This window comes from Papaver somniferum, chromosome 6 (genome assembly GCF_003573695.1).
Source record: "Papaver somniferum cultivar HN1 chromosome 6, ASM357369v1, whole genome shotgun sequence".
Taxonomy (NCBI): domain Eukaryota; kingdom Viridiplantae; phylum Streptophyta; class Magnoliopsida; order Ranunculales; family Papaveraceae; genus Papaver; species Papaver somniferum.
The window spans coordinates 73,099,881-73,171,969 of NC_039363.1; the positions used below are offsets into that span (position 1 = coordinate 73,099,881).

Sequence of the window (72,089 nt, forward strand, 5' to 3'; positions counted from 1 at the left end):
ATCTAAACCCTAAACAATGTACTGCAAGGGAGTACCTTAGATTCAAGAGATAAATCTGTACAAGTCCGGCCTAAACCAAGAAATGGTGGATCCAGACTTTCTTTTGTCACAGAGTGGAGGAGAAGGGTTGGTTTTGGGGAGGGAAGCGAAGAAAGTGTTGAGACCAGAATAGTTGATTCTGGAAGATTAGTTGTTTTTTGACTTGTATCAGAAAGTTGGAAGCTAACAGATGGGAAAGCTAGCAAACGTTTTCTGATTGTTGCATCCTCCTGACCCGAACTTGTTGTTCAGTGGAAATAGGTAATGCCTATTTATACAAGTCGAAGTGAAACGTACTCTGGTCTCATTAATAAATGGAAAACGGGTGAGTAAATGGGAGGAGGTGGTAACCGGTAACGCTTGGAACTGATGTTCCAAAAAAGAAAGCGTTTCACCATTACTCCCTGTATTTACTAACTGCCTCATCCTTATGACACTTTCTAATAACGAGCGTAGTGTACGCCGCACGCTGTAAACCGCCAAACCAATACCCAATGAGCATCCCCCGGTTTGTGACATGTGTTGATGTCTCGAGTGTTTTCGTGGAAAACATGTAGCATGTTGTTGTTGTCTGGCAAGTTGAGCTTGGGAGACTTGCCGGGTCGGTGGTGACCTTCAACGGTGGAGATTTTGCATCTTAAGAGGAAGGTAGCCGTTGATTATTGCAACCTTTCGTTTGGTAGCCAGTGGCATGAAAGTATGATCAGTATGGATTTAATATGTCCTAGTCTAGGCGCGGCCAAAAGTTAGGGTTTTGGCTTTGTTTAGGCGCGACCAAACTAGGGCCAAAGGTTGCCATGCGTTAGCTGGTAACCCTGGACGGCTAAGATTTGCATCTTAGATGAAAAAGTGGCAGTTGATTGTTGCAGGCCTTCGTTTTGGTAGCCTCATAGGGAAGGCCGGCATGGTATGACGCGAAAAGGTGGTTGGCGTGCCATTGGCACATGTGGCATGGCATGCCTTGACGCGGTTTGGCGTGCCAAAGCTAGGGTTTTGGGCTAAAGGTTATCATGCGTTGTTTCGCGACCTTGGACGGCTAGGATTTGCATCTATGATGGAAGGGTGGCCGTTGATCGTCGCACGCCTTCGTTTTGGTAGACGCATGGGGAAGGCGGGAATGGTATGGCGCGGCAAGGTGGTTGGCATGCCATTGGCACATGTGGCATGGCATGCCTTGGCGCGGTTTGGCATGGCCAAAACTAGGGTTTTGGGCCAAAGGTTACCATGCGTTGTTTGGCGACCTTGGACGGCTAGGATTTGCATCTAGGATGGAATGGTGGCCGTTGATCGTCGCACGCCTTCGTTTTGGTAGCCGCATAAGGAAGGCCGGCATGGTGTGGCGCGGCAAGGTGGTTGGCATGCCATTGGCACATGTGGCATGGCATGGCATGCCTTGGCGCGGTTCGGCGTTGCCAAGACTAGGGTTTTGGGCCAAAGGTTACCATGCATTGTTTGGCGACCTTGGACGACTAGGATTTTCATCTAGGATGGAAGGGTGGTCATTGATCGTCGCACGCCTTCGTTTTGGTAGCCGCATAGGGAAGGCCGGCATGGTGTGGCGCGACAAGGTGGTTGGCATGCCGTTGGCACATGTGGCATGGCATGCCTTGGCGCGGTTTGGCGTGGCCAAAACTAGGGTTTTGGGCCAAAGGTTACCATGCGTTGTTTAGCGACCTTGGACGGCTAGGATTTGCATCCAGGATGGAATGGTGACCGTTGATCGTCGCACGCCTTCGTTTTGGTAGCCGCATGGGGAAGGCCGGCATGGTATGGCGCGACAAGGTGGTTGGCATGCCATTGGCACATATGGCATGGCATGCCTTGGCGTGGTTTGGCGTGGCAAAATCTAGGGTTTTGGTACAAAGATTACCATGCGTTGTTTGGAGACCTTGTACGGCTAGGATTTGCATATAGTATGGAAGGGTGGCCGTTGATTTTCGCACGCCTTCGCTTTGGTAGCCGCATAGGGAAGGCCGGCATGGTGGGGCCAAAACCAATGGCACGTATGGCTTGGCATAGTGGGGCCAAGGGTTTGGTACGGACGGCTTGGCATGGTGGGGCCAAGGAAAGGTGCAGTTGGCTTGGCATGGTGGGGCCAAGGGTTTGGCAAGCCATTGGCGCATGGTGGGTCTAGCATGGTTGGGACCAAGGCAAGGCGCGGTTGGCTTGGCATGGTGGGGCGAAGGGTTTGGCATTCCATTGGCGCATGGTGCGGATAGCATGGTTAGGGCCAAGGAAAGGTGCGGTTGGCTTGGCATGGTGGGGCCAAGAGTTTGGCATGCCATTGGCGCATGGTGCGGCTAGCATGGTTGGGGCCAAGGCAAGGTGCGGTTGGCTTGGCATGGTGGGGCCAAGGGTTTGGCATGCCATTGGCGCATGGTGCGGCTAACATGGTTGGCATTCCTTGGCGCGGTAGACGTGGCTGGCATGGTTTTCCATTGGCACAATGGTGCGACTTGCATGGTTGGCATGCCTTGGCGCGGAGATGTGGCTGGCATGGTTTTCCATTGGCACAATGGTGCGGCTGGCATGGTTGGCATGCCTTGGCACCGAGATGTGGCTGGCATGGTTTTCCATTGGCACAGTGGTGCGGCTGGCATGGTTGGCATGCCTTGGCGTGGTAGCATGAGAATTAGGGTTTGGTATGTACGAAGATGATGTCGGTCAATACTAAGGGTTCTGCCGTGGAACATGACACATGTATATAAAAAAAAGGTTCCATGGTAATTCTTATCGTAGGTATGTTGAATGATTCAATAAATGCGCTAGTGGTTGTAGTGACATCATGTCAGATGTAAGGTTTTACGATTTTAACCCTATTCTAAAAACCACCATCAACATTAAGTCCCCTGCTTAGCTCGGAACAGGAGCATTCTTGCGAGGTAAGCATAAGATGGTGACAGGCCAGGACAAAATCGAAATGGAAAGTCATGAAAAGATGGTCAGGAAGACCCGACTAACCTTTTTCGAGAGGTAAGGAGAATTCGTGATTCTTGTGTTGGCGGCCTTGCGTAAATTCTACTCGTGGTGTTCCTGGCTAGACCTTGAAATGGTAGAGGCGATTGATGGTTGAGATGCAGACTGTCGGCTTGGCTTGGTCACGCGTCATCTTGGCTGGGCTAGGGAACGCGGAGGTGCTAGATTAGCGAGTTATCTGTGTTGGTGCGGATTGAACGGAGCCGCTGGCGTTGGTCGGCTTAGAATGGGAGCTACAGGCATTGTTCGGCTTGGAATGGGAGCCGAAGGCGTTGGTCTACTTGGAATGGGAGTCGCAGGCGTTGGTCGGCTTGGAATGGGAGCCGCAGGCGTTGGTCGGCTTGGAATGGGAGCTGTCAGCATTGGTCGTCTTGAAATGGAGCTGCTTGCGTTGATCGGCTTGGAGTGGAGCTAGCTTGAGTTCCTTCGAAGGATGATGACCGGATTCAGTTCCGTGGAAGGATGACGACCGGCTTCAGTTTCATGGGATGATGGCAACTTTTTCTAAATTAGGGTTTGGCATGCCAAAACCCTAATTTGCGCCCTTTACTAGAATCGCCGTAGAATTCTCGTACGAACTCGGATTTTGACGGTCTGCCCCTCCATTCTGAACGGAAAAGAATTTCCTATCTCCCCCCTTGGGAATATTTAGGTTTTGAGATCGTTCGAGAGGTGAAAACAGTTCGACAGTAAAATTCAGGAAGAATTACGGGCCCGTAGAATGATGGCAGCTTGCTTTAGTTCCGTGGGAAGATGATGACTTGCTTTGGGAAGATAACAACTTGCTTCAGTTCCCTAGGAAGGTGACGACTGGCTTCGGGAAGATAACAACTTGCTTCAGTTCCCTGGGAAGGTGACGACAGGCTTCGGGAAGGTAACAACTTGCTTCAGTTCCCTGGGAAGGTGACGACTGGCTTCAGGAAGATAACAACTTGATTTAGTTCCCTGGGAAGGTGACGACTGGCTTCGGGAAGGTAACAACTTGCTTCAGTTTTTAGCATGCTGCAACTCTAATTAGTGCCCCTTTCTAGAATCGCTGTAGAATTCTCGTACGAACTCGGATTTTGACGGTCCTCCCTTCCATTCTGAATGAAAAAGAATTTCCTCTCTCCCCACGCGAAAATATTTAGGTTTTGATCTCGTTCGGGAGGTGAAAACAGCTCGACAGTAAAATTCAGGAAGAACTCAGGAGGGATGTTGCGGGCCCGAGGTGGCATAGTCGCGCCCAGTCATCCGCTTCATGGAGCAAGAAGGAATCTTTATTTTGTTCAAAATCTAGAAACTCCGTCCGCATGAAAAGTATTGACCTTATTCTGTTTTCTGTTGCTCATCCGGATCCGTGCTTCCGTCTGCAGTGTCTCTCCAGTGGATTCCAAAATTTATCAAACTTCATTGCATTCTTGGGAAGGTTGGATGTGGTTGCGTTTTCGGTCCATCCTTGATTTTAGGTTGTTCAGTGCCTGGACCCTCTGATCGCAATGACAATATGTTGTGGATGCTTGTATTGGTCGAAATCTTCCGGAGACACTGGATGAACTGGATGAGTTGGGAGACGTTTCGTTGGCGATGTGCTACTATCAAGTCTTCAAGGACTTGGTTCCAAGTGGCATCCTTCGAACCATCTTCCGAATCTTGGACTATAGTGTGGAATGGGATGTGGTGTGCAGTCCCCAGTTATGCTTCTGTTAGATCCGATGGCTTGGACGAATATGTGAATGTATCTTTGTGGCATGCATTTGGAGTCTTTGGTGCACATGTACGGATTCATGTTGAGAAATTCCTGCGGCTCGTAAAACTTCGATAGTGATGATGTTGAAATCAGAAATAACCTGGATGGGGGGAGTGAAAGCGTCCCATGTTGGTAGTCCCTATGTGTAGCCTACTTTCATTGCATCGCCTTGAATCCACGTCCACGGGATTTTATATAAGCTTATCGTACTCTTCTGGATGTGACGTTGGGGTGATCAGAATATCACATGATGAAATATCCTGTATAGTGAAGTGGTAGGAATGAGAGAATTATGTTGTTTATCATGGCTCCCTCTGTTTCTTCAAGAAAATGTTTTAGCCGCGTCTCTGGAGTTATCTCATGAGTCTTTGATGGTCGTCGGGATGGATTGCGATGAGCAGTCCCCAGTCGCATTTTTCTTCAGTTTCTGAAGTTGTTTTCCTCTGAGCAGGCTTGGGATCCTCCGCGGCCTTGTAAAGCGTTGAAGGCGTCTTCTGGACAGATAGGTGGTGATTTTATTGCGCTGCACCCTTGAAGAGTAGATGACCTTGTTGTGGCTATGACCTTTTGGTTGAACGTGTCTTCTGAGCTTTAACAGTGAAGGGATTCCGTGTATATCCTCAATCCCCAAGTATGGTTTACATATTTCCATCTTGTATGGTCAGTGGGTTGACCATGATAAAGACATCACTATCGTGCGTTCGTACTGGTGATTTTGTTACTTCTTCCACGTGGAACTTAAAATTTGGAGGAGTACAGGTTACTTTTGTAGTGGTTACTGCTGTGGTGAAGCTCTGGCTGGTATCAACAAATGAGCGGCAACAGTTCTTGGTAGCAGATGTAATCAGAAGAGATTACATTGTTGTGGTAACAAAGTAGGTTGGCTGGAATTGTATGGGAATCCATGGAAGTAAAAGGATTGGCTGGACGCGTGAGCGAGCAAACTGTCCATGATCACGAGTTTTGTCGAGATAGATCAAAAGGCGGTCATGACTACGAAGGTTGGCTGGCTATGATCATGATCCTTGACATGGGGAGCATGGTGGCACGACCCTTTGCAGGAAGAAACGGCGTTGAAGCAGCTTCGACTCTTGGAAAGGATGTTGAAACTTAAGGAGCCAAACGCTGAAGCTTCGGCTTCGGATTCTGGAACATCTTATGGAGAAAACGCTGAAGCGGAGCGGATGCTTGAGCGAGCGTTGAAGCGGAGCGGCTATCGGAGCGAACGTTGAAGCGGAGCCGCTGCTGGAGGACGTTGAAGTGAAGAGGCTGTTGGAGCGAACGTTGAAGCGGAGTGGCTACGTTAATCAGTGTGCTGTCAAACTGGACACCCTTCAAGTGAACAATGGTTAGGAGTCCCCAGTTCCATCTATCAATCGTGCTTTCCAGGAGAGGTTAGGGTTTGGGAACGACTTCTCTGGTTGGAAACAACTACTTTCCTGATGCAGTGCGTTTGAGGGATGCGAATATGTCTAGACGCTGCGCCTACAGAATCTCACACAAGTATTTCATCATAGACTGCACGATTTTGTGGGCGAAGTCCCCGGAAATCATGCAGCTCCTGACAGGAAGAGAGTCTTTGTGAACTCAGGGGGGTTGCTGATTTTCTTTGCTTCGATTTTGGAGAAGTCGTTCCTGATCTTTACGTGTGATGAAATTAGATTGTTGATTCCCTTCCTGGGCGTTCAAAAGACCGCGTTCAAAAGGCAACGCTGGAAGGATGCAAGATGCTGGCGCTGGAAAGATGCAAGTTGTTAGCGCTTGAAGGATGCAAGCTGCTGGCGCTGGAAAGATGCAAGTTGTTAGCGCTGGATCGGATTGGAATGGGAGCTGGCTTGGCGTGGACGCTGGCTTGGATTTGGTATGGTGCGGACTCTTGGTTGGGCATGGCGCGGACTATTGGCTTGGCACGACGCTGGCTTGGCGTGGCGCGGACTTGTTCTTGGGGGCACAGTTGCCTCTTTCCATACGTAGCTCAAATAGGAAATCATTTCCTTATTCAAATTCCAAAAGTTTTATGCGTATGAAAGGGGTTGGCTCTCCTTTTTATCTCGTATCTTTGTTCTCACGTCCTGGTGTTAGCGGTAGCGCGATAGCAATAAAGTGGGAAAGCGTATTCCAGCTATGTACTCCAGCGTTTCTCTTTCAATTTTTTTTCTTGTTTTGGGGAAAATCCTAGCCATAAGTATGCCTTTCATGAATCTGTATAAATATTGTTCTTCTCTTCGAATATCACTGTAGTAGCGTCGGTTACCTCATGAATAGTGACTGGTAATTGTTATTATGCAAAGTAGGTATGTATGGGTAGGTGACTGATTCCACGAGGAACTAGGCGTTAGGGTTTATCTGAGATCCAAAAGTTGCAGGACAAGGTGACTGAAGGTCCTTCTGTGGACGTGGTCAAACAACAAGAAGCGGAGGTCGAAAGGTTGTCCAAAGAGTTGGAGCTGAAATAGGCGGTCCTCCAAATAAAGAAGGACGCCTTCTTCGAGAAGAGAAAAACACCGTTGAATGGCTTCCTTTGAATGCACTTCTGTCTTCTGAAATTCTTTTGTTTAGTTTTTTTTTTTTTGAAAGGCAAATGAAACACCTGGCTTTATGGTTTTGATTTTCTGGATTTTTGGGTAGATAGACAAGTGTTACCTATGAGGGTTTTGGATTATTATTCGGGATGAACTGTTTTAGGATGATGCCGTTTTTGGTTATGATTGTAAGTGACACAAACATCCCAGGGAAGATATGGAACCGTGAACATTGCGCATCGGTAGATGACATAGGATGAAACATAACATGGCTATCGGTTTTATCATTCCCGTGAAAACTTGAAATAGTAAACCATGTATTTTGTCTAGGCAAGACTTACTCGTTTTTTTGGATCTGCTAACGAAAAATGAGTCAGGGCAAATCCGAGTTTTGTGAGAAGCACCGCAATTGTGGAAAGTCCCCAATCGTCCCTGAGTCACTTGATAATCGAGTCGTCAATCAATGGGCGGATCGTTTGCTTTTAACCTCTGGGAAGTCCCCATTCGCCCCTTTCCGTGTCTTGATTGGTAATCGGGTCGTCTGGTAACTGAGTCGTCGATCCCTGAGCGGATCGTATCGGGTCGTCTGGTAGCTGAGTCGTCGATCCTTGTGCGGATCGTTTGCCTCTACCGTCCTGACGTCTGGGTCGAAGTATGAGATCGAGGATTGAAAATTGACATTGTAACCTAAAGACCAATCTCCCACTGTGGTCGCCAATTGTTTGAGGGTGAAAAAAATTTCTGCTGGTTTTGGTAATTTCGTGTGACGTGGGTGAGAAAAAAATCTAAACCCTAAATAATGTACTGCAAGGGAGCACTTTAGATTCGAGAGGCCAATCTGTACAAATCCGGCCTAAACCAAGAAATGGCCGTTCTAGACTTGTTTCGGTCACAAAGTGGAGGAGAAGGTTTGGTTTTGGGGAGGGAATCCAAGAGAGTGTTGAGACCAGAATAGTTGATTCTGGAAGAGTAGTTGTTTTGCGACTTATATCAGAAAGTGGGAAGCTAACAGATGGGAAAGCTAGCAAACGTTTTCTGATTATTATATGCTACTGACCCGAACTTGTTGTTCGGTGGAAATAGGTAATGCCTATTTATACAAGTCGAAGTGAAACGTACTCTGGTCTCATTAAGAAATGGAAAACGGGTGAGTAAATGGGAGGAGGTGGTAACCGGTAACGCTTGGAATTGATGTTCTATAAAAGAAAGCGTTTCACCATTACTCCCTGTATTTACTAACCGCCTCATCCTTATGAAACTTTCTAATAACGAGCGTAGTGTACGCCGCATGCTGTAAACCGCCAAACCAATACCCAATGAGTATCCCCCAGTTTGTGACATGTGTTGATGTCTCGAGTGTTTTCGTGGAAAACATGTGGCATGTTGTTGTTGTCTGGCAAGTTGAGCTTGGAGACTTTCCGGCTCGGTGGTGTCCTTTAACAATCGAGATTTTGCATCTTAAGAGGAAGGTAGCCGTTGATTATTGCAACCTTTCATTTGATATCCAGTGGCATGAAAGTATGATCAGTATGGCTTTAATATGTCCCAGCTTAGGCGCGGCCAAAAGTTAGGGTTTTGGCTTTGTTTAGGCGCGACCAAACTAGGGTCAAAGGTTGTCATGCGCTAGCTGGTAACCTTGGACGGCTAAGATCTGCATCTTAGATGAAAAAGTGGCAGTTGATTGTTGCAGGCCTTCGTTTTGGTAGCCGCATAGGGAAGGTCGGCATGGTATGGCGCGACAAGGTGGTTGGCATGCAATTGGCACATGTGGCATGGAATTCCTTGGCGCGGTTTGGCGTGGCCAAAGCTAGGGTTTTGGGCCAAAGATTACCATGCGCTGTTTGGCGACCTTGGACGGCTATGATTTGCATCTAGGATGGAAGAGTGGTCGTCGATCATCGCACGCCTTCGTTTTGGTAGCCTCATTGGGAAGGCCGGCATGGTATAGCGTGGCGAGGTGGTTGGCATGCCATTGGCACATGTGGCATGGCATGCCTTGGCGCGGTTTGGCGTGACCAAAACTAGGGTTTTGGGCCAAAGGTTACCAGCGTTGTTTGGCGACCTTGGATGGCTAGGATTTGCATCTAGGATGGAAGGGTGGCCGTTGATCGTCGCACGCCTTCGTTTTGGTAGTCGCATAGGGAAGGCCGTCATGGTGTGGCGCGGCAAGTTGGTTTGCATGCTTTGGCGTGGCCAAAACTAGGGTTTTGGGCCAAAGGTTACCATGCGTTGTTTGGCGACCTTGGACGGCTAGGATTTGCATCTATGATAGAAGGGTGGCCATTGATCGTCGCACGCCTTCTTTTTGGTAACCGCATAGGGAAGGCCGGCATGGTATGGCGCGATAAGGGGGTTGGAATGCCATGCCTTGGCGCGGTTTGGCGTTTCCAAAACTAAGGTTTTGGGCCAAAGGTTACCATGCGTTGTTTGGCGACCTTGGACGGCTAAAATTTGCATCCAGGATGGAAGGGTGGCCGTTGATCGTCGCACACCTTCGTTTTGGTAGCCGCATGGGGAAGGCCGGCATGGTATGACGCGACAAGGTGGTTGGCATGCCATTGGCACATGTGGCATGGCATGCCTTGGCGCGGTTTGGCGTGGCCAAAACTAGGGTTTTGGGCCAAAGGTTACCATGCGTTGTTTGGCGACCTTGGACAGCTAGGATTTGCATCTAGGATGGAAGGGTGGCCGTTGATCGTCGCACGCCTTCGTTTTGGTAGCCGCATCGGGAAGGCCGGCATGGTGGGTCCAAGGACAATGGCGCAGATGGCTTGGCATAGTGGGGACAAGGGTTTCGTACGGACGACTTGGCATGGTGGGGCAAAGGCAAGGTGTGGTTGGCTTGGAATGGTTGGGCCAAGGGTTTGGCATGCCATTGGCGCATGGTGCGGCTAGCATGGTTGGGGCCAAGGCAAGGCGCGGTTGGCTTGGCATGGTGGGGCCAAGGGTTTGGAATGCCATTGGAGCATGGTGCGGATAGCATGGTTGGGGCCAAGGAAAGGTGCGGTTGGCTTGGCATGGTGGGGCCAAGGGTTTGGCATGCCATTGGCGCATGGTGCGGCTAGCATGGTTGGCATGCCTTGCGCGGTAGACGTGGCTGGCATGGTTTGCCATTGGCACAGTGGTGCGGCTGGCATGGTTGGCATGCCTTGGCGCGGAGATGTGGCTGGCATGGTTTGTCATTGGCACAGTGGTGCGGCTGGCATGGTTGGCATGCCTTAGCGCGAAGATGTGGCTGGCATGGTTTTCCATTGGCACAGTGGTGCGGCTGGCATGGTTGGCATGCCTTGGCGCGGAGATGTGGCTGGCATGGTTTGCCATTGGCACAATGGTGCGGCTGGCATGGTTGGCATGCCTTGGCGCGGTAGCATGAGAATTAGGGTTTGGTATGTACGAAGATGATGTCGGTCAATACTAAGGGTTCTGCTGTGGAACATGACACATGTATATAAAAAAAGGTACCCTGGTAATTCTTATCGTAGGTATGTTGAATGATTCAATAAATGCACTAGTGGTTGTAGTGATGTCATGTCAGATATAAGGTTTTACGATTTTAACCCTAAGCTAAAAACCACCATCAACACTAGGATGAAATCTCCACCTTATAACCATACATAATCATAATAGCATTCAAACGATTATTTCGATGTCTTATTTACAAAGTTTAATGGTTATAAGTAATAAACCTCGTATTGTATTCCTTAATACTATGTCTAACTAGAGTATAATCATTCATGCCTCGCATTTTTGTTTTTAATATGCACGACTTGAAAAATACGTTAGGGAATGAAACAGTTCAAGTCAAATATCACTAACCTCAACTGGAAGGATGATGTTGTCTTTCTAGCTCCTTACTTCTTCACTTCTTCAAGTCTTCGCAGTACTTGTAATGTCTCATATCCTAATACTTTCAAGCTAACCTATACGAAGTTGACTCTAGTACATAATCAAGAGAATCTTAAATGAGTTTTGGCTCACTAAAATATGATAACCAAACTTGACATACCAACACTTGGTGGGTTCAGCCGAGCTATGCTCTAACAGATACCTTCTATGATGGATTCATTGAAAGGTATGAGGTTCTCAAACAGTGATCGGTTGTCAATCGACAAATATAATTTCACTTCCTTACTCAACTACAATAATGTAGAAAGTGGTAGGAAAGAGTTCGTATCCACAGGGAGGCCTTTGTTGTTATGCAATTTTTGGTTTCTAAGATAACCAAGAGTGATTTTTTTTTTTTAGTAAAAATAAAGTAAAGCAAAGTAAATAATTGGAATAATCAATAAAGAGAAGACATTGGTCATGGGATAGTATTATTCACAAGCATGTATTTTTCATCATTGAATATAATTGATAATTTAATCTCTTATTTATTAAAAGTCCTAGAATACCTTGATCGCATGAGTATTCCGCTAATTTCCTAATTTCATCACAACCACATTAAAAGATGCATATGTGAATTCTTCCTAGAAAGCAACCCAAAGTGTAAAAGCACAATTAAGTTTAACTCCCTAAAAGCTTTAAGATTTATGGAATAAGACTAATCAAAGCAAACAAACGTGTAAAAGCACTAATTTGTTTTAACCAAGGTTATGATTCATATGTGACTAATAGGATATATCACTACAAGCACTAACCAAAATTATGCTACTTTAAATCAGGGACAAACAACTTTTACGTAATGAAAACCCTAATATAGCTCTAGAGATGAAAGCAAATCGGATTGATTCCGGACTCAACCAATCAAACAATCAAATCCTAAAACACTATAAACCATGAATCATAAACAATAAAGTTGAGACAAAACTAATCCATAGAATCAAATAACATGCATTGAGAAATCAACTTTTATCCCATAACCAACAAGTGTATTTAGTTACTCATAATAATGGAGTTCACCATCATCATGATCAATAAAATAATAAAGAAGATGAAAGCAAAGCAAACTCTAGAAGTAGTTTTCTCCAAAGCTCCAAGAAGAATAATAAAAACGTGATCTCAAAAGTTGTAGGAGTCTTTCATTTATATCCCTTTCCTTTCCAAAATTAGGTCTAATCTTCAAAGTCCATTAGGTGAAAATTCGCGTGGCCCAAAAGTGATAAAAACCCATATAGAAACTCTGCCAATTTGTCGCCGAAAAATGGCCGGAAGTTGGACGGAGAGTCGCCGGCAATCGTCCGGATAGGTGGCCGGAAATAGTATTCAGGTGACTGGAAAAGTCCACCCGATCACCGGTCAGACGAGTCAACTCGAGTCAATGAGTCAGCATCTTACTCAGCTGGATGGGCTGAGTGGCCAAGCCAAAGCCAAAGCCATTGCAACTTGCACAGGCCAGAGCTGTGTTGCACAATGGTACTTCACCAGTTCACTCCAGCCATGTTGGCTGTGCATTCTTCTTGCAGCTCTTGTTCATATCCATGGCACCACTAGTTTCAGCCTCTGCCGCTTCATTTTGTTCTCTCCTGCAACTGTAGCTCAGTCATAGCTTTGGCAACTAACAATACTAGTTCATTGCCTCATCTGCACACGGAAACTTCGACTCCATCTACTTCATTACAGCTCAACATGACCAAATCCACCAGCAAAACATCATAACCTGTAACAACATCCGAGCCACATTCCACCTGCAACTCCATCATACATTCTCCCATCTCAGGCCACCAATAACTCGAATTACATAGCACCTTTCTGCAGATTTCATCCCTGGCATCACCACCAGTACCCATTAGCTCCATCAGTCACATCACCAACTGCATCAATCCATCTTGAGCACAAACCACTTACTTACACTATTTCCACCATCTGTTGCAGCTACTTCTTGAGTTTCAACTCCCTGTAAACCTAACATACATCTAAATCATATGTAGCGGTCCCATTCTTCACAGCTCATCACCATAATCTTCTCAGCTCAATTATGCAAAATACTATTGCCTCAATCCATCAGCACCAGCAAATCCATCCCATAAGATCTCCAAATTCATCTCAATTTTTCATCTTCACCCTTGGTACTCAACTGCAACCAACTTCTATTAAGCTCACTTCCATTTCAGCACCACTTGCGACTTAAGCAACCCATCTGACCTGCAATTGCCTCAAGCCATCATCACTGCATTCTGCAATTCCCATGAACCAGTTTCATCAAACACCATTGCAGAGCATCCATTCCCATGACAATCAACATTGTTCTCATTTCAGCACAAACCCCACTCCATCTCAGATAATTATCACCAACTGCAACAACTGTTAAAACTAACATTTCTTCTATTTGTTCACTACCTCATATTCATGACCACCAACAACAACCAATTACACCCCTACAGTTCATTATCAACAGCTGCAGTTCATGCCTACAACTCCACTGAAACCAGCACCACCACCAGTTTCTCTTATTCAGGCTACTCAAACACCACCAGCTCAGTACCACTATTAGTCTTGTCACCACCAGATTCTACTTCATTGTAGCCTTGTTCTTCATCTCTTTCTTCCCCTGACCTAACTCACCACCAGAACCAAAAATATCAACCATCTGAATCATTTCAAACCCTAATTCGTAAATCAACATAAAACCCCTCTCTGAGATCTTAAATTTCACACCTAGACATTCACAAATTCGAGATATGTTTCAAAGTTTCAAACCCATCTTTCTTCCAGTGATTAAACCCTAACTCCGTGTTTCTCCATATTCTTCTCTTCCGAAGAAATCACTTAGCAGAAAACCACCACGATAGCTCTCAATCGATCATATCTTCGATCTGATTCTCTCAGCAGTAACAACTTCTTCTCAATCTCCCTGAGTTTATTATCACCACCAACAACAGCGTATCTCTCGGTTTCAGACTGAATAATGAGAAGAATTGCAACTTCTCTGAATTCTAAATTTGTGTAGGAGGTAGAATTGATATTGACACCCAGTACATTAGGATAAGGGACACCCAGTTCATTTATGGCCTGTTAGTTTCGCAGAACTGACTGCCTACCCTCTTCCTTGCTCAGATGTCGGTTGCGGGGAACTGACTGTTCATTCTTCGCCTACTTTGCGCAACCTTAGTCCGCTCCAAGTATAACTAGCCAGTGAATTGACTTTGTTTCCTTTACGCTCCAAATGGACGTTTTCTCCTTCTTTTGATCCAAACGACTCCAAAGTACCTAATAACTCAAATTCAAAATAAGATACATAATTTACAAGAAAAATAGCAAAGAAAGCATAAATACTAGATATAAAATTAGGTGTTTTAGACACCTATCAAACAGCTATGATCATGTCTAGTAAATCTTCTTATGAGAATTTTTATTCTTGTTTTTGTTTAGAAGAATAACTAGGGTTTGGAATAGCCAATATTGTGATTACACATAGCTAGTTCCAAACGTTTTCATCTTCATGTTTTTAGATTTATTAATTTAAATTCTAAGTTATTTGGAAGATGATGTTTGCAATTTTAATATTTATGGTTTTATATATTGCAAATTGTTATGAAATATGTGTGTTTGCGTCCGTGAACTATGATTGTCCCATACTTGTTCAAAAGTTATCTCTATTATGTTGATATGAATATATTGATAAAAGATAAAATGAACTTTTGACAAACAAAAGTTAAAGCCTTTTATGTCACTAGTTTGATACAAAAAAGGATATAACTTTTGATCACAAGGATTAAGTTTGTTATATGTCATTATGCAAATAGTGATGAAAGATAGAATGACTCCTTGTATATTCTGCAGTATTGGTCGATCTCCGATCCACATTTTTGTGCATATATTGTGTTGCTCCGTAAGGTTCCTTATGTTTGAGCATGACCAACTAAATTGATTATTCTCTTGTGGTTATTTTAGTTGTTGCTACGTAAGTTCTCTTATGTCGAGCATGACCAATTGAATTGATCACGTTGTGGTTAATTTGGTTGTGTAATTCCGATTGAATTGATCATGGGTTTTCTTGTGGTTAATTTTATTGTGCATTTCGATTGGATTAATCATGAATTCTTTTGTGGATAATTCAATTGAATACTTTGGATTCAAATTCATGTTTTCATGTGATTTGATTATGTCCAAAGAAATCCTTCTTTTCTTGTGAAAGTAAGGTCGCCTTTGTTGTTCCTTTTGGATAGACATTTAATGGGGGAGAGTTCTTTTGAACTTGTGCTTAATCGCCATATCTTTGTGGGGAGTACGGATGTGGAATATTTTAGGGGTTATCTTGTATCTTTATAAACTCCTTGATGAATGTATTTAGATGTGGCTTTATGATTGCATCTAAATTTGTTGGTATGTTGTTCTCTTTTTTTTCATGAAGTATCTCCGTGGAAATTTCATTAGGATCCCACTAATTTTCGTACCTTTGCCAATTTTATTGACAAAAAGGGGGAGAATTAATGTGTAGTTCATATTATAAATATATATGGTTTACGGATCATTATGTAAGGGGGAGTGGTTTTCATGTTGAGATAAAGTATTGACTAAGGGGGAGTGGTACATATCACCATAGTATTGTTGTCAAAGTTATGATACAATTGAACTTTGATGTTGTGTAATAATACTATGACATTGAATAACAATGATTGAGAGCATTTGTTTTCTCATTGTTATAGATACAGATCCTCAACAACTATGAGACTAAACTTACAACCTTTAGAATCATGGAGTACTTGGAAGTGATGAAGATTTCGAGTCACGTTGAAGATGCAAAGGAGATCAAGCATGTGGATGAAGCTTCAATTTTTATTTATTTTGTAATCCATATGTATTGATAGTTTTTGTCACTAAAACTGACAAAGGGGGAGATTGTTAGAGCATTGCTCGGTCGAACTCGCATGCGTTGCTATCTCAAGCATGTTTGTCAATGTTAGTGATCAAAACTATAAGTCTTGATTTCTAGCATATTTATAGATGTCTCGGACTAGGACATAGATAGTGTAGTTGAGCTTAGATCTCTCGACCTTTATCATTTGAAGACGAAGAACTACTAAGGGGAGCTTGTGGAACTTCATCAACAAAATGTATGTGGAGACTTAAACTCGTCTATCACTTGGAAAGTCTATTTCTACTCTATCTCCTATATTGAGGTATAAGTCGTGTTATGATATAGTTTTCTATTATGCACATTTGAGATTTCGAGATGAGTTTATCTCGCTTATGTATTTCTCGAAATATGTGTTGGAAAGCTTTCGTTTTAGCCATGTTCATCTTACATTCGTGAAGAAAGTCCGAATAAGATCATATGAAAATTGCTGAGTTACATCTAACATGGTTTGTGTGATACAATCATTTGAATGTTTCATTATGATAATTTCAATAACTTGAAAATTGCTTTGACGAAAAATGGTTTGTGAACAACAACTATATAACGTCCTCTAAGAAAGTTTCAATGATTGAAATTAAGAGTTGATGATATAACCATCCTTGGATATAAGCATATATAGTGTGTTCGCACATTAGTGTATAAATCCATACACCGGGAACCAAGTGTATGCATATGTGTGTATACAAAATTGGTGAAGGAGACAACATAAGTATGCGTACCTGTACGCATATTGGTAGAAGTTTTCGAACCGAAAAATATCTGCTGAGTTTGGGAATTACAAACTCCTAAACTAGTCACCTTAAGTATGCGTACCCATGCGCATACTAGAGGAAGTTTTCAAACCGAAAATATCTGTTGAGTTTGGGAATTACAAACTCCTAAACTAGTCACCTTAAGTATGCGTACCCGTACGCATACTGGCATTTTTTTTCCAACCAAGAATTTCTGCAGAGTTTGGAAACTTAACAAACTCAAATCCGTACGCATACCCGTACGCATACTTAAGCTGGTTATTTTGTCAAATCGATCTGTTCATGAACTTAAACATTTAAATCTTAAGGAATGAAATCTTTGCAAACCGTGGCTATAATGTTCATGATTGATTCAAGTGAATCAAACCGATTTGGTTTCAATTGTGTCTTCTATACAATTGAACAACTCTTTAACTAGTTTTATTTGAGTCATTTGAACTAGTTATGGATAAGATGAATAAGGTTAATATGAGAGTAACCGTATGGCTAACTTCGGTTGACCATTGTTGAGCCAACATGAGTGTACACGTTTGGGTACGGTTACATAAAACTAAATGAGGGTACATTTCATTTGTATGTAACAAGCTAAGTTCGATCTAACGGTTGAAATATATTAGCTTGGTTGAATTAGGATTTTCATCTAACAATGATTATTGAATGCTTTGTTACCAAGGTAACTTGGATTGCAAACCCTGATTTGCAAATGTTAGAGCATTGCTCGGTCAAACTCGCATACGTTTCTATCTCAATATTCATCTCTTGAAGACGAAGAAATACTAAGGGGAGCTTGTGGAACTTCTTCGACAAAAGGTATGCGGAGACTTGAACTTATCTATCACTTGGAAAGTCTATTTCTACGATCTCCTATATTGAGACATAAGTCGTGTTACGATATAGTTTTATCTTTGAGATTTCGAGCCGAGTATATCTCGCTGATCAAATTTTTTGATGAGGTTGTAGTAATGAGGTACAAACTCTCGGACTTGTGAAGATTAAATTTAAAGATTTAATAAAATTATATACAAAATTATTAACAATGGGTGCGAGAGGTAACCAAGACACTAGATTCCACTATTATGCAAAATTGAATGATAAATATTTCAAAACTCTATTCAATTCTTAAGTCCTCTTTTATCTTTAATTCACTATCAATCATACAGATTCTCAAACATTATTTGTAAACCTTAAGCATAGATTATCAAGAGATTAAACCAAGCATAACCTATCAAACTGAATAACAAATAATTAAGACAATCATTCAAACAATTTAAAACTCTGCAAAAGCAGTGATTAGGTGAATTATATAATTAAATGAAATAGTTACCCATTTATGTTGCGTGAATAGATTCCTCCATTGCCTTGGTTACGAGGGAGTTAGCTCATCATAGTATAAATGCTCTCAAAATAATTTATTATGGCTCAAAAATGGTTTACAAATGATGAGAAGAAGAAAAAATGGTGTAAACAGCTAATGTGCGACCCACAGGAAGCGTCACACAAGAACGATACATATGAAATGTTGTAGTCTTTGGGAAACTACGACCCACACTCCACTGTCGCTGTCACTGTTGAAGAACGACAGTCTCTTACAGTCTATTGTTCTTCGTATTCATCTTCATGCAGCAGCAGAAACATAGTTTTGTTAAACTCTGATTTCGTCTTCTCTAGCTCTCCCTAGCTCCCAAAACTCTCGACACTCTTTCTCTGACCTCCAAGGACTCTATTTAAACCCGAAGCATGCATCGAATCTCCTCCATAACTCCACAAATCCTCGGCAGTGAAAGAAAATATTTTCGGATATTTTCTTTCCTGTTTTATATTTTCACGCGTTTTCTCTCGTCCAGCACGCTCCAATTCGATTACACATGCTCCAACAGGTTGCTCGATGCATGAAACACGAGCAGAACACACACAAAATCTTCCAGAAGTCGTAGAGAAACTCTTCTGCATGTGTTTTACCTGTTTTTAGCCCGTGAATTGGCTAGAAAATTCTATCCAAATTTGAGCTAAGAGAACACTCACAACATCTTTTCCATGTTAAATCACAACTTCTCACCAATTTTCAGCGATTGAATCACACTAGAACACCTTCATTTTGCTGATTGAAAATCTGTCAGGAGTGAAAATGGTTTTCCCGCCAAAACACGAATTTAAATGTTGAAGATGATATGCCCCCTATCCTGAACTGGGGTGCGAATAGCATATGCCTTGGGGGTGACCTGGGGGTGCCCCTTAGTAATTAGGTTACCCCTTATCCAAAAGCGAGAGTCCGAATAACACTTGTCTTCCGGGTGCCAAAATTAACTTTTCGAGCCGAATTTTCCAAAAATGTTTATTTCCTAAAAATACATAAAAACACAATATTAGTACAAAAATAGAGTTCCAACAATACAGACATTGAGGACAAAGTAGACACAAAAATGTGTCTATCACTCGCTTACGTATTTCTCGAAATATGTGTTGGTAAGCTTTCGCTTCGACCAAGTTCATCTTATATCATGAGAAAATTTCCGAGTAACATCTTACATGGTTTCTGTGATACAATCATTTGGTGTAAGACTTGGAAGGTTTCAATATCTTGAAAATTGCTTTGATGCTAATAGTGTGTGAAAACAGTTATTGTCATTATAGAAAAATATTTCAATGATTGAAATAAAGATTTGATGATGTAACAATCTTTGGATATAAGCATATATAGTGTGTTCGCACATTAGTGTATAAGTCCATAAACCGGAAGCCAAGAGTATGCATATGTGTGTATACGAAATTGGACAAGGAGACAGGTTAAGTATGCGTACCCGTACGCATACTGGCGGAAGTTCTCGAAATTTCTGCTGAGTTTGGTTTTGGAAAAACTCTTAACTAGTCCACCTCAAGTATGCCTACCCGTATACATACTGGCGGAAGTTTTTAAACCGAAAATTTCTGCTGAGTTTGGAAACTTTACAAACTCAAAAACCGGTTGCTTAAGTACGCATACTTAAGCTGGTTACTTTGTCAAATCGGTCAAGTCCATGAACTTAAACATTTAAATCATAAGGAATTTAATCTTTGCAAACCGTGGATATAATGTTTATGATTGATTCAAGTGAATCAAGCCGATTTGATTTCAACTGTGTTTTCTAAACAATTCAACAACTCTTTAACTAGTTTCATTTGAGTCATTTGAACTAGTTATGGTTAAGATGAATAAGGTTGATATGGGAGTAATCATGTGGCTAACCTCGATTAACTATTTTTGAACCAACATGGTGTACACGTTTAGGTACGGTTACAAAAATCTAAACGAGGGTACATTTCATTTGTGTGTAACAAGCTAAGTTCGATCTAACGGTTGAAAGATATTAGCTTGGTTAAATCAGGTTTTTCATCTAACGGTGATTATTGAATTCTTTCTTACCAAGGTAACTTGGATTGCAAACCCTAATTTGAAAACTATATAAAAGAGAACTCTAGCAACTGGGAAACCTAATCCCCACACCTCCTGTCTGTTACTAGTTGCATAACTAGAGTCGATTCTCCTTTAACCTTAGGTTTCTTCTCGAGACCCTATAGGTTAACGACTTGAAGACTTCATTGGGATTGTGACGCCAGACCCAACTATTATCTTTGTAGTTGCGTGATCTGATCTTGTTGTTTCTATCGTGTTGAGTACACTTGAAATAATTGGCTCGAGATTTTATATCTCCATTAGGCAAGATAGAAAAGTAATCACAAACAAACTTCGTCTCATCGTTTGTGATTCCACAATAACTTGTTTCGCTAGTCGATTAAGTTTATTGTGAGGTGATTGATAATACTAGGCTGTTCTTCGGGAATATAAGTCCGGTTTACCAATTGGTTTCTGGTCACCTTGATTTATCAAAAGACGGAATAAAAACTCTTGGGTATTTCTGGGGGAGACAGATTTATTCAATCCTATAGACTTTTCTGTGTGAGAAAGATTTGTCTATCAAGTCTTCGACTTTGGGTCGTAGCAACTCTAAGTTGTGGGTGAGAACAACTAAGGGAATCAAGTACGTAGTATCCTTCTGGGATCAGAGACGTAAGGAGCGCAACTGTACCTTGAATCAGTGTGATATTGATTAGGGTTCAACTACAGTCCAGTCCGAAGTTAATTGGTAGCAGGATAATGTCTGTAGCGGCTTAATACAGTGTGGTGTTCAATCTGGACTAGGTCCCGGGGTTTTTCTGCATTTCCGGTTTCCTCATTAACAAAATTCTGGTGTCTGTGTTATTTCTTTTCCGCATTATATTTTGTTATATAATTGAAATATCATAGGTTGTGCGTTAAGATCAATCAATTAGAATATCCAACCTTTGGTTGTTGATTTACATTGATTGACACTTGAACATTGGTTTTTGGTACCGTTCAAGTAACTCCTCTTATATTCAATCAGGCTCGCAGAATTCTATTTTCTGATTGCGGATTGAATTAAGAGTTAGAGATATCATACTCTTTGATATACTTTAATCTAGATTGAGTCTGACTGTCTAGTTTATTCTCTAGAAAGTGTATTGGAGTAAGTCCTCTCAGATTGCCAAACGAATTGTTGGGTGTGGTTGTTATACCCCCGCATTTTCAGAAAACTATATAAAGGAGAACTCTAACAACTGGGAAACCTAATCCCCCACACCTCCTGTGTGATACTAGTTGTATAGCTATAGTCGATTCTCCTTTAACCTTAGGTTTTCCTAAACCTTATAGGTTAACGACTTGAAGACTTCATTGGGATTGTGAAGCCAGACCGATACTACTTCTCTTGTAGTTGTGTGAACTGATCTTGTCGTTTCAATCGTATGAGTACAATTGTAAAATTGGCTTGAGATTTATTTCTCCGAAAGCAAGATAAAAAAGTAGTCACAAACATCTTCGTCTCATCATTTGTGATTCGACAATATCTAGTTTCGCTATCATACGATTTAGATTATTGTGAGGTGATTGATAATACTAGGATATTCTTCGGGAATATAAGTCTGGTTTATCAATTGGTTCATGTTCACCTTGATTTATCAAAATACGGAACAAAAAATCTTGGGTATTTCTGTGGGAGACAAATTTATTCAATCCTATAGACTTTTCTGTATGAAACAGATTTGTTTATCAAGTCTTCAACTTTGGGTCGTAGAAATTCTTAGTTGTGGGTGAGATCAGCTAAGGGAATCAAGTGCGTAGTATCCTGCTGGGATCAGAGACGTAAGGAGCGCAACTGTACCTTGAATCAGTGTGAGATAGATTTGGGTTCAACTACAGTCAAGTGCGAAGTTAATTGGTAGTAGGCTAGTGTCTGTAGCGGCTTAATACAGTGTGGTGTTCAATCTGGACTAGGTCCCGGGGTTTTTCTGCATTTACGGTTTCCTCGTTAACAAAATTCTGGTGTCTGTGTTATTTCTTTTCCGCATTATATTTTGTTATATAATTGAAATATCACAGGTTGTGCGTTAAGATCAATCAATTAGAATATCCAACCTTTGGTTGTTGATTTACATTGATTGACACTTGAACATTGGTCTTTGGTACCGTTCAAGTAACTCCTCTTATATTCAATCAGGCTCGCAGAATTCTATTTGCTGATTGTGGATTGAATTCAGAGTTAGAGATATTATACTCTTTGATATACTTTAATCTAGATTGAGTCTGACTGTCTAGTTGATTCTCTAGAAAGTGTATTGGAGTAAGTCCTCTCAGATTTCCAAACGAATTGTTGGGTGTGGTTGTTAGACCCCCGCATTTTCAGAAAACTATATAAAGGAGAACTCTAACAACTGGGAAACCTAATCCCCCACACCTCTTGTGTGATACTAGTTGTATAGCTAGAGTCGATTCTCCTTTAACCTTAGGTTTTGCTAAACCTTGTAGGTTAATGACTTGAAGACTTCATTGGGATTGTGAAGCCAGACCGATACTACTTCTCTTGTAGTTGTGTGATCTAATCTTGTTGTTTCTTTTGTATGAGGACAATTGTAAAATTGGCTTGAGATTTATTTCTCAGATAGGCAAGATAAAAAAGTAGTCACAAACATCTTCGTCTCATCGTTTGTGATTCCACAATATCTAGTTTCGCTATCATACGATTTAGATTATTGCGAGGTGATTGATAATACTAGGCCGTTCTTCGGGAATATAAGTCCGGTTTATCAATTGGTTCCTGTTCACCTTGATTTATCAAAATACGGAACAAAAACTCTTGGGTATTTCTGTGGGAGACAGATTTATTCAATCCTATAGAATTTTCTGTGTGAGACATATTTGTTTATCTAGTCTTCAACTTTGGGTCGTAGCAACTCTTGGTTGTGGGTGAGATCAGCTAAGGGAATCAAGTGCGTAGTATCTTGCTGGGATCATAGACGTAAGGAGTTGTACCTTGAATCAGTGTGAGATTGATTAGGGTTCAAATACAGTCCATTCCGAAGTTATTGGTAGTAGGCTAGTGTCTGTAACGGCTTAATACAGTGTGGTGTTCAAACTGGACTAGGTCCCGGTGTTTTTTTGTATTTGCGGTTTTCTCGTTAACAAAATTCTGGTGTCTGTGTTATTTCTTTTCCGCATTATATTTTGTTACATAATTGAAATATTACAGGTTGTGCGTTAGATCAATCAATTAGAATATCCAACCTTTGGTTGTTGATTTACATTGATTGACACTTGAAAATTGGTCTTTGGTACTGTTCAAGTTTACTCCTATTATATTCAATCGGGCTCGCAGATTGAATTTAGAGTTAGAGATATTAAACTCTTTGATATACTTTATTCTAGATTGAGTCTGACTGTCTAGTTGATTCTCTAGAAAGTGTACTGGAGTAAGTCCTCTTAGATTGCTAAACGAATTGTTGGGTGTGGTTGTTAGACCCTCACATTTTCATTATGTGCATAGGAAATTTTGTGCATCCGGGAAGATGTCGGATATTGCATTCATTAATGCGTCATCTTGATCGGTTATGATGACCCTCGGAAGTTGATTTTCCCGGAAGAATAATTTCAATTGTCGTAATGCCCAATGATAATTATAGTCCCTTTCTTTTTCCATTAAACAACAAGCCAATGTGAATGATACCTTGTCCGATGTTTGCCCCACGATGTTGAACAACGACATATTGTATTTGTTTGTCTTATAGGTGCAATCCATCATAAGAACACCACAACATGTATGAGCCAATTGTGAAAGCAAAGGATGCGAAATGAATATTTGAAGGGGCTTGTTGTCCGGCCCTCTTTTAATGATACGCGTGAGGTTGTGATCCCAAACTATCTTCTCAAATTCTTGCACAACGCTCTTCCCTTCCCATTCCACCATTCTAACATTTTCTTGTGTGCTATAAATTGTATGTAGAGAAGACACGTTCATCTCATCCTTTTCCTTAAAGCCTCTGAGAATTTATCTCGGTTTGATAAATGCTTTGGTCAATCTCTTTACGTCCTCTATTTCATCAGGTTTTAGCTTCGCAACTAGGGAGTGACCAACAAAATCCTTCGGATCCCGGTGGTTATGATGGCCGAACCAAACCGCACAATCCCATTCATTGTTCTTGTCATTTAAATGGAATACAAGCTTAAAGGGACAATTATCCTTCCTCGTACGAGTCTTGTATACCCTATTAGTCTTCTTTGGATATACATAACCCTTTCTCTTGTGGCTATTCTTCGCATTTTATTGCCCACTTCTCTCGCAAACCATCTCAAAAAGGCTATTTGAACCTTGGGTATTCCTCACCAATACACACATGTTCTTAAGAGCCGTCTCTTTAGACCAAGCAATTGCTTCCTTTGGATCTTTTATTCCCTACATAAGGACAACAATGGGAGATTATAAGGTTCATTACAAGCAATCCATTAGTAAAATTCAAGATACTAGGTGAAAAGAATTCTTTGGTAACATATTGGAGGCATTTTATAGTATTCTGATGTATTACGACCAAGCGGTCTTGCATTTGTTGGATCAATATATGTCACAACCTAAGGATCGAACGAAAATAAAATAAATTAGGTCCGAAAAATAAAATTAAATACTATGCCGGTAAGCAGTTACGGCATAGTCGAACTACACTGAAACTGAAGACCAATTTTGAGACGCTCCCGGCATTAACATTTCATTTGAAATCAACGCCGGAAACATTGGTGCCGACATGCTCGTTATTTAAGGTTCCACGCCGGTATCGTTTTCCAGCGTAACCCATAATTAATATACCATGCCGGTATTTAGGTTTGAATAACACTCCTTCCTGCATGTTTTTTTGTAGGTACCGGCATGGTAACGTTAAATTTGAACAATGCCAGTGGCTGTTCCGGCGTTCTCTTAATCTACGGTTCCACGCCGGTACACAGTTCTGGTGTGGTAGTTAATTAATTAACCATGCCGTTATTTAGCTTCGGAAGGCACTACTTCCTGTATGTTTTTCATGCAGTACCGACATGGTAACCTTAGAATTTAACCATGCCGGTAGCATATTTCGTAGAATATTCCGTGGTAGGTAAAAAGTAATTTTTGTGCCGGCATTGTTTTTTGGTTGCATACTATGCCGGTTTTAGTTTCAAAATGGGGGATATCGAGCTTCCAGCATGGACGTAGTATGAATACTATGCCGGTATTGTCGCTTCCGGCATTGAATTCATACATCATCCATGCCGGCACCGAGCTTTTTCAGCTGCAAAAATGGTGGATTCAAAGAAAAAAAAATAGATTTTTCAACCTCTTAGCAGCTTTACCTGAGTATTGGGAGTGCTTGTATGTTGAAAAAGTTTACTCTCTTGGGTTGGTTCTTCACGAAACACTTCATGCTCATAGAAATCATGATCCAAAGGTGTTGGTTCCACAAAACTTGCAATTGTGAGTTGTTGTCATTGGCTGAAGATTCAACATATGCTCCTTATTGTAGTTGAGCTAAAGATTCAGTAGCAACAATTCTCTCTTCACAATCATCCTCCATTTTCACCAAAATAATTTCCCTCTCAATTTTTTTTCCTCCTTCTATTCTCACCTCACTCACCCAAATACAAATAAAAACATACACTAGTCTTTTAAAAAATACTTAAGAATTTTCCTAATTATAATTAATCACCAATCCTTATTAGTGGGGTATATTGGGTATTAGGTAAAATACTTAGATAAGGGATGACCCTGATTTGATATTTGGATCCCGTTTTTGTCATTTTCCTCTATCCCCAATTAGTTTCAATATTCCCAATCGCGCGTTCTTAATCAATGGCTATATAAAAATTAATACATCCATCATTAAAATGTATGATTGGATACCCACAAGATGATTTATCTACAACACAAATATCATTTCCGAAAGTAAGGGAAAATCGAAGAGAGTTACTCAAATCACGGAGACAAAGATGACAAAGAGACGAAAGGATATGCAGTTCGATCTTTAGAAGATAATGAATAGATGGCTTAATGGTCTTTTGGTCTCACGTGAGCAATCACATGTGTGCCATAGAGATTACTTGACAGAAAATTTGGATGGTTAGAACAAATTTCTTATTTTTCTTCCGTCATGGGATAAATCCCCAAACAAATTAGTGAAAACGGAACATATTTCCAATTTTCCCTATAAAAAAATGGAAGCTGGTGAACTATACAATGGCTATAGACTTAATAGATGGCACCAAGTGTTAGTCATATATTGTTCGCATATGATGTTTTGTTGTTCAGGAATACTGACTCAAGCACTGTCCATTCTGTCACTGACATTTTACAACAATACTATGTTGCTTCAGGCCAGATGGTTAACTACAGCAAGTCAGAAATCTTCTTCGGTAAAAACGTATTAGATGTTCAAGAAAAGGAAATTATTGAAAGGCTTGGCGTCAAATGAAAAAAGATGAGAAATACTCGGGTGTTAAGATTCTTCAATAAGGAAACAAATCTCAAATTTTAATTTTTTTATTGAAAAGTTTGATGAAAATCTCATTGGTTGGAAAATACATTCCTTGTTCGATGCAGGTAGAACAACTCTCATTCAAGTTGTGCTTGCACTCTTTCCGGTGTACTACATGGGAGTAGTACACCAGACAAGCTTACCGAAATAATTAGAGAGTTCTGATGGGGTCATACGAGAAACAAGAGAAATAATTACTTTCTCAGATGGGAGTGGTTCAATTTATCGAAAGAAAGGGTTTTGGGTCTTAGATCTCTTTATCATCTCAGCCAAGCTCTGGTGGAAAAATTATCATGGAGGCTTTTGTATAATCATGACTCCCCGTGGTGAAAAATTCTAAACGCCAAATACCTGAGAGGTTGTTCTTTTGGGAAGCAAAAAAAAAACCAAGAATCTGCTCTACTACTTGGTCAACCATGCTTTCTAGTAGAGACAGTTTGAGAAGAGGCTATTTATGGCTAGTTGGTAACGGAAAAGACGTCAGTATCTACTCTAATGGACTCGCTTTTGCTAGAACCGACCATATCTTGCTAGATATCACTAAGGTGCGCCAACTAATTGATCCAGCTACCAAGGGATGGAATATGACTTTGATTCATCAACTCTTGGATAACTTCATTGCAAAACAAATTCAGAATATCACAATCAACCCATCTGCCGAAGACAAGCTAATATGGAAATTTACAACGCACGGAGAATTCTCTCCCCAGTCGTTCCAGAAAATCCCAAGTCATAAATCTGGTGAGCCTTCAAACCTAAATGACTTCATATTTCCTTGGAGAAAAATCTAGGCCACAAAGAAAACAACGCCTAGAATCAAAACATTTTTGTGAAAAACTATTCATAATGACTTAGCAGTGGGTGAGAAGATAGGCATATTTATCAATAGGGTCTCAACAGATTGTAACGTCTGCAACAACACTTCTGAGAGCGTTGATGACCTACTTCTCAACTGCATTTTTTCACGAGCCACTTGGTTTCCTTATTCTTTCGGCATGATGCTCAAACATGAAGAGAACTACTCAGTAAGAGCAATTCCTATAGGAATGTTCAAATGAACTTGTTTGTTGAGCCACGTGGATGGTCAAACAGGATTCTCCACTATGTAAAAGAAGTGAGCGACAGATAGTTAAACGTGCGACCGAATATCTGGCGCCGGCGCCCGAACTACATGCGCTGGCGACGTTGGGAATGACGCCAGCGATAGCATTCGCGACGCCAGCGTTTGAGACACGACCGCCAAAGGAAACTTGTTAACGGTCACCAGAACAGCTAGTTTTCGTTTCCACCTCTATAAATACGACTCGATTTGATCTCACAAATACACAACAATCTTTCATCCGATCAATCTTTTCTTAATTTCAATTACTTTCAATTTTCAACCATGAATTCTGATTTTGATTCTTCTGAGGAGGATATGGAGATGGATGACATGTTGTACGAAGAAGATGAAGAAATATGTATGGAGTTTTTGCATCAAATGGATGAAGATGCAGATCAAGATAGAAGAAGACGAAATTTTATGTTGCAATTACAAACCGGGATCATACCAAAGCCTTTAGAGCCATATGAAGTTGCGACTAGAAGATGGACGTGGCGGAATCGATATTTTTACCAAGAAAAGCTGATGCATGATTATTTTAATCATGACCGTATGTATTCCGATGAGAATTTTCATGGTCGATTCCGCATGGGCCGTAACTTGACGCAAATGATTATTGCCGAGCTTTGTCAGGTACAACCTTTATTTAATTATCAGTATGATGCACGACATATAAGAGGATTTAGTCCCGAACAAAAGGTCACTTCAGCCCTCCGTATACTATGTTACGGGGTACCAGCGGAATCCACAGACGATTACATCCGTATTGGGAAAACAACCGCCTTTAGGTATCTCAAACTGTTTTGCGAAAAATAGTCGAGCATTTTGGTCCAACCTTTTTAAGAAAGCCTACTCAGGAAGATGTTGAAAGAATAACTGCAGAAAACACCAAGAGGGGATTTCCAGAAATGCTAGGTAGTCTTGACTGTATACACTGGACGTGGCATGCATGTCCGATAGAATGGGCAGGCCAATATAAGAGTCATTATCCAAAACCAACTGTAATTTTGGAAGCTTCAGCTACTTATGATTGTTGGTTTTGGCATGCCTTTTTTTGGACTCCCGGGTTCAAATAACGATCTCAACGTTTTATATAAGTCACCACTGTTTGAATATCTCAAGAATGGGGTCGCGCCGCAATGTAATTTCACCATCAACAATCATCACTACACTCAGGGTTATTATTCAGCAGACATAATCTATCCAGAATGGTCAACTATGGTTCAAGATTATAAACAAGTAGGCTTTGGTCCGACGACTTCGAAGGATATGAAATACTTTAACACACAACAAATGGCATGCAGAAAGGATGTTGAACTCGTTTTTGGCATATTGAAAAGGAAGTTTGCCATCATAGCTGGGCCGGCGCGCTTTTTTGATATTCAAGAAATGAACAAAATTATGCTGACTTGTATTATTCTGCATAACATGGTCATTGAAGAAAGCAGGCGTGACCCAACCTAGACTAGTTTTCCAGATGAAGATTTAACCAAGGATCTTGTGGTAGAGCGTGGGTGTCCGTCAAGAGAATATAGACTTTCCGCTGACAGACTCCACAATTGGGGAATCTATGCACAACTAAGACAAGATTTAACAAAGCACCTTTGAGCTTTAAAAGGAACAGCAGACAGTGCGGGGGTAGGGGTGGGGGGGGGGGGGGGGGAGGAAGAGGAAGATAAAAGTGTACAATTGGGGCAATTATATTAAAATTTGTTGTTTATTTTAATTAATATATTTTTTAATTTAAAGTTTTTTGTTAAAATTGAGACAATTATATTAAAAGTAATTTTAAGTAAACTTTAAATAAACGTGTACAATTAAACTAAACTAAACTGAATTAAGTTAAAACAACTACACTGAATTAAATTAAACTTAACTACACTGAATTAAACTAAACGTGTTCATTCATTAGCAAGACTGAATTCCTCTTCGTTTTCTTCCGAGGAATCATCTTCATCTTCCACATTCACATACTGGCCAGTTTGTTGAGGGGTGACTTCAGTTTGTTGGTGGGGGACTTGTTCGGCCTGGACTTGTTGTTGTTCGACCGCATCCATTTGCTTAGTCCATATAGCATATCATCGTTCATTCATTTTGCCGGTGTCTAAGGAGAGTAACTTGTTTAGCTTACAATCCCTGTAGTATTGTTCTCGAAAAACACAACTTTTCTGTTGATTATTTAAAGAAATGGCACGGTCCCTGACTCTATCTGCCTCCATTTGCATCTCCATTGCCTTTTGATCAGCATAGTTGAACTCTCTTGAACCTCCTCTTGCTGCTCGTTGGGATGCGTCTCTCGCTGCTTTTGCAGATTTCTGACCACCTTCTCTTCTTCTCTTTTTGTTGGTGTTAACGTCTAGATTACTATTGTGTTGATCCTGACTACCTGGAGTTCCATCAGGTGAGGAAGCAGGCCCTCCCTTATGAAAATACTGCGAGATTGGACCATGTGGTGATCTTCCAGGCACTTGATGACCTTCCAGCAAGTATGGATTAAACTTTTTAAGCACCCTCAAAATGGTGAAACAAGTTTCATGTTGGAAGCTTCAACCTTTGTGGGATCTTTTCCACTCTTACCGAAATCTTCGTTCCACATCCGGTTCGCCTTCACCACTCCTTCTGTTGTTCCACATTTGAGTGATAATAGCTACATATTCACTAACGGCTCCTGCAATTGTGCAAAAACGATGACACAACCCATCGACATCACGATTATGAACGTTACCGGTTTCTTCACGAATTTTTTGTAAAATCTTACCATAAAAAGTTTTTTTTCCTGACTAATACCATTGATATCATCTAATGTATATAATACATAATTTCTGCAAAGTGACTCGTCTTCATCCATCATATACTTGGGACCACGAATTCTTGTGTTCCTTTGTTGTGATTGTTGTGTTTGTGTTTGTGTTTGTTGTTGTGTTTGTTGTGGTGTTTGTTGTGGTGTTTGTTGTTATGATCGTTGTTGTGATCGTTTTTGTGATCGTTGTTGTGAGGATGCCATATTTGTTAAAGATGAAATTTTTCCGAAAGATCGAATTGATATGAATAGTTTTGTTTGAAAAGAAAAAAAAAAGTTGAGACGGTATGGAAATTGTGTAATGTTGAGGAAGGTGTGAGCTTAAGTTTGTAGACGAAGTGAATTTATAGGGAAAGGAAAGGAACGATACTGCCTGGATGGGAATAGTAGTTGGCGCTCTTAGAAAGAGCGCGACGCGATTACCAAAAACGCTGGCGACCTAACTGAGGACGCGCGTTGGTTGTCAAAACGCTGTCTCTTTCCTTCTGACGCCAGACTTAGTAGAGATGACGCCCGTCCCTACCACAGACGCGCGTTGGATGTTCCGACTCAATGTTCAAATCAACAGATTTTTTAATTTCAACATCCATTTTTCACGTTTGTTCATTCCATAGTGGAAGCAAAATGAACAAAATCCAGTTTTGTTCATTCCATAGGAACTTCCCTAAGGAGAATGATGATGCAATGGTTGTCTTGTAGTGAAAATGAATACTCTTTCTCCTTGGGTGCATCTATTTGCTGGGAAATTTAAAGTCGAGAAACTTAAAAGTGTTTGAAAACAAATTGCCACGGTGCAAGGAATGTTGATTATGGATTCTCACCGTTTTAACCTCTACTACGATCTCTCTGGATTGAATGAAACTAAAGCAGTTGATTCAAATAATGATGACAATGGAACTACAATGGGTTTCTTGGTGCCTACCCTCTCCTAATACCATCAAACTAAATGTCGATGCTGCATGGGAAAATGGATAGTATGCTTGCGCAGCTATAGCTAGAGATAGTCAAGGCAACCATTGCGGAACAAGTACGAGAATTGGATTTTTTTGATACCCCATGTTAGAGCATTGCTCGGTCAAACTCACAAGTGTTGCTATCTCAAGCTTGTTGTCAAAACAATATCCTGATTTTTAGTCTACATTTAGTTAGGTCTCGAATTAGGATAGAAGTGTGTAGTTGAGATTCGAATATCACTGCGTTCTACCGTTTGAAGAAGAATATCAACGAGAGATTTGGAGAACTTCAACATCAAAAGGTAAGTGAAGACTGAACCACCTATATCTCAAGTTTTCACCTTTCTATCTTTGAGACATTGTCGCATGACTAAATTAGACAGTACATGCATAATAGAAATTTCGAGTCAAGATTATCTTGTATATCTTCTCGAAATATGATATTAAGCTGAATAACATTTTTCAATACTTGATGAATTTGGTTTAAAATAATTTATTGTTTATAACCTAATTATGATTCAATATGTAATAATTTGAAAATAACCTGGAACAGTGATATGTGTCATTGATGTTATTCCGAATATTTCGAATTGATTATTAGAGAGATATATAACTACTGTTAATATGGATACAAGATAATATGCATACCAGTTCACATACTAGAAGAACTGTTATAAGTCCAAATCCGCAGTACATGTGCCCAGTACACGTACCGGCGTAGCTATAGTTCAACAACGACGTTTTGGTATCCATACCATAAAAAGTCCGTTGACCGTGAACCAGAAAAGGTAAGCATACCTAGTATGCAAAACGGAAAAGATCTGTTGGTTTTAAAACCAAAATAGGTACGCATACCATAAAAGATTTTTGAGTTCCCGAACTCGTCTTTGTCTTAAGGTATCCGTACCCAGTACACGTACTATGACAAGAACATACACGAACAGGTGTAGTACACGTACTTACCCTGTCGAATATTTTCAGATGCATCAAAATTATTTCTATGCGATAATCGGCATTTGAAAAAATTTCTAAAATACTATCGATACATTTTTGATCATATATGTATTCAAGAAAAGTTTTAATTTGTAATATGAAAATGGTTAAGTTTATCGTTCAATTGGCTAGTTTCGGCTAACCTTCATGAACATGTCATTGTACACGGTTCGGTTACGGTCCATCCTAACCAGAGTGTATATTCTACTATGTTAATCTCAAAGTCAAGTTTTTCATCTAACCTTGATTATTGATTGCTTGGTTCTAAAGCTATCTTAGTTAAAGCCTAAAGAAACCTTGACCTTGAAAGTCTATAAAAGGATAACCTCAAACTACTGGGATATTTGAATCCCTGACACTATTCTTGTGTGTCATAGTTGTAAACTAGAGTCGTCCTTTCCTTAAAACGCTTCTGGGGTTTAGCGATAAAAAAGACTTCACCTGGGGATTCTTGAAGCCAAGTCCATCTTTCGTTATCTTGATAGTTTTTGTATCCTTATCTTATTTTGATTGTTGAGCTATTCACTCAAACAAGATAGATAGAAATCGCAAAGTATCTTTGCAGACTTTATGATTCCACAAGTTTTGATAGGTGAATAATAATCTAGATTGCTCTTCGGGAGTCATAAGACCAAATTTTTAGGTTTGCTAGACTTTGTCTATTGCAATCTATTTTCTACCTCACCTTGATCTTTGATCAGAACGAAAATCACATATAAGCTTATCTGTGGGAGGCAGATTGGTTTAAAGTCTTTAATTGAGTTGAATCAACTCTTAGACTTTAAAGGACGTTAGCTAAGGGAATTATTTGCGCAGAGTCCTGCTGGGATTCAAGAGGCGTAAGGAGCACGACTGTAACTAAATTGTTGTGACAGTTTGATTCCGTCTCGACTACATTCCAGTTCGAAGTTCTGATAATAGGCTAGTGTCTGTAGTGGCTTAATACAGTTTGGTATTCAAGTCTGGACTGGGTCCTGGGGTTTTTCTGCATTTGCGGTTTCCTCGTTAACAAAATTTTTGGTGTGTGTTAGTTCTTTTTCCGTATTATATTGTTTATCTTTATAATTGAAATATCACAGGTTGTATGTAAATCAATCAAAGTAGATACATCCATCCTTGTTTGTTGGATACGACTTGATTGATTCTTGGATTGATTTTTGGAATCGTCCAAGTACTTCCACACATAATTAGGTCACGGACTTGTTTTTGTAAACATTCTAACTGTGAGAGAAAGAGTTATAAGCTCTTCATATAATTCCTTGATTGAGATTCATTAAGTTGAACTCTTGAAATTGTATTCGAGTTTAGTCTATACAGGTTCGCTAAGAAAAAGTTAGTGGTGTATTTTGGTACCCCGCGTATCACCCAAACTTACGCTAAACCTGATGGTTTCATGCTTGTTGTCGGACTTTCCTCTTGGCTCAATCTCTCCAACATCATTATTGAGGGAGACTGTTAGGTGATCATCAATACTATGGGTGGTGTCTCGCGGAGGCCTTCGTGGAGAATTTGGAAAATTAAGGATGCAATTCATCAGTGGATATCGACTTTCTCCAGCTGTACTTCTCCTTCACTCTTAAAAGTGCAAACTCAGATATGCATGCTTTGACAACTTACGCTTTCTCCAACAACGTCCAAGATAAATGGACTACTTCTCAGATTACTCTTACCATTGCTACTTGCTAGTCCTTTGTTTTTCTTTTTCTTGTACCAAAAAATAAAATGAAAAGAAATGAAAAAAGTAAAATAAAATAAAAAGTCATCATTGATTAAAACCGTCGGATAAATCTATAGGAAGTGCTAGGGTATTTTGTCAAAAGATTTCGTTAAAATGCTTTGTCAAGTGATCCTGATTAATCTCATCAAATGTTTTCGATGTATCAATTTTAACTCCCAAACAAATTATCTTATTAGCAATTCTTCTGGGAGCAGAAATGCAAATTGAAAAACGACTCAATTTTTATAATTATGTTTTCAATATGTCCGCCTGAAATTTAGACAATAGTATTTTATAAGGAAATGTTGCACAAGCTTATCGTCCAAGAATTGCTTGGGTTTTTAGGGTTCAAAATTTTAGATTTTGGTGTAATATAAGTTTCATTAATCCTTGAGTTTAGCTGGTTAATTTGTTGTAGAGATTTTTTTTAAATCAAACGCACAAGCAAGATTAATAACAGAGGCCCAAAGTCAAAGGAGTGTACAAAAATCAATACAAGACAAAACCGTTTCTCATGTAAGGAAATTGGCTTTGCATTGGGCTAGGTACACCCCTAATATTACAGGTCAGGCTAGTGATGCACAATGATTGCGCGTCACAGCATAGCCGACCAAGTCAGTGTCCGACAATGATTGCATAGACTGTTAAGTGCTAAAATGGCAAGACCCTGCAGGGCCAGTGAAGTGCAAAGGTGACACTAAACTGTAAAGGACATTGGCTAAGTAATGAAGCTTATTGGCCGACACAATGAAGCTTCATTGAAGGATTGGCAAGACACGGCCAAGTTGTCCAATGCAACATGCGATGTTGGAATTAAGGCATATCCATGGAATTGGGTTGGACCAAACTCAAGGATGATGCAAGAGTGTTGAATAGACCAAGAGTTGGCATATGCATTAGTCCAAGTCTGGCCAATGCTTGGACAGTGCAAACAAGCTAGTAATGCGAGAGTGTGCACTACTATTGTCAGGCAAATTGGCTAAGTGAAGCAAGAATAATGCATATGAGCATATGACACGTAGTGGCTTAAGTTGTAAATCATGTTGGCATGAATTTGGCTTAGCTAAAGTGTCATAGAAAGTTCATATCAAGGCTTAATGCGGTCAGGCGCAGATATGGGGAGCATTATGGCTCACGTGTTGTTTATTGGCTTTGCGAGCATGCCAATGATATGAGACAAGTTGGAACGGTTATAAAGTAGTTTATAACCTTATTACAGTGTCCATAACCGTTCAAGACAAGTGTGACTTCAATCTGCAAGACAACACAAAAGGTGGCAGTTGAAAAGCAAATTGGCGGTTAGGAAAACTACGTGTGGACATGTGGCTGTCTGTAGGATATGCAAGCGGTTTCACAGAAGTTTTGGCCTGATCTTTAGCTTATGTAAATAGCCTAGAGATTAATAAGTTTGGTGTTGTTCAATTGAGAGAAGAACCACTGATTTGTAGAGAGTGTTAAGCATTCACCAAGAGGGTGAATGACCTGTTTTGGTCCATGTGATGGTCAAGTTTTGTAATCTTCCTTTAGTGCAATAAAATGAGTTTGTTGCAGTATATCTTTGTGTTTGTGATGTTGCTGATTTTATGAGTTGGTCAGTTGGTTTGATGCATGACAGAACCTCTTATGCTTATGAGGACATAAAGAGTTAGAGAGAAAGAAGATGAAGACTTCGTTGCGTATGGTCTTAAGAGTGAAGGCAGATGCATACTTTGATGCAAGTACGCAAGGCTGAATACTTGTGGATGAAGTTGATTCACTGAACCACGTAGTATTGCCGGTCATATCCTACGAAAATTTTAGATGATTAAATGGACATGTGACACCTAACTTGGTACCGCCTTGCAACTCGACGACCAACCAAACCTGGGTACGGTTAACAAAAACTCACGTCTTGACTCTTGGGTTACGGCCGGGTTTTATTTGTGTCGGCAAAAAGAGAACCTTCTGTGTCCCCCTACGACCCTAGTCTAAACTTCCTCCTCAGCATTGGTATGGGCTCTCAGCTGCTCAGTAGTCACAAAGCAGATCAAGTCACTGATATAAATATTGAACCAACCACTTTTAATGACGTAACCTTAGTCCGATGAATGAAGGCCACTCCGCGTGTACGAAATGACGCGTCAGCTTGTTAGTAATATAATATAATAATACACGTAACACCCTATCATCCTTTTTCTCAAGACTCAATAGAGAAGCGGGAGAGAGAAAAATACTTTCCTTTCACAGACCTTCCCTGTGTGTGAATCTCTCTCTGTTCATCCATCTGCATCGTTCCTTGCTTCTTTCAGCTATCTAATCAGAACCTACTTTCTCTTTTCCTAAATCCATAAAATCCACTGAAGATTTTCTCTAATCCATTAAGATCTGACTCTGAATTTTCTAAATTTTTAGGGTTTTACAGATAAAAAAAAAGAAAAGATGATTCATCTTTTGTTTACAGTGATCGGTTGTGAGATGATTCTGATTGTGCTTTTGTTGTTTAAAACCCCATTAAGGAAATTAGTAATAATGGGTCTAGATCGTGTGAAACGTGGTCGTGGACCTGTTATGGTGAAAACTGTTGCAGGAACTGTTTTCTTGGTGTTGGTTTCAAGTGTTTATAGTATTATGAATATTCAGGAACGTTCTGTTGAAGGTGGTATTGTTAATCCTACAGATCAGGTCTTAATGGCTAAACATCTTCTGGAAGCTTCCATTATGGGTAATTCTTCTTTTTTCACCACAGGTTTTACTCCAAATTGTTATCAGATTATGGATGTTAACGTGATTAAGTAGATATTTGTTTTGATATGGAATTGACTAGTAGTTTGTCTTACTTTTGGTGATAGTTTGATCTGGAGTTGCTTTCTTTATCAGCAGTATTGGAAATATCGTATAGGTTTATCATGTGATACTATTGTCTAAATCAGCTTTGTTTTATAGATCCATTATAGTGATCCGCATGAGTTTAATAGAGTATTTAGATTTGAATTGATTTTGTTCATATTGTTAGTATTTCTTAACTATGATTATGCCAGCTGATATTGTTGTCCTATGCAATGAGCAATTGTATTTCTTAACTATGATTTTATTCAATTGTGCAATGAGCTGAGCAAGCCTATGACCATTGTGCACCATATTAACTAGGCTTATGATGTTAACATGGTTATCCTTTTTCTCTGGTTGGCTTGTATCAGTAGTTGTTCTTGTACTACTGGGGGAAGCTGTCTGTGGTTAAACTAACATGGTTGAGGATATATATATATTGTTTAGATGTGGTCGAATATCAGAATAAAATCGTTATGAGTCTAGACCACCAACATCTAGGATAAACTTCGGTGATGATATATGTCATATGGTTGATGAGATCCTTTTTTTTTTGTATGGTGTTCCCGGATGAGCTTGCTTATGAACAGATCTCGCTTTACTATCAATTCAACTTCCTCGAAAGAAAATGATAACCATATCCCTTTTATGACTAGATCCCTGCTATTAACAATTATTGTTGTACTGTACTGTTATATATTTGTACATGTTAGCAGCCATGCATAATGAAATTTCTGCTGCTCTTTTCATGAAAGGCTAGTCTAAGATTGGCTCACTATGTGACCCGCTTCCAGTGTGTGACTTGTCATGTCAATCATTTCGAACTTGGATGAGTTGGTATTCCAAGTTTGCTATGGAAGTGTTTGTCAATCTAGCCTGGTGTCTGTTTCTTAAGAGTTTTGAATGTGGGTGGATACCAAATTCTTGGACCCAATCGAACTCGTACCGATTACCATATGGTGGAGTGATTCTTAATTTCTCAGAACGTTCATCTTTGAATTTATTTGCTTACTAGTTGTTTGTTCACAATTTATGCAGGATTCTCTCTTTTCCTCGCATGGATGACAGATCGTCTGCACCATTACATCAGGGAACTCCGCCTGTTAAGGAAAAGCATGGAGGCTGTGAAGAAACAAAGCAGAGGTTTTGATGACGCAAAGAATGGAGCTTCAGAGGAAGCGAAAGCCATGGAGGAAGAGCTCACCAGTTTGAAGGCGAAAGTTAAGAAGTTGGAATCCGAGTGTGAGACAAAGAAAAAGGATGTTAAAGCAGCAGAAGCAAACGCAGAGGCTTTGAGGAAGCAATCAGAAGGGTTCCTTCTCGAGTATGACAGGCTGTTGGAAGACAATCAGAACCTCAGGGAGCAATTACAGTCACTGGATCGTGGTTTGTCATATTCTGATTCCAAGAAGAACCCGTAGTGAACCCACCATTTTCTACAGAACGGGTAATTAATTTTACTTAAACGTTTTTAGGTGTTGGCTTGGATTTCGAGGATCAAGGATAATGATGGTGTACATGAGTCGGTTTGGTAAAAAATGCATATCAATGAATTGTTATGTCACATAGTAAAAACTAAATGTTTCAAGTGATTAACTCATCTCGGGATCATCTTTGGATTCATGACTTGGTGTGTGTGGATCAATATCTGCTTATAATCCACCCGTGGAACAAGTAACCTGTATGATTCTAAGACTCAATTATTGTTTATTTGTAGGATTAATATCTGCTTAATCTAATGTTTTTTCTGTTTGTTCATGAGTTTCTGATTTCAAATTTTTGTAAACCAAATAAAAGGCAAACATGACTGAGGTAGCCAGAATCATACAGGTTACCTGTTGCACTCTTTTGCTTCTCCACCAGATTTCTCAACCAGAAGTTGGGCAATAGATGCTTACCTAATTTTTTTATTAGAATTTCTATTCCATATTTCGACTTACAGAAAATTTTGGACACACATGATGACAAGTAAATCATTATAGGCAGTGGGTTTGTCCCAAAAGCAAAACAAAGACTTTAGTCTCTAAAATGTTTACCTGTTCTTAGTTCTTCCTCCTCTTCAATGGGGATCATGCCGCAACTCTCCAGTTGCGAGTGATAATATTATTAGGCAAAAGACGATCATTGTTCGCTTTTTTTTTTTTGCTTTTTTTCTTTCTTTTCCGTCCCTTTTAACCTTCACATACCCTCATAATCTAGTCCTGGAATGAAAATGACCTGGGGCTAATATATTCAAGTGAGCAAGGGTTTCAAAGCAAAGATCAATATAGATTCTCATCACAGCTTGTCTGAACATTGTTCTTACTGATGCAGTTGTACGTAATGGAATCATGATTAGTTAACAGTTTATTACTGTTGAATGCAGTAAATATGATCAAGGCCAGGAAAACAAGAACAGATAGACCCAACAAGGTGAACATGAGGGCATCAGGTACACCGCCTTTCACCTCTCTGGCATACTCCATGGAAGCCATTGCTAGTACTGTTAATGGATACGAGTATGCCCACCATGTTACACTGAATTTCTTCATCGACTTCTTGAACAAAGTTGGCCTACATACCTGTAATTTAATTAGCTCAAAATGATTAAATTATTTTACTTCTTGGATTATATTAGACAAACAAAAACTCCTGCAATATATACTTAAAAAATTCTAGCCTTAACATATACTCAATATCACCAACTACTACTTTCTTACATGAATTTGATCCGTCAATTTGATATAAAATTGTTGAACAGTATGAATCTCAAGTCAAAACGCATATTTAATGGAACCCACTTTAAACTGAAAAGATATTTTTCTCAAAAACATACTTGGCTGGTCTATTCAATCTAATGCTGATCTCCTAATGTCTTATTCTCTCAATAGTCAAAGCTCTCTTGGGCAATTGTTCAAGTTAAAATTACAGCAATCCTCTGCCTGTAATGCTGATATTTTGACATCCTTTTCTCAGTGGTCCAAGTGTTCTTGGGTGTGAGTACAAGTAAAAGAACAACGTTTTTAAGTTTTCAACAGTGGCGCATGTCCTCTTCTGCAGAGGAGAACTGCCAGATTGAACTTCTTCAAAGAGTTGATCTTTTGCAACTAGGGAGGAAAATTCAGAAATAATTAGGAGTTACTTACCAGGGAAGTGAAAAGGAAAACTGAGAGAAAGAAGAGCATCTTTGAAGGAGTGCCAAAACTCCCAGAGACAGAATCCCAAGTCAAGCTTGCCATGCTAGGAGCAGCTATGAACAAGAAAAAAACGGGTCTCAACAAAGCTGGTATTCCGTTATTGTTCCCGGTCAACCTCTGATACAATGTTACAAACAGAACCAAATAATGTATGATCCCTAATGAGAACAAACAAACTGCACCCTCATTCCAACCCATCTCAGCTGCCGATCTAGCACCTACCAAGTTGCCAATCACTGATATCTGACTCGTCGGATTCGCTGCCACTGATAAATATCTCTTTCCTTTGGTGAACCATTGACCATAGATTTTTACATCAAGGATCAAAAGTGGCATCACAAAAACACACCATAGTAAGAAGTAGGAGATGCTCTTGGGTGCAATGAAAGGTGAAGATTGAAGTAAAAGCAGCCAAGAAATAAATGGAGCAAATAAGTAATTAACACCCACATGATGTAAGAATTCGGCTTTCACCATTTTGAAGTGAAAACAACATCTTAGCATGTAGAGAAGTGACAAACTAAGTAGTGTGAACAGAGAAACAGACCATAGAAGTATGAATGCTCTTGATAATGGTTTCAGCATATGTGGAAGAAGCATATCTGACGAATCGAGAAGAGATTTCCACAATAAAGCTTGGCTACACAGTGAAAGAGTAATTCTGAAGTATCCAGCATGAACTCTTGTTAGTATCCATGAAAATGAATGCTCATTTTTATGGCCTTCGTCATCAGATATTGTAGTGGTAGTTTCAGTTCTATTACAAGTATCTTTGGTGATTATTGTTGGGGGATCATCGATTTCGAGCTTTATTTCCGATTGAAATTCTGTCATACCCATGAGTGTATATGAGTTTCAATAGTAACTAAAAGTATTTTCCTCACTCTGTGTATATGTTGATGTATAGATTGAGGAGCTTAGTGCTGTGGTGAACTTTTCTTTGATAAAATGTAGGAGTGTGATGAACTTGAATGATGAATAATATGCATATATATAGACTTACTTGGCTTACCACTTGCAGCAGTATTGATACATGACTGATGACCAAATGTAGTTTAAAGAGATTAAGTTTATTACGGCAATGCCAAGCTAGCCTAGCCAGCTAGTTTTTCTTGACCGTAAAGGGCAAATTAAGAAAAAAGTCACCAGATGTGACAAAGTACAGTCAAGGGCTGTCAACAACCACGTCCCAGTTACAAATTAGAGTAGACAGAGGAAATCCATCAAACGAAGGAGTATCCAAAGCAGAGCTGAACAAAGTGCATTTGACAGCCACAATCATCTGATTGAAATTTCTACTCTTACTGGAGAAGCATCTGTGTTTCTTTCTTGCCAAATGTTCCACCAAATTGCAAATGGAAGCATAGCCCATAACTTCTTCTTCCTAGACTTACACCATGTTTGTTTACTCCTGACTCATCTGAGTCGTCTGGATCTGAATCATCTGGATCTGAGTGAAATCACCTGACTCATCTGAATCCGAGTCGATATGTTTGTTTTGAGTCAGATCTGACTCATCTGACTCGGAAATAAGTGAGTCAGTGGTTTAGTCCCATGAGTCAGGAGTATTTTGTTACCTGACTCAAATGAGTCCGAGTCAGGGGTTATGTCTGAGTCAGAGGTCGAGTCAGATCTGACTCAAAATGGAAAACAAACGGTCTGACTGCTGACTCGGACCGAGTCAGGAGTTGACTCAGATTCAGACGCCGAGTCAGCTGCAAACAAACAAGTTCTTAGTTTTAATGCCATTCAGTTCCCAAATGAAATGACAGACTTTACATTTTCTGGTAAAGCCCAATGCGAATCATAGCTTCTGAAAAAGTAATTACAGATTTGGCTTGTAAATTTGCAATGCATAAACAAAGGCGCATTCGTCTCCGACTCTTCTGATTCGATATCAGTAAGAGTATCTTGCCAGCCTTGAACAAAAATTCTAAAGTTGGTGCACCTTTATAGCAAAGAGTACACCAAAAAACAGACTTTCAATGGAACTTTAGCATTCCAGACTTGCTAGCGAGCTAGTGGAGGTACCAAAGAGCAACGTCAAACTTGTTACTGGTTAGATTAGATAACTACCCTGAGTATAACCTGTCTTTGCTGGATTAAAATGGAATCCATATCCATAGACATGGCAGTAAAACTGTATATCATACTGGGAGCGACAAAACCCACCCACCATGGCATGCATTTCTCTGATGGTTTTATTACTTTATTTTCTTTTTGATACCAAAATCTGAAGATTATAATTATGATATTTTAGAAAAGCGATGCAAGTTGAAAAGGATGTTATTAACCTAGTATGTATAAAGTTCAAGCTGTGATCACTATGATTCCCACAGTACACAAGAATATTCAGCGTGAACCACGGCGCCTAGCAAAATGGTCCTGTTCCTAGTCTTAAATCAACAAGGAAAGAAGCTGACGTTCTTGACTTCTATTAGCTGGTTATGTTGTTGTTGTCTTCTTCGACGTTGAACACCTTTGTTGGGGACAGCAGCACTGCAGCAGGCAGTGTTTGCTATTGTTAGCTCAACATTTGACTTTGTACCGGAGGCTGCCGAGCATGCTCTTTTTTTTTTTTTTTTTTTTAAACATGTCTGAGGAAGCCCAGATAAACCCTCCGAGCCTCGACGAACTTTAGTTTGGGTTTATGTAGAAGTGTTACGAGGTTGGATTTCACTTTACAAACAACCGAGTTGCTCTAAGTCGTCTTAAGATTGTAGAAATTAACGTTTAATCCCAAAGTTGTTGTGATTTAGACACTCTAATTCTCTCCTCTCAAGCCTAGTATTAGGAGGTCCAAATTTACACAATTCAGAACGAGTTGGTCCTTTGGTGAACGATTTAGTCCAAAACGAACATTTTTTTGTGACAAAAATACCCAATGTCTAAATATAATTCGTGATTCTTCATTTTCATTTTATGAAACCAGCTTTCATAGCGAAGAACAAATTTTAAAACCTATTCTCGTCGCGTCAATGAAATTTTAATCTCCAAACCTAATTATGATAATCAAACAAAGACTCGATTCAAGTTAAAAAACCTAAATCACCATCATTAATTCATCTTCTTGAAGATTAACTCGAAATTGAGAGGAATAGTTGATGAGATTTGGTTTCATCATTGAAGAAGATTTGAAAGATAAGTTGAATTATTTTTATCATTTAATTTGATCGCCACTGTTAATTTGCCGATTTTATAATCGATTTCGGAAGAACAAAATAACGGTTTGAAAAACCTAATTTCTTTGATTTCTTTTCGAATATCTTATTCGATAAATGATAAGATTTTAGATCTATAATCGTCTCATCTTGATCTACCTATCTCTAGAACTTTCTCCATTATAAAACTATTTTTCATCTTCGACATGTAGAAGTAATCACATATCATACCTAATCTCTCATTGCTTGTATTTTAATTTTCTATTTTTATCTTAATTTCTTGTGTGTGTTTTAGTTTCATTTTATGATTCATTTACCATCCAATTCATTTGTTTCTTGTCGTTCTGCATTTTGGTGATTATTGTTGAGAATTTATAATTTTATTTAGCTTCTGCTCGTTTATTCTCCATATTTATGGTTTATGCATTTGTTGCTGCCTTTACTAACTCGGCCAACTTGAATCCTTTCTTGTATTCAAAAGTTACATTCTGTTTAATTCTCTGATTAGTACTTTAATTTTATTATCCATAGAAATTGTAGAATCTGGTAGGAAACTGGAATGATAATACTAAACCATCAACACAGGAAAAGTACAAGTAGGTGCATTAGTTAATTTGGATACATCCACTACGATGGATGGAAATTCATTGAAGTTGTCGGTTTGGAAATGACCTTCATGTTATTAGTGAGGGTATATTATCTTTTCACTTAAAAGTTTTCATTTGTACTTCAAAACTATAGTATACTGAATTTCTTTTGTACAATGATGTTAGTTGATGGGAAAACAAGTGATGATACTAATTTTTGGAACCATTTATAGGAGAGTCAAACATGTGGCTTGTGATTATTTAATTAAGCATGTACGATTCGAAGAACTGGTGGTGGAGGAATCCATCAATCCAGGGAGATATACTTCAAGATGGGTACTGACTTTACATTTGAGGTAATTAAGTTGATTTTTAATTATTTTATAATAAAGAACTATTAGGCTTCCATGTAACCATGTGTGTAGGTGTAATCATTTTAAGTGATGATTGAAACTGTAAATGCTATGATGATGGAAGGACTAGTTTGTATTTATTTATAGCTTACATGATTAAATTTGGTTTGAAGTGGAGATCTGTGACTTCTCCTTAGTATGCATATTTTAGCAATTGATCATTTTTTCCGATTTGCATGATGTGAAAGGTATTTCATGTTAGCTTTATAAGTAAGGTCTTAGCTGGATTCTATTAAGTCAAATTGTTTAGATCACGTCATTTCGAATGGTTCCTTAGCAAGTGCAAATGATAGTATTGGTGCTTGACGTGCGCAACTGAAGTAAATTATCCTATTAAAAAGATGGGATTTTATGATTCACGGGACTCGCATCTAATTTAGACCATATTTATATACATGGTACAAGCGTATTATCTCTTTCGCCTCAATAATTCGATATAGAGCCTTATGATTTAGTTATTGGTAACAGTTTTTGCTCGATGGCCATTTTTATAATCATTCTAGCCTATTTTTTGTGATTACCGTTGTATTATGCCAGTTAGACGAATCCTAAGTGCAGATTTGGTCGGCGGCTATTAAGTAGCTCATACTGTTTAGTTGTTGTAATTGTCAAGTGAAGACAATGCTTAAGATTTTATGTTATGCAAGAAATAAAACCTTATGAATTATGATACCTTCTTTGTAATATTTCAGCAATCCTGATTACTTCTTGTTAAGATTTATATTCTCTTACCTACTAATGAATGTTTGATCTACTTGGTGTATATAATTGTACACATGTTGACTTTAAATGTGTACATAATTGTACACATGTTGATTTTTAGTGTGTACATAGTTGTACACCTGTTTATTGGTAATATGTATATAGATGTACACACTAACAACTTTTTATTTTCTTTTTTTAGCTCTTTAAGAGAAATTTTTCTATGTTCATTATATTTTGGACTAGCTTGGATCATTTGATTATTATCTGATATCTAAATTTTGAACTGTACAGGTAGATTTATTATTCTCAATGTGTACATATTTGTACACATGTCGATTTTTATTTGATTTAAAAATGTCATTAAATTTTCAGGGTTGTGCGCCTCAATCTCCAAGCTTTGTTCGCTGATGTCTTAAATTAACTGCAGAAGCAAGTGATCAAGTGAGTGCAGGTGGGGAGTCTGTTTTACTTCCGGGACCACTACTAAATAAGTTTTAAAGTCTGATTCTAGATATTCTAAGATGTTGAGGAAAGAAAGAGAGACCTTGTGGCGCTAGAAGAACCGCTGCGAAAGTAAAATATTGGATCTGACTTTAGGGAAGACAAGCCAAAAATGCAAAGAGTATAAAATATCTTGATTCATGGAGGATCAATGAGACTTCACGGACAGAGTTAGCTACAAGGTTAGTTCTTCTATCCCACCAAGTGTCACTATTATTGTTAGTTGGCATGTGATAGTTGTAGGGGAATCTCAATGTGTACGTAGTTATGCACTTGTTGATGGTTAATATGTACATAGTTGTACACATGTTGATTGTTAACGTGCTATGATTATGATCAAAAAGATGACTTCGAGGTCGATGCATCTTCCCTAAATAGAGCAATCCATGAGAGATTTCTTTTAACAAAGATTGAGCTTTTAAAACAATCTATAAGATATTGTAAAGATTAAGTGGGGTAAGTGAAAATGTGAAAATGATCTTAATAAATACAAGATGTTGGTTTGGATTGCTGGCTTGCAGCCATGAGATCAAAAAAATAATGTATAATAACTTACTTGCTGTCTTTGTTACAGTTTAATTGGGCGGTAAAGACTTGCTTAGAAATGCGTAGAATCCGTTGTTCGTTGAATTGCACTCATCATTTTTATACTTATACAGAGTCAAAAAAACATGGGTAAAAAGGAAAATAGCGGACGCATGTTAGTAAAATTCAATTCTTCACTTCTAAATGTTGGATTTTTTTTCTTGAGCCACTATAGGTGTATGGAAAGCCGTTTTTTTTAATCATTGGTATGCATATTAGATCTGAAACTGTTGCTAGTAATTGATGCGTGTCGTAACCACAACAAATTAATTAATATTTTTCCACCTAATTAACAAGTAATATAGTGTAGTCAAGTTCGTTCCCACGAGGAGCAAGAGGTTTTAGTTGTTTAGTTGTCACAAAAAGAGGGGATTGGTTTTAGATTTAAAAAAAAAAAGTAAATAAACCAATTAAAAGTTTAAGTTGAAATCAATAAGAGAGATTAGATCAAGGAATCCTTCTTCGTTGCAAAACAATGATTCAAGTTATGTTCTTTTCCACTTTTTATTAGTCACAGATTATCACCAACCGTAGGTAAAGCAGCTAGCTCAGTGCTAAACCCCTAAATCCCTAGTATCACCGGATACGAAAGTTCTCGACTACCGGATTCTATTCACCAAACCACCTAGTAGTAGCTAACTCAAGATGTAATTTAGTTAAACGCATTAAGATTTATGAATTTATTAGGTTGATATTAGTAGTTAGACTCTTAGCTCAAGATCTACTTGCTAACGTTGTTTCCACACAAAATTGCTCCACGGAATCCCTCCGTAAGGTCTCGTGTTTGCTATTTATGTAAAGAGTCAAGAAACGATTACTTATCCCCTAACTTTCACTAGCTTTAGATCAATTAACAAATCAATTTAGTTGGCCTCCTAAACAATCTATCAATCAACCATGAATGTATAAACATTCCTATTAGTAAAAACAAACGATAATCATGTGAAAAACTTCAAAGTAGATTTAAAAACAAAACTCAAAACATGTTAAGAACTACGAATTCATCCTCAATCAATAAGAAAATTAGCTACACATGCTAAGGAGTTCACACAAAGAATAAAGAAAAGAGAAGTGTTGTGTGTGTAGAGGTGTAAAAAAGTGTTTAGATAACTTCTCTATTTATAGGCTTCAATTTGCTTTAACTCTTCTTAGGAATAGAATCCCTTTCCCTTTGTAGCTCAACTTCCAAATCCAAGTCTTTCTCAAATCTTCCATCTTATCTTTCCAAATCCAAGTCCAATTCCTCAAACCCATGAGTCTAGAGAATTCTTCACAAATTGGGTCGTCGGAAATTTACTGGTTCCACCGGGATACGGCACCGGAAAGATACTTTCGGCCACCTGAGATGCTGTCTGTTAACGGAATATTCCGTCATTGTGCTGTTAGAGATAACTGTCAAATTAACGGTCGTCTGTTAGTCAACTAGGTCAAAGAAAGGGGAAGTCAGACACCGAGTCAGTATCTTACTCGGCTATCTGGTCTTACTCAGATGAGTTGGATCGTTCATCGGCCGGTAACGAGTTGAATCGCCGGGAGAGAAATTTGGACAGAGTTTCGTTTGTTTCCTGGCATTTCTCAGGCCTATTTCAGGCCTTTATTTCTTCACCTGTTAAAAACCTAACATACATCTATACCGATCATTCTTGCACACTGTCAATTCTTGCTTCTGTCACTTCAATCCATCAACTCCTCCTTCCATTTCTTCTTTGTTGAAAACTCACAACAACATCAATTTCAGCCAACCCTTGAGCATCACCAACATCACCAGCATCTCTCACATTCAGTTCCACCATAAACCCAATTGCAGCGAGAACCCATCAATTCATCCTTTCTTCTCAACAATTCTTCTCTTTTGAACAACAACAGAACCATTCTTCATCTCCATGTCATGCTCGAATCAACAGCGGAATCAATTCTGCCATGTCTTCATCACCAGAACCCCATCAATTCCATTTGCAGCATTATCATCTTTCGGATTCATCAACGAAAACAGAACCCATCTCTTCTCTGCTGAATTTAAATCATAGATCCATTTCAAACCCCCATTTAATCACCATTAAATCAAACCCAGACTCCATTTCTTCATCTACCACAGACTCAATCCAATCTTCCATTGAGTTCTCGATCTGATTCTTATACGTCAGTAGCAGAAACCCATCGGAATTCATCATCGCTCTTCTCGATTCACAATCATTCTCGAGCAACTTAGCTACCCTCTTTCTTCGTCAGGATCTGAATCCCATTTCCTGAGCATCAACAACACCATTAACGGCAACAACTTCGAATCACAGTTCAATCATCGGTGAATCTTAATCCTTCTTTCAATTTCTCTGTTTGTTTCTCAAACTGTCGGAAACACAATGCAGCCGCTATTTTTCGTTCCTTCTTCTCATTTTCAGGTGTAATGAATGAAATGAATGAGAGGATATCTAGGGTTGATGGTTTGGGGTTGGATGGTTACACCCCAGGGACAGGAACCACCCCCAGTTTGGTTCCTTGAGTAACTTACTTCCTGCCTTTAGCGGTTCTCTTTTAACCCCAAAACTGGCTACCCCTTAATTGGTGGTTGGGTTCCCAATAGTGTTTGCCTATAAACTTACAGCTTTGCACTTCTTTCAATTTTGGATTATTTCTTTTCCTTTTCGTCCGCATGACTCCAAAGTAGCTATAAAACTCAAAACACACGAAAAAAAATACATAATTTACAATAAAAATAGCAAAGAAAGCATAACTACTACATAATAAATTAGGTGTTTTAGACAACTATCAAATTCCCCCACACTTAGACTTTGCTAGTCCTCGAGTAAATCAAATAAACCACTCCAGTTTCAAAGCTTTCCAGCGTGACAAGCATCCAAAGAGATATGAAGACATAGAGTTTCTGCATGCTAGTAATAAGAAGTTAGAAATACCAAAGATCATATCCTCATTCTTAAATGTGGAGTGAGAAATAACCACACCATATGAGAGAAGCGTGTTTGAGAAGCGATCAATAAGCATTTCGCCTCGACTTCTGCCTCACCAAAAAGGGTTTTATGAAATTGCACTCAAAAGACGTACTTTTTATGGTTCTCACTTGTGTGCAGGTAGGAATGGAGAGAGAATTCCTGCAACACGTTGAATGGTGGGAAGGACAACTTCCGAAATATTTTAAAAACTCACATCTTTTAATATTTTGAAAAACCATTTTTCTGACGATCTCTAAGAAAGGAAATCAACCACTATTATCGAGGATGAGATTTCTTACTTACCTTCACATCCGATTGCCAATTATGATAACACCACTCTCACAGCATCCAATAGAAACATCTTCGACTCCTCGTCCTCATCTTCTTGGTCATCGTCTTCGGCTTCAACTATTGATGATAAACACTTGAACTTCGTAATTCCTTGACAATTTGTAACTCTTTACCTTAAATCCTTGTCGCTTGAATCTTCCTTATAGATTTTTCCTTCCCCGCGGATTATTAAATAAATATTAAAAACAATGATAAATTTTTCTCTTGTCTCATTTTTTTTTTCATTTTACTTTTTTTTTAGAGACAAGAGAAATAAAATACAAAACAAGGTGAAAATAAAAACAAACCATGGCCGTGGGAAAAGTACTTTACCGCTTGATTCTTCACAACTTGTATCGTCTCGAAGTCATAAACTTCAATAGTTCTCACCTTTTGCTTTTCTTTGCTCTTGTAAATAAGTCTTCAACTTGGATATAAAATTAAGCTCATTTCTATGTATGTCTTCAACATGTATATATAAAAATCCGCTCATTTTATGTTGCTTTGCTTGGATATGAAATTTACTCTTTTCTTGTTCCGTTGCTTTTAAACCTTGAACTTTTTCAACTTTCCTTGTAGATTTTGATGTCGCTCCCTTGTTGATGATGATGGTCTTTCTATGGATCCGTTGTTGTCGAGAGAGAGAATGGTGCTAACTGCAAATCGAACTATAAGAAGGAGGCTTTCATCTATAGACGTCACCCTCATGATTGACCAAGTTAGCACTCAAGAGATCAAAGAGTAGTGCTTCTATTGGTGGGAGGTTGGATAGCTCAACATTCTACCCGGAATTAACGTACGTGACACACACTCAAAAGAAAGCTCTTTAGTTATTTATAAAGAAATCTGGTCGGTGCCTCGCATGATATAAATAAGGTAGTCTGCACTAATGATTGATCATCAACTCTAATAATGCATGTCTCTCTGCTCCTAATCTGCATCACCGGCATGATTAAATCCATTATTTAACACTCTAACAAGCAAGAAATCCGAACGTAGTTCCCTAACACTTCCAAGTTCAGTTATGTCGGTCAGAATTCTCTATGTAAACATACCTAGAAGTATGCTAGTGACTCTAGAATCTCTAAAAGTTGGAGGTTTTATGCAATTTATTTTTTAATTATTTTTTTAATATGATTAACCACTCCCCCACACTTAAACCTTACATTGTCCTCAATGTAATTGAACCGTCCTAGTAAAGTAAAGGTGGGAAATCCTAAGATGATATGGAACAAGAAAACAAATAAATAAACAAAACAAAAAAAAAGTAAAAGGATAATAAATACAAAACCTATGGGTTTCCTCCCATTAAGCGCTTGTGTTAAAGTCGACGGCCCGACTTGGCTCTTGCTTCACATTACTCCTCCAGAGGGAGTGAATCCTCAAATGAAAGTTCATCCACATTCACATATGCGATGTTCTCGTAGTATGGCTTCAATCTATGGTCGTTGACCTTGGAAACCGAGTTGTCTCTAAGACTAGTAATTTCAACTGCACCATAAGGAAAAACATTAGTAACAACATATGGTCCAATCCAACGGGACCTTAACTTTCCAGGAAATAGTTTAAGGCGAGAATGATATAAAAGGACTTTTTGTCCCACTTTGAAGCTTTTCCGAGAAATCATCTTGTCATGAAAAAGCTTGGTCTTTTCCTTGTAAATCCGCGCACTCCCGTAAGCATCATTACGTATCTCCTCTAGCTCATGTAGTTGTAACTTTCTTTGCTTCCCCGCTTCATCATACTCCATGTTGCATTTCTTTATCGCCCAATAAGCCTTATGTTCAAGTTCAACCGGAAGATGACAAGCTTTACCATAAACCAACCGATATGGAGACATTCCAATTGGTGTCTTGTACGCCGTTCTATACGCCCAAAGTGCATCATTAAGCTTAAAGCTCCAATCTTTCCTTGTAGTATTCACCGTTTTCTCAAGAATGGACTTGATTTCCCGGTTTGAAATTTCCGCTTGTCCACTAGTTTGTGGATGATAAGGCGTACCAATCTTATGTGTAATGTTGTACTTCTTGAGGAGAGCGTGGAAAGCCTTCTTGAAATGTGAGCCTCCATCGCTTATCACCACTCTTGGTGTACCATGCCTAGTGAATATGTTTTCTCTTACAAAATCACAAACAACTTGAGAATCATTAGTTTTGGTGGCTCTAGCTTCCACCCATTTCGAAACATAATCCACCGCAAGAAGTATATAAAAATTTCCATTTGAATTGACAAAAGGGCCCATAAAATCGATTCCCCACACATCAAAAATCTCAACGGTGAGGATTGGTGTGAGTGGCATTTGATTTCGAGCACCTAGATTGCCCGTTCTTTGACATCTATCACACGATTTCAAAAAACATGTGCATCTTCAAACAAGGTGGCCAATAAAATCCACTCTCGAGAACTTTGAGAGCGGTACGTTTAGAACCAAAATGGCCACCACAAGCAAGAGTGTGACAAAAAGAGAGAATAGATTGAAATTCGGAATTAGGCACGCACCTTCGTATCATTTGATCCACGCCATATTTCCATAAGTATGGTTCATCCCACACATATTGCTTGGCTATCTTCTTAAGTTTCATCTTTTGGAGAGTTAGACATTGTATTAGGTACCTTCCTTGTACCAAGTAATTCACTATATCCGCGTACCAAGGTGTAGAATTTTCCAAGGAGAAAAGTTGTTCGTCCGGAAAGCGGTCTTGTAATGGAAGTTCTTCTTGAGACATAACAAGTCTACTGAGATGATCCGCAACGGTATTTCCACACCTTTCTTGTCTCGAATTTCTATGTCGAACTCTTGTAGCAATAGGATCCATCGGATTAGCCTTGGCTTAGCTTCTTTCTTCTTTATTAAGTATTTAAGTGCGGCATGATCGGAATATACAATAACCTTTGTGCCCACCAATATGATCGAAACTTTTCCAATGCAAAAACTATAGCCAATAACTCCTTTCCGTGGTAGAATAGTTGATTTGTGCATCATTAAGGGTCCTCGATGCATAATAGATAACATGGGACAATTTGTCCACTCTTTGACCCAAAACGGCTCCAACCGCATAATCACTAGCATCACACATTAATTCAAATGGAAGATTCCAATCCGGTGATTTGATAATTGGCGCACTTGTCAACATTGCCTTCAATTTGTCAAAGGCATCCTTGCATTCCTTGTTGAAGTCAAAAGGTACCTCCTTTTGTAATAACTTGCACATCGGCATGGAGATTTTGGAGAAATCCTTGATAAACCGCCTATAGAAACCTGCATGGCCAAGAAATGAACGGATTTCCCTCACCGAAGTGGGATATTGTAAGTTCTTATTAAATCTATCTTTGACTTGTCCACTTCGAGCCCTCGAGAGGACACGATGTGACCAAGTACTATGCCATGGTTTACCATAAAGTGACATTTCTCCCAATTAAGGACAAGGTTTGTGTCTATGCATCGTTTAAGAACTAGTTCAAGGTTGTCTAAACAACTATCAAAAGAATTGCCATAAACACTGAAATCATCCATAAATACCTCGATGATGCGCTCCACATAGTCCGAGAATATACTAACCATGCATCTTTGGAAAGTAGCCGGTGCATTGCAAAGACCAAACGCATCCGTCTATATGCAAACGTTCCAAACGGACAAGTGAAAGTGGTCTTCTCTTGGTCCTCCGGTGCAATAACAATTTGGTTGTATCCCGAATAACCGTCCAAGAAACAATAATAAGAATGCCCCGCTAACCGCTCCAACATTTGATCAATGAAAGGTAAAGGAAAGTGATCCTTTCGAGTTGCGGAATTAAGCTTTCGATAATCAATGCACACTCTCCAACCGGTTTGAACTCTTGTAGGAACAAGTTCATCGTCTTGATTTCTAACAACCGTAACACCGGACTTCTTTGGTACCACTTGTACCGGACTAACCCATTTGCTATCGGATATTGGGTAGATCACCCCCACACTTAGCAATTTGAGTATCTCTTTCTTCACAACCTCCATCATGGGAGGATTAAGCCTACGTTGAGCATCACGTACCGGCTTCACGTTCTCTTCCATTAGAATTCTATGCATGCACAGATGGACTAATGCCTTTGATGTCCGCAATTGTCCACCCAATACGTTTTGTGCTCTTTCAAAACTCTAAGCAAACGGTCTTCTTGTACCGGTGTGAGGTTCTTTACAATAATCACCGGAAGCTCATCTTCATCTCCCAAGAAAGCATACTTCAAATGTTCCGGAAGTGGCTTCAATTCTAGCTTAGGCGCCTTCACAATAGATGGTACAAGTAATTCATCATCCATGGGTAAAGAAATATATGAAACATTACCCTTTTTAGCTTCTTGCAATGCCGTCAAGGCACCACACATCTCCACCAATTCCTTGGAGATTTCAACATCCAAATTAGACAAGCCGTGGACGTCCAATTCAATGCTCTTTTGCAACACCACCTCAAGTTCGTCCTTTGACTCAATTCCACCATTTGTTGCGCTAACGAACTAACCACATCAATGGAGTAAGCGGAATGCACATCACTTGGGTAGCGCATGGCTTCAAATATGTTGAAGTGTATTATCTCCTTATCGAATTCCATAGTAAGTGTACCCTTGTCAACGTCAATCTTCGTCTTTGCGGTCTTCATAAATGGCCTCCCAAGAAGTAAAGAAGTAGATGACCGATTCTCATTGTTGTCCATATCCACCACGAAGAAATCAACCGGAAAAATTAGCTCATTCACTTGCACTAGCACGTCTTCTACAAGTCCCTTAGGATATATGTTAGACTTTTTGCTAATTGGATAATAACTCTTGTCTTTCAAAGGTCCAAGATTCAAGGTGTCATATATATCGGCCGACATTACACTTATGGAAGCTCCCAAGTCAAGTAAAGCATGTTCAAACCTTTTTGTACCAATAGTAATTGGCACCGTGAAACCACCGGGATCCGTGCACTTTGTAGGCATCTTCTTCAATAGCATAGCCAACGCACTCTCGCCAACTTTAGTAATTTCATTATCAAGCAACCTATCCTTCTTTGTGCATAATTCCTTCATGAGCTTAGCATACCTTGGCATTGTCTTGATGGCCTCTATGAATGGGATGTTAATTTCTATCTTCTTGAAGATATCCATGAGTGCCTTGTCTTGAGCTTCTTTCTTGGACTTAGCAAAGCGACTAGGAAAATGAGGTGGAGTAGTGAAACTAGGAACCGGTTCCTTGGATTGGTCGGTTGGTGTTGAATTCTCCTTTGGTGTGACTTCCTCCTTGTCTTTGACTACCTCTTCACTAGCTTTTTCATGATGACTTGGACTCTCCACTTGTCTCCCACTTCTTAACGTAAACACATTAACATTCTCTCTTGGATTCACAAATGGTTGTGAAGGAAGCTTTGTGGATGCTTGATATTTCAATAGATGCACATCGGTTGCCAATTGTCCCATTTGGGTTTCCAAAGCCTTAATGGCAGATTCATTCTTTTGTTGGATTTGTTATAACATAGAAGTAAGACCTTGCATTCCTTGTATTAACGCATTGAGATTGTCATCACTCGAAGAATCACGCTCCTTGACTTGTTGTGGTTGGAATTGTTGTTGAGGTTGGAAGCGTGATTATTGGAAACCACTTTGTTGCACATATGGATTAGGAGCCGCCGCTTGCTTGTTGGCATAACTAAAGTTAGGGTGATCTTTCCAACCGGGATTTTAAGTATTGGAGTATGGATCGTACCTTGGCCTTTGATTTGGATATAAAGCATTTACTTGTTCGGTCTCATCATCCAGAATAATTACCGCGGCCATTCGTTGCATTACCCTTTCCATGCTCCCCATCCTTTGTTCAAGGTATGATGATGAATCAATAACTTCATGCACTCGCCTAACCGTTGTTTCTTCTCTTGTATAGAATTGTTGCGAGTTTGCAGACATACTTTCAATCATCTCTCTAGCTTGGGTCAACGTCTTGTTCATTAGTGCACCACCACCTGCGGCGTCAAGAAGAGATCTATCACTTGGGTGGAGAGCTTCATAGAAGTATTGGAGTATCATGACGTTACTGAATTGATGGTGTGGACAGCTTACCACCAATCTCTTGTATCGCTCCCAACATTCATACAATGACTCTCCCACATTTTGCTTCATCCCATAATTCTCCTTGCGAATTTGAGTAGCTTTTGAGGCAGGAAAATATCTCTCGAGGAAAAGTTTCTTCATACCATTCCATGTGGTGATACTTCCGGATAGGAAAATAATACAACCATTCCTTAGCATTGCCCGCCAAAGAGAACGGGAAAGCTTTCAACATTGCTCCATCCGCATTAGTCTCCGGTGGAAGCATAGCCACGACTATGGTAGAGAAGTCCATAAGATGTTTGTTTGGATCTTCATTCACCATGCCATGAAACTTTGGTAACTCTCTAATCAACCCGGCTTGATCTCGAAGGTTGAATTAGTTTGGATACACCATTGTTGTGTATCGAGCTTGTGAGAAGCTAGATCCTTGAGTGTACGATCAGGCATTTCTTATTCGTCTATATCGGAATCTGCGAACTCACTAGATGAAGAAGGAGGAAGCGGAGTGTTAACCGCTCGAAAGAGGTCCTTTAGTTGAGTGCCTGATCGAAGACGTATACCAATTGGACTCGGTTCGCCCTCTTTAAGCATTCACCAAAGATATAGTACCTGAAATAAGATTCTCGAAAACTAAGTTAGATACGATATAGAATCTAACAAATCAAGAATAAAGCAAAAAGAAAAATAAAACAACTAAAATCGTCCGCTGCTCCCCGGCAGCGGCGCCAAAATTTGATGCGTGTCGTAACCACAACAAATTAATTAATATTTTTCCACCTAATTAACAAGTAATATAGTGTATTCAAGTTCGTTCCCACGAGGAGCAAGAGGTTTTAGTTGTTTAGTTGTCACAAAAAGGGGGGATTGTTTTTAGATTTTAAAAACAAAAGAAAGTAAATAAAGCAATTAAAAATTTAAGTTGAAATCAATAAGAGAGATTAGATCAAGGAATCCTTCTTTGTTGCAAAACAATGATTCAAGTTTTGTTCTTTTCCACTTTTTATTAGTCACAGATTATCACCAACCATAGGTAAAACAGCTAGCTCAGTGCTAAACCCCTAAATCCCTAGTATCACCGGATACGGAAGTTCTCGACTACCAGATTCTATTCACCAAACCAACTAGTAGTAGCTCACTCAAGAGGTAATTTAGTTAAACGCATTAAGATTTATGAATTTATTAGGTTGATACTAGTAGTTAGACTCTTAGCTCAAGGTCTACTTGCTAACGTTGTTTCCACACACAATCGCTCCAGGGAATCCCTCCGCAAGGTCTCGTGTTTGCTATTTATGTAAAGAGTCAAGAAACGATTACTCATCCCCTAACTTTCACTAGCTTTAGATCAAGTAACAAATCAATTTAGTTGGCCTTCTAAACAATCTATCAATCAACCATGAATGTATAAACATTCCTATTAGTAAATACAAACGATAATCATGTGAAAAACTTCAAAGTAGATTTAAAAACAAAACTCAAAACATGTTAAGAACTAGGAATTCATCCTCAATCAATAAGAAAATTAGATACACATGCTAAGGAGTTCATACAAAGAATAAAGAAAAGAGAAGTGTTGTGTGTGTAGAGGTGTAAAAAAGTGTTTAGAGAACTTCTCTATTTATAGGCTTCAATTTGCTTTAACTCCTCTTAGGAATAGAATCCCTTTCCCTTTGTAGCTCAACTTCCAAATCCAAGTCTTTCTCAAATCTTCCATCTTCTCTTTCCAAATCCAAGTCCAATTCCTCAAACCCATGAGTCTAGATGAGTCTAGAGAATTCTTCACAAATTGGGTCGCCGGAAATTTACTGGTTCCACCGGAATACGGCACCGGAAAGCTACTTTCGGCCACCTGAGATGCTGTCTGTTAACGGAATATTCCGTCATTGTGCTGTTAGAGATAACTGTCAAACTAACGGTCTTCTGTTAGTCAACTAGGTCAAAGAAAGGGGAAGTCAGACACCGAGTCAGTATTTTAATCGGCTATCTGGTCTTACTCAGATGAGTTGGATCGTTCATCGGCCGGTACCGAGTTGAATCGCTGGGAGAGAAATTTGGACAGAGTTTCGTTTGTTTCCTGGCATTTCTCAGGCCTATTTCAGGCCTTTATTTCTTCACCTGTTAAGAACCTAACATACATCTATACCGATCATTGCACACTGTCAATTCTTGCTTCTGTCACTTCAATCCATCAACTCCTCCTTCCATTTCTTCTTTGTTGAAAACTCACAACAACATCAATTTCAGCCAACCCTTGAGCGTCACCAACATTCACCAACATCTCTCACATTCAGTTCCACCGTAAACCCAATTGCAGCGAGAACCCATCAATTCATCCTTTCTTCTCAACAATTCTTCTCTTTTGAACAACAACAGAATCATTCTTCATCTCCATGTCTTGCTCGAATCAACAGCGACATCAATTCTGCCATGTCTTCATCACCAGAACCCCATCAATTCCATTTGCAGCATTATCATCTCTCGGATTCATCAACGGAAACAGAACCCATCTCTTCTCTACTGAATTTAAATGATAGTTCCATTTCAAACCCCCATTTAATCACCATTAAATCAAACCCAGACTCCATTTCTTCATCTACCACAGACTCAATCCAATCTTCCATTGAGTTCTCGATCTGATTCATATACGTCAGTAGCAGAAACCCATCGGAATTCATCATCGCTCTTCTCGATTCACAATCATTCTCGAGCAACTTAGCTACCCTCTTTCTTCGCCAGAATCTAAATCCCATTTCCTGAGAATCAACAACACCATTAACGGCAACAACTTCGAATCGCAGTTCAATCATCGGTGAACCTTAATCCTTCTTTCAATCTCTGTCTGTTTCTCAAACTTTCGGAAACACAGTGCAGCCGCTATTTTTCGTTCCTTCTTCTCATTTTCAGGTGGTGTAATGAATGAAATGAACGAGGGATATCTAGGGTTGATGGTTTGGGGTTGGATGGTTACACCCCAGGGACAGGAACCACCCCCAGTTTGGTGCTCTGAGTAACTTACTTCCTTCCTTTAGCGGTTCTCTTTTAACCCCAAAACTGGCTACCCCTTAATTGGTGGTTGGGTTCCCAATAGTCTTTGCCTATAAACTGACAGCTTTGCCCTTCTTTCATTTTGGATTATTTCTTCTCCTTTTCGTCCGCATGACTCCAAAGTAGCTATAAAACTCAAAACACACGTAAAATACATAATTTACAATAAAAATAACAAAGAAAACATAACTACCACATAGTAAATTAGGTGTTTTAGACACCTATCAATAATGTAGGTTTTGAGATTTTTTCATGTGGGATACACACAAACTAGAAGTTGTCCTATGTGCATGCATTTATGATAAGTTATATGTTGCGAGTATATTATCATTTTGCATAGATTTCGGGTTATTATTGCTCTCACTTTTGCATTTCCCCATATAATTAGTTTGATATGTGTGCAACCTGTGATATAGAAGAGTCCATAAGCTTATGCTTGCGTAAATGACTAGGGTGCACAAACTGGTACACATCTAAAACATTAACTCCATAAGCTTATGCTTGCATAAAACTAGGGCGTACAAACTGGTACACATGTGGGAAAAAATGACTATTAGCTTATTCTAAGGTAAATAAATTGGGTGTACAAACTGGTACACATGTACGAGAATTGACTCCATAAGTTTACGCATGCATCAATAACTAGGGTGTACGTGTGAAAAAAATGACTCCATAAGCTCATGTTGCGTAAATAACTAAGGTGTACAAAACAGTACACGTGTAGATAATTCACTCCATAAGCTTATGCTTGCGTAAAACTAGATTGTACAAGCTACTTCTGCTGCTAGGAAATCAAATGATGCTGAGAATAGATCCAGTGATGTTGGTGATTTTTCCACAACTAAATTTTTTTTAACTCTGCAGGATGCAATTCCATATGGATCATCTATACATCGTATTCTGAGTTTGTCATGTGACGACAGTATTCTGAGTTTTTGTCATGTGAGTTCAGTTTCCTGCAAAATGCATTCCTCTTGAACTTTTAAAGCAAAATTTCTCATTTTGTATTTCTTGTCCTGACCACATAAACCTTTTAAATTTGCTGCTATGCAATAAATAATATATGAGAGATTTGAAATAACTTAGGTTTGCGACGAGATTTGTATTTCTTGTCATGACCACATACTGATTAGTAAAACTATGCATATAACATTTATCATTCGACATTATGGATTTTTCTTTGTCGGTTCACTTATTTTCTTTTCATTTGTATCCCATTTGTCAAGAATCTCTCATTTTTTTGCCATTTTTTCCTTTGTCAGATCAAGTCATGCATAAGATTGATAGTGTTAACGAGATCTGCTCTTTAGTTATACCCCTCGTGGATACATCACCTGTAATAAATATGTGTTTTAATTTGTTTTGATTTTTTCTATTTTTTATATGTTTGGAACCCCTCGTGGATATATTGCCTGCTATGTGGGTCTTGATGTTCGATTTTCTTGATTTTTGCAGCGGTGTACATAGTTGTACACAATAGTGTAAATTGAAATTCTAAAAAATGAAAATTATATAGTCATATGAGTACTCACTTTGTAGCTTTCGGAAAGAGCTTTCCGAATATATAAAGTTTGCGAATTTTGGACAAACGGTTCGAAAGATAAAAAAAAATTAATTTTTTTTATATTATTTAAAACTACTAACATCATCATGAGACACTTTGGACTAAACTGCAAATATTTGGACTAAATTGTAAACCAGGAAGGTTATTTATGTACTTTCCATAAAAAAGGACTAATTTGTACCTAGTTGAATGGGTCAGGACTAACTAGTATATTTGGATGATATTTTGGACTAAACCGTATTTATCCCCTTAAGATTCTGGCCCGGAAAGGCGCAGGTGTGGGCTCAAACCCACTGTCATGTCATTTCATGAATATCCAGAAAAGCATTTCGGGAATCGGTCTGATTTTCTCTCTATTCGTTCCGTTTGAAGAAAGGAAGGATCCCGAAGGAATCGATCTTTCTTTTTGTTGTTGAATCTCTCTTTGATTGATCAATGGAATGCCCCAACCTACAAAAAAGAAAAAAGAAAAAACCAAAACAAAGAAAGAAAAGAAAACAAAAAAACAAGAACAAAAACAAACCCAACATAATTTCTCTACATAGAGCAAACGACACAATTACTCAACAATTCCTGCAATAGATTTTGCCCTCAACATCTTTTTTAATAATCTTCTTCTAAGTCATCAGCAAAGGATTTAGGGGTGAACTCAACAAGCTCTCCACTAGGCAGGTAACTAGCAAGCAGGTCCGCTGCTCTGTTAGCTTCGGGATAAGCATGTTCTCCACTGCAAGCCAAAAGATGACTGTGATATCTTCTGATAGACACATGATGACATTTCCAGGGAAGCTTCGAGTCTTATTTGAATATATAAGATACAACAGTCATAGAATTCGAAAGCAAGGAAACTTGTTCGCAATCATTCTTAATAACAAGCTTTAGGCCTGCTTCAACACGTTGAAGCTCATGCAAAGTAATAGACCCTGGTGCAAAGCTACCAACCACTGCACTAGAGGGTTCGCCCATCTCATCCTTGATGATGGCCCCAAACCCAGCACCATTTTCATTTAAAGCTCCATCTGTACTCACTGCAACCTCTTCAAGCCCTGATTTTCTCCAAGTAGTAAAAATATGCTTAGGGAGAGTAAAGTTAGGTCAAAATCCCCATTAAGCAGCAAGACTTCTATGATCATTGGTATCTGTCATAACAATATCAATAAAGGACAACTGAATCCTTACATTAACACATATGAGTTGTAGTAGCCTCTTAGGTGGAAGTGATTTTTGAGTGAATATTCTACTATTTCTTTCACCCCACAATGATAAATACAAGCATTAAAAGCTAATTTCTTCGAGGTGCCTACGAAATTGTTAACCGAAACATGAGTCACACATCACTGTATCTGTACATCCTAATCAGAGTGTCTTGAAGTCTTTAATCCAATTAAGGGGTAGAGTCTAGACCAAATGGTAGAAGAGTAACTACATTGAAAGAGCAGGTGAAAGTCATCCTCAATCATAAGGTTGCATAAAACACACACAAGATCCATTTTCATACCCCATAAAAGAAGTTTAAATCTTGTCTTTAACCCTCTATACAGAGCTACCAAAACTATAAAGCATTGTCTGGGAATGCAGTGTGAGAACCAAACAAGTGACTACCACTCTTTCTTAGGAGCGTGAACTCTTAGAGAATTTTAAGTTTCTTTGAGGGTAAAGTCCCCAGGTTGAGAAGCTGTCCGCACAACTTCATCCTTAATCAACTGATCAGTTTTGACATTAAGAATATCCAGGTAATGGTTCCCTAGAACATTCATCAGATTAGGGAATATATTCCATTCTCTAATTACACAACAAAATGCACACAGAAGCATCCAAGTGATGGATAAAGTCATACTTTGGATGATGTGGGAAAATACTTAGTAAGTTACCTTGAGAGAGCCATATGTCCTTCCAAAGATTGGTTTTCTCTCCACTTACCCATCAGGTTGCAAGACAAAGGAGCTAGCTACAAATTTGTGGTCCTGAATACACCTCCATCACCATGAAGAATCCGTTGGTGGCTTAAGATACCAAAATCCCTTTCCCTTGATCATATTTTATTTGACCCAAACAACCCAGATGGTAGGCTTATGTTTTGGGGTAAAAACTGATTCTGCTAGTTTTTGGTAAATTTGGGTGTGCCGCCAAGAAACGAATCTAAACCCTAAAAAAATGCACTGCACGGGAGTACTTTAGATTCGAGAGATCAATCTGTACAATTCTGTCCTAAACCAAGAAATGGCCGTTTCAGTCTTGCTTTGATCACAAAATGAAGGAGAAGGGTTGATCTTAGGGAGGGAAGCGAAGAAGGTGCTGAGATCAAAATGGTCAACTCTGAAGGTGTGGCTATTTTATGACTTGTATCAGAATATGGAACTGGCTTACGGAATGTAAGCTATCAGTTCTCGGTGTTCTTCTGAATACTTGTGTTGATAACCAAAACTCCGTTGTCGGTTGAAATAGGTTGAAAACCTATTTATACAAGTCATGGTTGAGTACCCATGATCTCGTAGGAAGTGAAGACAGTTAAGTAGCGGAGAAGTGGGGTTGTGTAAAAGTGGTGATCATCACGTTCCCATCATGAGGGAAGACTGGTCAGCCTTACACCCACTATTCTCTTACTGCAATTAACCATCCGCCCTTTCCTGACATTGTCTCGTAATGGGCGCGTTGCACGCCACACGCTGTAAACCGTCAGACCAATACCCTAATGAGTATCCCCCTGTTTGTGACATGTTTAATGTCTCGAGCATTTTTGTGGAAAAAATGTGCAGCTGGTTCGTGTGTGACGATCCAAGTCATGAGGCTTCCCGCATAGAATAGCATGTGACGCTATTAGGTTAAATAACTAACTTATTTGTGAAGCCGATACTCATAAAATATCGTATGTATTTGATGCATGTAAAACATCGCTTTTAAGCAAGCAGCTCAAAATAATCGATGCATGTAAAGCATCGTTGTATAGCTCGCTTAAGTCAGTCGCGGAGCTTAATGTCTTAAAAGGAGCATGAACATCCATTTTCAGGAGGCTGCTAGGAGCCATTTATACACGCCAAAGGTTGGCCGGTCGGTCCTTATGGGAGAGTGATGGCTGACGACTATGATGACATCTTATTGGTCGCCTAAGATTTAATCTAGGCTGGTCAATTAGGCTGGCGAAGTCGGACGACCAAGATGATTTGCGGCAGTTAATGGCTGCCTTAAAATTCATGTAAGCAGCGCGATAAGCCCCTTTTGGGCGATCGTTTGGGAGCCATATGGGAAGGCCACTGCTTGGACGATTGTTTCTCATGAAAGAGGAGCGACCAATGGTCACAGCCACGTCTTGTTTGGCGCCTAGAATAGAAGTTTGGCCGGCCAATTCGTCTGGCGAAGTTGGGCGGTTGAGATGATTTGCGACAGTTAATGGCTGCCGTTGATTTAATTTAGGTTTTATAAAATCCGTGTGGCCAACCTATTTTAGGGCCAACGTTTTTGGTGTTGACACCGCGTTAGAAGTTGTTCGATCGTACAGCACAATAGATGGGATGCTGGTGAACGTATTCGCTCCTTGCACGTTGATTGAGGTCGAATCTAGGCCGGTCAATCCGGCTAGCGAAGTTGAGCGGCCAAGATCGTTTTACGGAAGTAATGTAATGCCGCTTAATAGATATTAGGGTTTGTAATTCGCGCGGCCAACCTTCTTTGGGTAAACGTTTGGTGGCTCCGCTTGTGAGTTAGAAGGATTTCGACTGGCCAAGTGATGTATTTTCAAATGTTGTTGTAGATAGTGGTGAAAACTGGGTTCTTTTCGAACTTGTGAAGGTAACTCTTTTTTTTTTAAGATTTAAACAAATAAATAAATGAAGGAAATTAATAGTAATGTCAAGATTTTAGAAGGATTAAGGCTTAGGATTCACTACCACTTCAAGTTGATTGGTTATAAATAATATTTCAGAAATTATTATTAAGCTCTTTTTATTATTAAATCACTTTTTAATTTAAAAGGTGTCCAAATATTAAGTTGTAATCCTTAAGCATGATTTATCAAAGAATTATTCTAAGCATAAAACATCAAACTGATTCACAACTAATTAAGAAAACCATTGATCCTTTTTTTTATATTTATCCAAGTGAATTAAATAAAGTAAATAATTAAAGAAATTATAAATAAAAATGTTACCAATCAAACATGAGTGAAGATCCTCCATTGCCTCAATCACCAAGAATTTAGCCGCTCATCATGTTGGAAAACCTCTCAAAATATTTCATTGATGCTCAAAAGTGTTTTACAATGAAGAGAAAGACAAGAAATTGATGTAAAACAGAATTTTGCGACCCACAGAAGGCGTCCAGAGTCAACGACAGAGATGAAGTGCTGTTGTCGTTGAAGAACTACGACCCACGATGGACAGTCGATGTTACTGTTGATAAACGACGGTCTTGGAGAGTCTGTTCTTCACGTTCTTCCTCCTCGCAGCAGCAGCAGCAGCAGCAGAACCAGAATCTCTGCAACTTGGATTTTCTTGCTCTGTAGTGCTCTAAACCTCTCCCAATTCTCTCTACACCCCTGGTAGTCGACCCAAGGAGCCTTTATATACTAACATGCACGCTGAAATCCCTCACAACAACTCCAAATAATTTTTCTTTACTCGGGCAGTGAAGAGAGAATATTTTGAGATATTTTCTTTCTCCACGCGTTTCCAGCTCTGATTCTTCCCTTGTTTAGACTTTATACGCATCAAACAATAGTTATAACTCTCCCAGATCATCTCAGCCATACGCAAACACAAGAAATCCCGTGAATAATTCTTCTCTGCACGTTCTCCCCTATTTCCAGTTCGTGGCTTCCCTAGCCAATTCTAGCCAAATTTAATCGACCACAACACTCGCAATAGATTTCTAAATGTCCCAGGAACAATACCACAAATTTTAAGCGATTTAATCTCCCTATAACACCTTCATTTTGTTGATTTAAAATCTGCCAGAGAGTAAAAATATTTTCCCGCCAAAAAGTTTATTTGAATTTGAGAAGAAGGAAGGGTGTCCCCCTATCCTGAACTGGGATGCGAATAGCAGGTGTCCAACTGAGGTGACCCTTAACCAATAGTGAGATTCCGAATAACAATTGTCCTTCAAGGTTGCCCCGGGCAACTTTTCGAGCTGATTTTCCCAAAAATGCCTACAAATACATAAAACACAAAAATTAGTACAAAATCGAGAGACAACAATATATACATTGAGGACAAATTAGACACAAAAATGTGTCTATCAAATACCCCCAAACTTATTATTTGCTAGTCGTCGAGCAAAACTAAAAAATAAAACCGAGTTAATCTCGGGTGGGTTTAACAGAGGTGTACCCACAAAAACCATGACTTCTAATTGGTCACAAGTATCCAAAGAGCTATGAGGACATACATATTCTCAACCTATCTCCAAGTAACTAGAATGCCAGAGAAATTAAAGGTGTCAGCTCTAAAGCTGACTGAAGAAAAGGGGAGACACATCCGCACGACTGCTAGATAAAGAGATATCCGCTACACAGCTAGATAAACATTGTAAGATGCGTCCGCTGCTTTACAGCTGGATAAGATTAGGAGAGAGATAAAGATGAGAGGGACATCTGCTACATAGCTGGACTAATTACGTGTGATGAGTTAAACCAGTGCTAGAAAGATCTTGTGCCAGATTGAAAGCAGACTAACAAAGCAACCAAAATGCATCTTTCTTCGACTCTCTCACAGTGCTCAGTAGAAATAACGTCTTCTTCGGTCTTCAACTGTTGATGATAAACTCTCGAACCTCATAGAACCTTGACAATTAACTCTTCTCTTCGATTTCTTGCTTGACTTATAAATTTCTTCTTCCCTATGGCCTTATTGAACAAAAAGCGTAATGATGTTTTTTTTTTTTTTTTTTCATTTTTCATTTTTCATTTTTTTTTTTTTTTTTTGGAAACAAAAATTTACATGGCCATGAGAGAAGGACTTTAGACTTGGATCTTCACAACTTGTGATGTCTTGATATCATGAAATTCAACAACTTATATCATTTGCTCTTGTAACTTCTTGTAACTAAGTCTTCAACTTTGATTTTTGAATTATTCTTTTCTATTGTTGCTTCTAAACCTTAAACGTCTTCAGCTTTTTCATAAATTTTGATGTCACTCCGCTTGTTGATGATGATAAGTTTCTACTGAGAGAGAGTCGTAATCCAGTAACTAAGACTACATTGTGAGGTTGCTCTGTCTTTTTGGCATTTCCTTCTGACCTACTTGCCTTTCCATCATGGATGGTTAGGTCCATCACAGTTACCCTCTAAAAGGAACAAGTTCTCTCCTGAATTTCAAGGATCTCAATGTCTTTTTCTCTAATGTCTCAATAGGTTGTTATCTCTAGCATTCCAATTTCTATCTTTTCGGTGAGAAACAATATGTAAACTTAGCTAACCGGGTACTATGTGACGCTAGAATTTTCAGAAATACGACTAAAATGTTTCTCCCATACCCCCAAACTTAAATCTAACATTGTCCTCAATGTCCTAAAGATAAAATTAAAACCATATGAACAAGGAGAAACTGTCACCATTTGAAGCAAAAGAGTTAAGGAAAGATATTACCGTGTCGCATGAATATTGGGTTACCTCCCAAGAAGTGCTAAGTTTAAAGTCTTCAGCCATACTAAGCAAGGATTAGTCAACTCGAACCGTATAACAGTAGCCGGAATAATTGTGGGTCTTTAAAACCAAAAAGAGCTGACAAAAGGAAACTGCAGTGAACCAAGAAAATGTACAAGACTAGCATGCCCTTATCTAGTTTCTGGATAACTATCGCTAATTGCGGTTCAGGTTCAGGTTCTATGAAGGGGTCTAAATAGACTATTTTCCTCGGATGCATTTCCTCATAGGTAGGATCCAAATTATTAGGTCCTAGAGTCTGGAAAAACTCAGATAAGAACCTGGAGTCACAAAATAACCTAAATAATTTAGGATCCTCTAAGTCAATTAGGTATGACTTACAAAGTTGACCACAGTCAGAGTAGTGGTCATTCTGAAGCAAATGTGTCGATTCTAATTTCCTAAAGTACTTAGGCTTAGTCTCAGAACTTAATTAGTGACACATTTGAAATCTATACGTTCCCACAATTGGAAGAAAACTATTTGGTGGGAAAACAAAGTCAATCTGGGTATCATAGCCTGGGCAAACCACATCAACCAGAGGATGGGTTTCTAACGACTGAACTTTTTTCAGGACATCATTAGGTTGGGGAAACCTAGTATGAAGATAATCTTGTAAGATGGTTGAGGCATGGATATTAAGTCCTATGTGAAGGGACTTTCTGAGAGTTAAAGGTAAAGCACTAGGAAAGTGATAATCACCCCCAAACTTAGAGTTTTCAGTGTCTCTAGATAGACTAGTCACAATCTCCCCGGCAGCGGCGCCAAAAATTTGATGTATTTTCGAATGTTGTTGTAGATAGTGGTGAAAACTGGGTTCTTTTCGAACTTGTGAAGGTAACTCTTTTTTTTTTAAGATTTAAACAAATAAATAAATGAAGGAAATTAATAGTAATGTCAAGATTTTAGAAGGATTAAGGCTTAGGATTCACTACCACTTCAAGTTGATTGGTTATAAATAATATTTCAGAAATTATTATTAAGCTCTTTTTCTTATTAAATCACTTTTTAATTTAAAAGGTGTCCAAATATTAAGTTGTAATCCTTAAGCATGATTTATCAAAGAATTATTCTAAGCATAAAACATCAAACTGATTCACAACTAATTAAGAAAACCATTTTATCCTTTTTTTATATTTATCCAAGTGAATTAAATAAAGTAAATAATTAAAGAAATTATAAATAAAAATGTTACCAATCAAACATGAGTGAATAGATCCTCCATTGCCTCAATCACCAAGAATTTAGCCGCTCATCATGTTGGAAAACCTCTCAAAATATTTCATTGATGCTCAAAAGTGTTTTACAATGAAGAGAAAGACAAGAAATTGATGTAAAACAGAATTTTGCGACCCACAGAAGGCGTCCAGAGTCAACGACAAAGCTGAAGTGCTGTTTTCGTTGAAGAACTACGACCCACGATGGACAGTCGATGTTACTGTTGATAAACGACGGTCTTGGAGAGTCTGTTCTTCACGTTCTTCCTCCTCGCAGCAGCAGCAGAACCAGAATCTCTGCAACTTGGATTTTCTTGCTCTGTAGTGCTCTAAACCTCTCCCAATTCTCTCTACACCCCTGGTAGTCGACCCAAGGAGCCTTTATATACTAACATGCACGCTGAAATCCCTCACAATAACTCCAAATAATTCTTCTTTACTCGGGTAATGAAGAGAGAATATTTTGAGATATTTTATTTCTCCACGCGTTTCCAGCTCTGATTCTTCCCTTGTTTAGACTTTATACGCATCAAAAAATAGTTATAACTCTCCCAGATCATCTCAGCCATACGCAAACACAAGAAATCCCGTGAATAATTCTTCTCTGCACGTTCTCCCCTGTTTCTAGTTCGTGGATTCCCTAGCCAATTCTAGCCAAATTTAATCGACCACAACACTCGCAATAGATTTCTAAATGTCCCAGGAACAATACCACAAATTTTCAGCGATTTAATCTCCCTATAACACCTTCATTTTGTTGATTGAAAATCTGCCAGAGAGTAAAAATATTTTCCCGCCAAAAAGTTTATTTGAATTTGAGAAGAAGGAAGGGTGTCCCCCTATCCTGAACTGGGATGCGAATAGCAGGTGTCCAACTGAGGTGACCTTTAACCAATATTGAGAGTCCGAATAACAATTGTCCTTCAAGGTTGCCCCGGGCAACTTTTCGAGCTGATTTTTCCAAAAATGTTTTATTCCCAAAAATGCCTACAAATACATAAAACACAAAAATTAGTACAAAATCGAGAGACAACAATATATACATTGAGGACAAATTAGACACAAAAATGTGTCTATCACCAAGGCATTGGTGCGCCGCCAGTGTATATGGTGGTGCTTGTCTGGTCGCGTTAGGGAGCGGCTAAGCTTGGTAAATCGAGTGGCCAAATCGTGTGGCCGTGATCGTTTTTTGAGACTGACATGGGCAGTCTAGATTAGATTCCTTAAGTAATTAGGCGCATCGACCAACCAACTTCCAACTTTCTTTAAAAGTGTGTGTGGAAGGTTTAGAGCGATCTGATTGGTCGATAGGAAAGGGGGCCGGCAAGTATCAACACGGAGCGTGGCCAGCCGGCCCTAGGTGGCGCATGTTGAGGCAAATTGGCCATCCAAGTGGCGCGGCCACGCCTCTCCTTGTCGTTGCTCCTACTTTCCGCAACTCCTCTTTTACTTCTCGTTTTTTGATTTTTTGGGTAGGACTTTGCTCATAGTAGTCCACGACGGACTAAATTCCTAGCTTACCTAGGTTTGGCCTCGACCAACAGGGTTCGAGATAGTGCACAGGGCGCAAAAATCCTAATTTTTGCAAATTGATTAGGCCAAAATTTGAATTTTGTGAGCTATCACAAATTTGATAAATTTTATGTGTTTGACATAAAATTCTTTAACTTTATCCTCAGAGAGCAGTTAGCGCGTCTTCTGACTGAGTACTTTCATGCAGACCCTAATCTTGATACTTAGGAAAATTCTTGCTACTCATCTGCGAGTGAACACTAATTGTCATGCCATACCAATATTAAGGGTTCAGCCGGGGAACACAACATAGGAAAAATACTCAATAAGCCATACATTAATGAACAATGCAGGCGAGAGTTTACAGAATGTTTGGTATTGTTGCTACATGCACCATTCTGAATAAATATATTGAATTTCTCAATACATGGTAGAGAGGCCTGGGCACTCATTGGCTGTAAATGGCTCAGTCTCTTTGCAGAGCGACAGCGCATTAAATACATGGTTTTACAATTTTATCCCTGAACTAAAAACCACCATCAACAACTTATTAGACACAATGTCCCAAATATGACAAAGGTTAGATATGGTATTAATTATTTCGATACACATAATACCCAGGCCACCTTTAATGTAAGGTAGACAAGCAATGGACCGCTTAACTGCAGGTTGTTTTTGGCCAAGATCAATGCTAGATTTTTGGCGATTTTTCCAATAATACTGACAAAATTCAAGATCTAGATTTAGAATTTTTTTCTTCAAGTCAACAGGTTGCGTACATCTTAACATTTTGTGTGGCTTAATAATTTTGTTTTAGAGCGTTATAATTTTTAATGATTTGTTCCAGTGACGTTGGCAAACGTAAAGATCAGTATTTTAAGATCTTTTTTCAGCTTTACTGAAATTTCATCTATTTCACTGTCAATTCTAATGACAACGTCTTGAATTCATTGTTTTGATGATGAAATTAAACAATATTTCAACTAAATCTGGAGAGAATATTAAATCCCATTGTATTCTATACATAGATATTCACCATATTTTATTTTTTAATACCGCAAAACTAGATCCATCCCCCTGAGCAAACCTAGCAAGCTGGATTAGCCCCACTACTAATCCAACTGCCACCCCAACAACAAGATCCTATCTCAGCTCCATCCATAAAATAAATTGGTGAAATGAGGAATCCAACCTTCCCTAGTGGGAGTCGATCCCCCTACCTGCTGCACGCACTATGGATGAAAGGGGATGCCTTGACCACTGTACTAAACAACTGTTGGCAGATATTCACCTTATTTATAATTGTTAGAGAACTGCTCGGTCGAACTCACAAGCGTTGCTATATCAAGCTTGTTTGTCAAGTTTAGGTGATCAAAACTATAAGTCTTGCTTTCTAGTCTACTAATAGCTATGTCTCGGAGTAGGATAGAATGTGTAGTTGATCTTTAGACTTCACGATGTACATCAATTAAATACGAAGATCTACTGATGAGAGCTTAGAGAAACTTCATCAACAAAAGGTATGTGGAGATTAAAACTTATCCTCAGAAGTATATTCTATTGTATCTCCTAATAAGACTAAGTCGTATATCTATATAGACTTTTATATTATAAACATTTGATATTTCGAGCCGAGTTTATCTCTCTTATCTATTTCTTGAAATATGTGTTGGAAGCTTTTTTCTTTAGCTACATTCATCATTATTCTTGGCGAGTTTAGTTGGAAACAATCTATTTGTTAAAATGTAATAAGTCAAAAGATGATCATGTGAAAATTGCCTTGACACATCTTACATTATTTGTCTGAGACATGCATTTGATGTTGACTCGAAATGTTTAGTATTGATCATCCGATCACTTGAAAATTACTTATAAGATAACGGTATGTGTGAGACAGCCATTGTCGTCTTCTAAGGATGTTTTAATGATTGAAATAAGAGTTTAGAACAATTAACCATTGTCTGGATACAACACAATATGTTAGAGCACTGCTCGGTCGAACTCGCATGCGTTGCTATCTCAAGCATGTTTGTCAATGTTAGTGATCAAAACTATAAGTCTTGATTTCAAGCCTATTTATAGATGTCTCGGACTAGGACATAGAATGTGTAGTTGAACATTAGACTTCACGACGTTCATCATTTGAAGACGAAGAACTACTAAAGGGAGCTTGTGGAACTTCATCAACAAAAGGTATGTGGAGACTGAAACTCATCTATCACTTGGAAAATCTATTTCTACTCTATCTCCTATATTGAGACATAAGTCGTATTACTATATAGTATTCTATTATACACACATTTGAGATTTCGAGCTGAGTTTAACTCTCTTACATATTTCTCAAAATATGTGATGGCAAGGTTTCGCTTCGACCAAATTCATCTTATATTCTTGACGAAAGTCAGAATATAATCATGTGAAAATCGAGTAAACATCTTACATGGTTTGTGTGATACAATCATTTGGCGTAGACTTGAAATGCTTCGTTATGAGTATTTCAATATCTTGAAAATTGCTTTGATGCTAATAGTGTGTGAAAACGGCCGTTGTCATCCTCTAAGAAAGTTTCAATGATTGAAATATA

The 72,089-nt window shown here is 39.2% G+C and overlaps 2 protein-coding genes across 2 annotated transcripts; one reads left to right on the forward strand and one right to left on the reverse strand.

Moving 5' to 3' along the window:
- Window positions 1–36,456: 36,456 nt before the first annotated feature.
- On the forward strand, window positions 36,457–38,831 carry LOC113287985 (B-cell receptor-associated protein 31-like). The gene is made up of 2 exons (XM_026536898.1): window positions 36,457–36,966; window positions 38,109–38,831. The coding sequence occupies exons 1-2, from the start codon at window positions 36,684–36,686 to the stop codon at window positions 38,489–38,491; spliced, it is 666 nt and encodes a 221-aa protein (XP_026392683.1). The 5' UTR covers window positions 36,457–36,683; the 3' UTR covers window positions 38,492–38,831.
- Window positions 38,832–38,958: 127 nt separating this feature from the next.
- Window positions 38,959–41,189, reverse strand: LOC113287984 (S-type anion channel SLAH1-like). The gene is made up of 2 exons (XM_026536896.1): window positions 40,196–41,189; window positions 38,959–39,631 (listed from the first exon to the last, which is right to left on the reverse strand). The coding sequence occupies exons 1-2, from the start codon at window positions 41,084–41,086 to the stop codon at window positions 39,332–39,334; spliced, it is 1,191 nt and encodes a 396-aa protein (XP_026392681.1). The 5' UTR covers window positions 41,087–41,189; the 3' UTR covers window positions 38,959–39,331.
- Between the last annotated feature and the right edge of the window lie 30,900 nt (window positions 41,190–72,089).

Coding starts and splice junctions, on each gene's coding strand:
- LOC113287984 (XM_026536896.1), bottom strand. CDS start 41,086: ATGGGTATGACAGAATTTCAATCGGAAATAAAGCTCGAAATCGATGAT. Junction 39,632..40,195: donor TTTTCCTTTTCACTTCCCTG/GTAAGTAACTCC, acceptor ATTAAATTACAG/GTATGTAGGCCAACTTTGTT.
- LOC113287985 (XM_026536898.1), top strand. CDS start 36,684: ATGATTCATCTTTTGTTTACAGTGATCGGTTGTGAGATGATTCTGATT. Junction 36,967..38,108: donor TCTGGAAGCTTCCATTATGG/GTAATTCTTCTT, acceptor CAATTTATGCAG/GATTCTCTCTTTTCCTCGCA.